Below are 59,653 nucleotides of genomic sequence, written 5' to 3' on the forward strand. Positions count from 1 at the left end.
TCATTCCGTCGATGCACCGAGCTCCGAAACCGGGCAATTGAAGATAAAATTCATGGCAGTAAAGCCCGTTCGTGTAGAGTGTGGAGATCCTTGCGAAAGGATACATACTAACCGTGTAACATTTCCAAACTAACCGTCCACCGTCATGCTATCGTTCGCAGGTAACCGGCATCAAGTCGGCAGCATCCACACAACCATCAGTCTTGCGGAAACCAGGAAAAACGTCAGTCAGCCCATTAAAGCCATCGTACGTGGCAATCTTTCACTCGCCCCGGCTCAATGGTGAGAAAATGGAACAAACTCACCACCGGTTCCGGTGGGATATGTTGACGCGTGGAATCATCATCCGACCACCGGTAGCAACATCATCGCCACAGACGTCATTAAATTGAGCATCGACCAGATTCATCACTGGCCATCAGCTTCGCCCATCAGTCAGTGCGCCAAACGCTCGAAGGTTACTGAATCCGACCTGCTAGAAGAATATCGGAAAGGATCTGCATTCATCAAAGGACAAAGTGCGTGCCAAGGGTTGGGTTTTTGGGGAAGAAGCAACAATCTTCATCTCACCAGCGACCTAACGACAAACAGTAGTGCAAACGTAGACGAAGAGAAAAAAATCGAAAATACTCACTCACGTACAACAGATTTATCTGCAAAGATGAAAACCGACGGTTTCGTACGAGTTTTGTGGTGGAAATTGGTGCTAATTATAAATTTAATAGATGGAAAATCGATGCACGAAAAGGACAAACACGGTAAGTTAACATGCGCCATTTCATAGTATACACAACAGCACCTTTTGACCGACCATGGCTCTGGCCTGACAGTAATTGTATTTCCCTTCCCAGAAATGAGAGCTCGTTTGTATCGCTTGGTGATTTAACACGGTCTGCTTAGGAAGGGCCGGCTAAATAATGTGCTAGGGATTAAAATTTTCCGTTAAAAAATTACATCATATGGATTGCAGCTATTATCTCAATTCATTAGTAATTGTTTACAGGCGTCACTAATTGAAAAAACAGTCTATTCAAATAATGATCTATATTGCAATGTTATCGCAGTGGCGCCCGAATGTATGCAATACAGCGAATCATTTAGCAGCAAAACGCCTCGAGTAATGCAATTAGTATGAACATATTGTTTTATTAGCAGCGTCAACTTGTTTGCTATTTCAAAAAAACGCCTAGAGTTATGCAAATGAAATGCCATCAGTGGCCTCCATTATTACGAATGTCTGTATCAACAGCAGACGTTATTTTTTTATTCGGATATTCACAAAACTACATGTTTCATAACGTGGTTAATTAGATGCATAGTGTTTCATAAAGTGATGCAGTAAAAAATGAAATAAAATACACTACATAAAGCTAGCGGGTGCTTTAAAAAACGACACTACTGAAAGCTTTTTTAGCAGTAGCAGAACGGAAATCTTGTCTGGCGGTGTCGGAAATAACAGATCTCCACACGCTTCTTGAGACCAACAGTCTCTGCTTAAGCACACATTTAACGCACCCCTCAAAGACGGCCTCATCGTCTTTCAGCACTGCTCTTTTTCCCCATTCTTCCCATTCACACATAAAAGTACTATGAGCTTTAGGAAAATATGCCATGAAAACTTCACCGACTGCACGCGTTTCGGGCCTGAACTCACCGCTTAATTGGTGTGAAGCCGTCGCTGGTGCAGAGCGGTTGCTTCCGTGGCCCCTGTCAAGCGAACAACTGAACTGCCAGTAGACCATTCGTTAAGCAGAAGGTCAAAAAATTCAGCACTTCCCCCTCGGGCTGCGTCGTTTGCGACACAGGTTGCTGCTTCTTGCCAATGATTATGAGATTATGCTCTTTAGAAAATGTCTTTTCAAGTGGCACTGGCAGGGGCACTCAAACACAATGCAGAGCCGATGGTTTTGTGTTTGCTGCATGCTCCTTTCCCTGCTCACAGCTTTCCGACACCAGCTCCAGCCTGGATGCCTGTCCAGATGGGAAAAAAACTGGAGACTAACGCGAGCGGTTAGCTGGAAGGGCAACCTGTCCCATGCTATATACCATAAAGTTGGTAAAATTAATGAACTCCTTGATGAGCTGAGTTCTTGGATGGTTAGCCGTGTATCCATTACATATTGGAGCCACATCACCTGGTGCCGGTGTCGGAGGTTTTCGGGGGTTTTGCACCCCGTTCGGCCACCCGTCAGAACTTGTTTGAGGCCAAGGTTTTACGTCCAGCGCGGTTCGGATCGGGAAAGTGAAACTTTTCAACAATGGCCCCCGATGGTGGCTTGCTACCCAATTCGGCTAAGAGCACCCACCTCGGCACAGCCGATTTCAGCCGTTTCCAGCCGCATTTCTTTGCCGAGTGAGAGATCAGCAAGTTTTCTGACCTCGGGATGGATGGAGTTAGACGTCAAATGCGAAATCCTCCCTACAGCAAGGCCTACACACACAGCTAAACAAAATCCTTAAAAACTAAATAAAGAACGCCCACCGTGGCTTTTTGTATCACCAAAGGGAAAACTTTTGAAACTCTCACCTTGTGTACCTCTCGCAGGTGAACTTGTTAGCTGTTTTGAACGGATGACGAGACTGTTGAGCAGCGAGTTCAACACTGCTGTGTGTGTGTGTGTGTTAGATTCGATTCCGGTCACTCGGCTCAACTGTCTGAGTGTTTGTGTGGGTGGGATTTTGTGAATGTTTTGCTAATCTATCCAACAAGTCAACACAATCGGTGTACTTTTTCCATGGCCCAGCAATGACTTCAACAGCTGCTGTATTGTTTAGCTGCACACCCTCAGGTGTAAGCCATCTCACTCCTACGGTTATGCTCAGCAACGTTTCAATCCACCATCCATCGTGGGTTTTGTAACACGATAAATTAAACTTTTAATATCCTCCACCTATCACGCTCCGCCCCAACCGTAGATATGTCCCAGTTGTGGTAGCAATTTCATCATTCCACCATTCGTGCCAATTTCATTTCCTTTTGCCATTGGTACAAAGTTCACGTGGTTTACTGGGAAAATCTTTCACAAAGAGTCACTCTCCCCACAAACACACGCACTGCTCATTCCCTTCGTGAAGCATTCTTTGTGCCAAATGTTACCGAACAGGAAGGAATGCTGCTCGAGAAAGATGGCGGTTGGTGTCGTTGGTGGTTGATTCCGGATATCAGCAGCACAATACGCACGCTACGCATAAATCACACATAACGAATTAATCTTTTGTTGTAATCACATCCGCACCGCATCAGGGGACTGGGTGGAAGGCGACAGCCAAAGTTGGCACAGTATACGCGGATTTTACTCCTACACACGTTCTGTGATCGCGCAGGATCCGGAATCCTTATCCTGCCTCAATCCTCCATTGTCTCTGGGGCGAGCAACTAGCAGCGGGTAAGATTTGGCATGAGTTTCGGTTGATTTTTCGCCACCATTAGGCGTAGCTTTTGAGGTCGGGTACAAGAATTAACCTTAATACAAGCATCCTCGTCCCCACCCGGGACACGGTTTCTCGCAGCCGCTGGAACAACGTTGTCAGACAAGAAATGAAACCGTTAGCTTAAACTCTTGAACGTTGGCTTAAAACCGATGTAAACTTTCGACACAAATGGGCGTTGAATTAGCTCGCAGATGTAGAATGGGTTTCCAGGGTTTTTGGTGCTGAGACAGTAAGAGAATTCAGTTCGAGGATACGAGCATTGTGCGAGTTTTATGAATGACTTACTGTTTAACCTAGGCGACAAGAAATCCGCAAAAATCGGCATCATCATTATTCTACGCCAGCAGTTATGCAATTTACATTACAAAACTGAAGGTCATCGTTAGCTTAGCAATCAATTTTTTTGTTTAATTGGTTCTTAATTTGGACAACGTTTGACAAAACGTTCATCACTCAGCACTGCAAACCTCCAATCATGGGTTGCGAGCCTGTGGCGAAAGTTTTACCCACCTGTCGGACATATCCCTCACCCGGAACTCAGCTCCGCTGATCGTTGGATGGCAAAAGGAAATTGTCGTACCGCAGGTTGGTTAGAAATCCTGATGTTCTCCTTCCGTACTCCTTACCAAAATAACGATATCATTCCGTTTCGTGCGTACACTTGGGATGTGGTGCCAATGTTTGGGTACGCCAGAGTTACACCATAATGGGTGTGAAAGATAAATAAATTTATCTCAACATTTCCGCTGGAATTTGTCAACCTTTTTGGTGAGGGAAGCACTTACGAGGAGAGGTTTGATTTTTTTTTTCTCCATTTTCGCATACGATAAGCAACTTTTTGAGCTACCGCGAGGTATTCGGCACCGCATGGCGGGAAAGGTTTATGGTCTTCAATTTTTAAATAACATCGCGCTCGATGAAGCAATCGTATCATTTATCATGTGGTTTACCATTCTGGTGGATAAAATGGTGGTAATGCAGTAAATTGTTACATGGAAAGTGTAACACAGAGGCGCATTGTTTATGTTAATGGATTTTAGTTGTCTGCTTAAAGGTGCTACGAATTGCAAACAACGAAGTTGTTCGATTTAACATGTTTAAGGGGCACTAGAGCTAATATTTTCTTATGCAATTAGCTGTATTAATCGCCTTCATGTTTCAAATTCGTAACGCCTGAAACTATGCAAATGTTGCTCTCTACATTTGACATTTTTGCTCCCTAAAGGTCCATAATATTTGAACTCCCTAACCACTCGCAATGGTTTTATTCTGCCACATAGAAATATATTGCATATCTTTAGGCGTAACCACTTAATATACAACCCCACGCTGTACCGTTACTGGGAATCAAGGGACTCATACACCGGTCGCTTTTTTAGACTGAAATTTAAAAATTATTTTTTAAACATTCCCATTTAAACATTCCTAGCATTCGCAAGCCCCTGAGGAGCACCATCGATTTTTCGTTTCGTTAATCCCACGTTATCTTCTCGCAGATCGAAAATCTTTAAACCCATTTCAATCTTGTTTTTTATCATTTTTTTTTTTTGTCGTTCATCTTCGAACGATAAATTTGCTGCTTTCGCCTTTGCTGCGAATGTTCCATTTCCCGGTGGCAGTGGCCGTGCGTACATACTGCTTCCACCGCATGATTCATGCTCCCGGGAAGCGGTAGTATGCTAATCGGCATCATCATTTTCATCGTTAATGTTTTCTCCGCGTGTTCGCGATCGATATCAGTGGCGTTGAGACTCCGAAGTGTTTTTTTTTCTCCTCAAATACCAAACCACCATTGACATTGAAATAGCTTCCACATACATATGCAACGGGGAAGGATGAGTTCTCAAAAGTCATTTTCAACGGGAACGCTAACATCACTCCACCCGTACATCATTGCGCCAATGTATAAAACATCTTTTGACCCAAAAATTTGATCGAAAGTTGCCGAAAGACACCGTAAAAGCCGTATCGCACATCCATGTATGTGTGTGAAACGCAAAGTTCCTTCACCCAAATCACTACAATCCGTACTCGAAAAGCGGCCTAATGGTACATGACAAACTTTCCCATTAACCAACCAACCGGTGGTGCAGTGACAAGAAAACCGGATAAAACCGGTAGAGAAGTTCGGTCGCGGGATTTTCGGTGTCGCGTGCGTACCATTTGGCGCATGGTGCCGTGACCAGGATCCGGGGTCGCACACAGGAAGGTCACCGGCATATCTGCGCTGATGCGTCGCGTGAGCAAAACTTTGAGCAATGGTAACATTCATCCTTCCGTAGTACCTTCTGCCAGAAGCAGTACGATCTTCGCCAGAGTCAGAACTCATTACCACGCTTGAAGGTTGAAAAGACATCGTGCCGTGCTGTGCCGCAGCGACACAGTGCAACACGGATACACGTCAGTCCGGGAGCACAGACAACTTTCCTTCCTCTGTTAAGCTGTCTAAGAACGCGTTCGGGTGACGCCACGCTTAAGAATGATATCTTCATTAGGTAAACAGTTGCCCCCGGGGGCCTTTGGTTGCCGCAGAACAAACGAAGTACCGGATAAAGCTCTGCAAAAGGTGAACTCGCCTCTTCCGGCCACTTCCGTACCCAATCACCACACAACACCAACAACACTCCCGTTTGCCTCCTCCCGCAGGGCCACAGATAACACCAACCGTCCCGTCAATCGTCTAGCTATTTCTTTTAAAAGCTTCTGCTAAATTAATGTCTCTGCGCTCTTATGACTTTTCGCAACTTTTCCCAGCCATCATTTTTCATCTGCCACCCCGATACTGCACACACCTCCGCGAAACGCTTACCCCGCACGAGAAACTTCCCAAGCAACGGAATTAGAACACATTCCATCTCGAATTGAAGATTGTACCAATGCGGAGCCTACGCTTGCTTTATCTGGGTCTGGGCAAATTTTAATGAAGCACTTCGTTTCGAAAGAATTGGCTCCCCAGCAGGCTTCCTTAAGAACTACTGCCGTATGAGTGATCCGCATACATGTGTGTGTGTGTGTGTGACTGTTTGATTCTTAATGTTTGTGTTTCAGATAACATTTGCACACCGAGTGAACATTTCCTGTACGAGTGTTACCAAAATATCTGAGAAGTTTCGAATGAAGCGTATAAATACTACCGAGAAAATATAAATATAAGTAATGTACGAATCGGACATTAGCTTTGGCCTACTTTACTCCTACCTACTTTGACCGTTTTCCTTACAATTCAAGATGGCACGTTTTTATTGTAATACCATTAGGACCGTTGGATGTTGTATTAACGTTTAATAATTTCCCTGTTCCTTCCCAGCATTCAGCTATCGAACAAATTGTACATTTATTCAGTTTGATAGCACTACATCCCACCCACGACTAATTGACGTGGGTAGTCTTGGGGAATTCTGATTGAATGTTTTCGAAACGAACAAAGCCTTCCATCTGATCCATCGATCAGCTGTCAAACTTTTTCGTGTACGTTATTTTTAGATGTTTGGAAATGCATAAATTCTCAACGGGATGGGCAGCGTTAGGTGGTTGTTGGAGAAAATATATTCTTGGAACTTTCAAACTTGGCAGGTTATCTCATTCCCCTACAGTAAATCGCATCGTACAAGAAGACGTCCTTTCATACAGGGCCAATAGCGGAATCGTCATCACTAATGTCTTAATAGAAAGGCATCGCATTCATCCAGTAGTTTGCATCCCTTTTTTTTCGAAACCTGTCGATTAACTCCCATCGTTTATTCTAGCATTAATTAAACCCAACCCAATTATGGCCGGGAAGCGGAAAGTGTTTGCTTTTGGCGACCGAAAAACTTGTTCCCCTCAAACTGTACTACGTTGGGAAGCAGGAGCCGAAGGAGAAGGGGGTGTCGGTGGGATTATTATACCATTTCAGCTTAACGCTTTAATAGTTTCCGGTGCCATCACGGACAAATGTTTCATCGATTACCCCCAAAACGGAACAAAAAACAAAGCACCTTAAGCAAACAAATAGTGTCCCGTTTTGGGTGAGGTTTCATTAAAGGGGGTTACGAACCCAGGTGGAAAGCCCAATCTTCTTCACAAACATCCGGCTACAGCTTTTTCGCAAGGCATTTCGGGTGATGTGGAAAATGTCTGTGGCAGAGGACGAAAATGGTTGAAAATAGTTTCTATTTCACGCCTAATGAGGTCCCGTGGTGTGAGGGTGTAGGAAATGGAATTAGTTTTTCCATTGTCATCGGATCAAGCGGTTAGGAAATTGCTAATTAACTGTTCGCACTGCAGGGCGCTGCTTGTTTTGCCTTTTTTTCCTTTTATTTCCGGGTGCCTAATGACTTATGGGTGTGAAAATAAGCCATCGTTTTCCTGTTGCCGATCCGGGCGACATTAAGGGACCGGTATTGATGAAATAAAAGTAGGGATCGATTAAACTAGGCCACTGGATGCGATGGAAGTACCAGATAAAGCGGACAGAACGAAGGTTTATGTAAACACGGTGGGTGGTTCTAAAAACAAAGCTAACAGGTAAGAAACGAGATATCGAGTAGGGTACAGTGGATCTGTGGGAGATAAGCTGTTCAGTCGTCTATTTTTTTATTTGCTTAGATAAGGGAAATTCCCATTACAAGCAACAATTTAAAGGTGCACAAGAGAATAGGTATCCACATTGAACAATATTATACAAAAGAAGGGGAATGGATTATTCGTTTTTTAAAGCATAATATTCGCTTAGTTATTGGGATAATAAATTGAGTGTTGATTTCTATAGCTTTACAGTAGAATTAGAATAGTCGGCTGAAGTACTGAATATATTGAACGAACAAAGAAAGAAGTCAACTTCATAACCTTCAAGTATAAACGATTTTGCCTCCGAATTTTACTTACGTGGAAATTCCAGATTCGCGGTTCTCTCGCGGATTATAAATAGAATTAAAAAGGTTCTCAGTGTGACTGTTGTTGCAAGAAAGGGTTATCAAACAGGATATCGAAAACATACATGTTGAAGAACAGAACAAAGTGCAGCATCTGAAGTTCAAACCAAAAGAAATATCCTTTCTTTATTTTCCTAATTTTGCACATTAAAAACTATGATGGAGAATTTATTGAATTATTTAGCTAAGGTACGTCAGCAATAACCATATGAGAGCACAATCAGTAATGAACGTAAGATGGGGAATTATCGAGAATTACAACACATTCAAAATATAGAAGCGTTGTACTATGTGCGCCTAAAGTTATACAATACCTCTGACAAATAATCCGCTCGTATAATAAAGGTGTAATAAAAAATGCAGTACGACTCTCGTTGAAGCAAAAACTCCCGTGAATCCATATTTTAGCTTATACTAGACTGGATTCCACTTGCACAACCATCTGGGGACACAATGCTTTGTGCGAGAAAGAAAACCTTCCATTTTGCTAACTTCATTCAGCTATCAAAGCAATTCATATCGATAATTGTTTATTTTTCTCTTCCTCTGACACCGAGTTCTGGGGAAAGCGGTGCAAAGAGAGATATGTTTTCCTGACAATCCATTCAGCATAATTTTCCACTTCGTTCGTTACGGTCGATGGCCGATCTGGTGCGTTTCTGATAACTGCACCACGGTGCCAAAGAACACGCTTTTATCCGGTCCGAAAAGGGGTGGTCCAGGAACGAAAAAAAAAAATACATAACCTTTAAAAATTTTATTACCACCACAGTAAACCCATCAAACCATTTCTCCGCACCATTGTGCCACCACCGTCACCGGTACACTCTACCGAATATCCTTTTACAACGGATCTAACGGCTCTTGGTGTTTTGTGAGCCGGAATTGATGGTCCGTAGTTATGACAGTGGCCGCAGAATAATTAATGTGGACTCCCGGGTGGGCTGCAGACTACGGAAACCGCAGCCTCTCGGGTTTCGGAAAACGGTTCCAAGCTCATCAAACTCTAATGCTGAAGCACCGTCAATTCACCGCGGAGTCTTGCCACACGGTCTGCTGGATGAGGTGTCTATACGTACAATGGCGCACAATGCGTCTGCCCAGCCGAACAACGCTCGGCACACCACATTCGCACACAGATATATATATATGCAACACACGAAAAGACAAAATCCCGTACACTTTCCCTTCCCAAAACACACACACACACACTCACTTCCGTATTATGTTGTAAAATCCGATGCACAAACGCAATCGCAACATGCAGGGCTGCACAGCGTCAGGACCGTCGTGCTGCGTCCGGTACAAAGTGGGACCACTTCCGATCGAAGCACACACACACACACTCAGACACATACATGGTTGACCGGGCACGTGATGATGATAAATTATCGTCACCGCGGAACCCCTGGTGTGCGACACTTCCGCTTATCCGACCGTATAAGCGCCCCACGCCACCACGTATAGAAATCGAACCACGGAACAACCGGTCTCCGGTCTCGGACAGGATGCGTCGCTCAAATTTGCCAACGGATGATCTGCTCGTTATTATGACTAGTGCCGGGTCTCGACGTGGCGAGACTGGACGGTCGACGGTCTACCGTCATCGGTGGACTTTTACGAGGCAACAATTAATCACTCTGATTTTTCGCTTCCCAGACACACCGTGACTCTGCTTCGATCGTTGCGGCTCATCTCGGGCAGGGCATTTCTCCCGGTGTGCAGCGTGACACTAAGCTGCAGGCAGTGTCGGGCAGCTGTTTCGGACTGCAGAAGTGTTTCAACTTTTCGAGCCCGACACTAGATATTTAGTGCACACTAATATGTTGACCGTACCGATCCGGATGCGGGGCAAGGACGTATTAATTGAAAAGGCACCACATTCAGCGCAATCTGTTGGCAAGTAAAAACGTTACTTACTCACGTACCTCCAGCGGAGCTTCCTAACGTGGACAAAAGTATGGCTATGTACTGCGTGTGACAAAAAAAAGCTGCGTCTTTTTGCTGTGTCTGCTAACACCGTTTGAAGTGCAGCGGCCGTGTCGCTCATTTTCGTGTACCAGAGCGCCCCAGAGCTTATCCAAGTTATTAATGATCTGCGCTACTTGTTAACGGATTTGTTGCTAACTCTATTGGAAAACGTTTCGGAGAGTTTCGTTTTTTTTTTTGTTCTGATGCCACTTTTGTCCTGGGATTAAACAGACTTTGTTTATGCCAGCGAGATTTCCATGAAGATTACTTATAACTTCATAATGGATAGCCGTAATGTAATCTTTTGTTCGTTTATTCTGACTACCTCTCTTTTACTGTGAATTAAACGAAACGTCAATGTATTTGATGTACAAATTTATCGATTTGATTTCAAATGAATCATTATTTTATTGGAACTCTCCGTTCCAGCTAATCGTTCGTACATTGTTCAATGTTCCCGAATTCTGAGAAGCCAATTGTACAACTTTCGGCATGATGATCGTCATAAAGGATATCATTTGCAGGTTGCTTTCATTATTAAATTTACTTCAATCACAAAAACCAGAACCTGTCAAAGCCAAGCAAGCAGAAGGAATAGCCTACTATACTTTTTTTTTCAGTTACCTATTAGACCCAAATTGCCGCAAATCTCGGACCCGGGTTAAAGTTCTTTGAAGACAAGATATTTAATATTGTAAATGAAAACAAAACATAACAAAGCCTCACCCTTTGTGAGGAATTGATGTGTTCGAATGCTTCGCAAACACTGTCTGCCGTTATGATTAGTTATGGGAAAAGCTCCGGTAAAAAGGAGCAGAGCGAATCCGTTCACTCCTTGGAAGCAGGATGAGTATTTTGAAAAGAGCTCCGTTCAAAGGAGTGATATTTCGAACGGTATTGGAAAGAAATAGAAGAGCGAAGTTTTTTTAACTTTATGCTGTAAGGAGCGGAACTGTTCCACCAGGCTCGTTCCACATTTCCCATCAATAATTATGATGTGTTATGTTGAGGGCTATCGATAAATAATTACAAATATACCACCGAAGCGGCCCCGGATTGTATTTTGAGATACAAAAACTTTAAAATCCGTAAAAAATTTAATAAACTAAGCTTCCTCAATTGATAAACAAAACTCTCATACTGACCGAATGGTGTAACTTTTAAAAATATCACAAAAAGCAAGGAAACTTAAGATGAGGCCCTAGAAACTTGTTACACCTTTAGAAACAATATTACTATTATGAACGAGCTGACCCATTATTTATTGTACGGTAGCATTTACCAGTAGGTGCTATTAATTTATTAGTGTTTTTTGTCCAGTTGAAGCATGCGTATCAACTAGCTTAAAGCTACAATAATGTGTCAGATTATTTTCTCATCCTTCGCAAGCGTCGGTCGTCTGTTAAACCGCTGCTTATAACGCTTTATTCAAATGCACAAATGGCATATATCATGCGACACAATTTTGTATATTTCCTGTTGGCGCATCGATCGCGGGCGTGTAAACAATAACTGCCGCACCGTTGCAAACAATCAACACTGCACCCACCAGCGACTATCGACCACTGCATAAATCATCGCAAATCAGTATGCGTGTATCGTTTTCGGGGCAAGGGAAGGTGAAAAATTTAAATTCGATAGTTCACAAAAATAATAACACACATACATACGCACGCGCCCACATACGGGAATGCATTCGCATGGTGTGCATCGGTTATCCTTCTTGGCCATGCGTACGCTGCTGCGATGGCATGCTTCATAAAATCGAATTGTTTATCATTACGGCCAACGACCGCGTTGTTCGCATTTCACCACTCCAGAGTGGGTGGAAGGGATCGGGCGCGTAGGCATACAGGCACATCGATTGATGCTACACTGCTGCTGTTGCAGCGTCTTCTGCCAGCAGCAAAACCTGGAGCTATCTCCCTCCCTCCCCCTTTCGTGCGCGAGTGATGTTCTATTTTATTTTTAATTTTATTTCCGTAAGCGTTAATGAATTATTATTGAAATAATACTGTACCGGTGGGGATTACCCCGAGGCCGCACATAAACCAGTACCACCCAAATGCACCAAGTGGGTGGTGGAGCATCGCCAACGAAGATGGCGTCTCTCTTGGTGGGTGGGTGGTTGGTGAATCATTGATCAAAATTTTAAACCTCCCAAAACGACGCGTGTGTGCATGAGCGATTTTCATTATACACGCATGCCACCATCAACGCCACCATCACGATCATCAGCGTCATCATGAGCGTTAGCATAGTTTATCTCGTGCCAGTGCAAAAAAGAAACACTCCAACTCTCCCCTCCTCCCCAAAACTCCAACAAAAGCCTTCCATTTCCAATTTCAATGCAATCGACGCACAATGGGTTTCGCGCTCCTTCTGGGGATTTGTCGACGTTTTCGTTTTGTGGACGGGTTTGCGTTGGCTTATTGTTTGGTGATTTTTCAACTTCAACGTACACACACAATCATACACGTGGGGGTGTATCGAGCCTTCCGTTATTTTATTGCCATGCTAAAGCGAATGAAAAATGTGTGCAAGGAAGAACTTCTCTCGAGCTACCGTATCGGATAGAACGAGACACAACCACATGGAACCGGAATGGTTCCGTCATAAAGTGCGGAATGGAACGAGATAAACGAGTTGTTGAAAGATTATTTCTCTTTGCAATGATTTGGGTGGTGTTTAAGATTCAACGGAATTAAATGAGCCCATTTTAAATAAACAAATGGTTCCAAATTCAGACAAGTAATTATAATATCAAACACTTGAAACCAGCTGATTATTCGCACTTGGATCTTAATATCCATCTGATCTTGCCTTAGCTTCATCAAATGTAAATAGCTGTGTGCTTCTTGCTGAATATAGCGATGCAAACAGCTAATAATAAAAATAAACAATAGTCTTCAGGCATCCGCCTTTGAAATTATCAACTAAAAAGTAATGTAATTCTAATTGTGACTGCGTTCGGAATCCAGCTTCCTGGGCCTTATCTAATTACTCCGCAGTTTTGAGCCTCAAACTCTGCTCAAACCACCTCTTATTTACAATAGGGTCGGCAGCTAATCGTCATATACCTTATTTCAAGTGAAACATTAAACACTTTGAACTGATCAGTACAAATCATAAAAAGCATGGGTCTTGCAGGTCGTGATGGGCTCTTTGTAGTCCGATGTCATGATGAGTCACTTTGAATTTCTTTAGTTTTTTTTCTGAACAGTTATGCTCTTTTCAACCATCAAAGTAAAAAGAAGTCAGGGAAAGACAAGTCCAGGCTACAGGGAAATTGAAAATGACTGGGCGCCTCCATTACGCTTATAGAGTGTACATCGCTCGAAGTAATTTTAAAGCTCGTTTAACCTACTTTATGCATACATCTAAAGGTTTGTAACGAAATTTTTCAAACGTCGTTCATTTTTGGGTAAAAAAAACTTAGCAACAACTGACGTAATCGCTGATTGATCAAAACTCAAAACTCAAAACTTGTTTCCAATACCATTCCAATAGAATACATTCAGGCGCTGTAAATTCGAATCATTCATTCAGCGTTGTCCTTTCGCCTCAACCAAAGTTTCATAATGAAAATGATCGCAAATACGCTTGAATACCAAACTAGGTTAGCGTTACTAAACTCAACTAAACAGTTTGTCAAAAAAGATACAATGATTTGCCCATTTTACCACTTATTAAATTGTGGTCAGTTGTGCTATCTGTAGCAAAATAATATTGCGGATGTAGTGCACAATTAGGCACATGATATGCCGTTTGTTGTTGCCATGGCAGATTAAAAACAATGTTTAATCCTCTTCACTGGACACCCAACCTCTAATATTGATTAAGCAATCTAAGAAATGCACATTAGCTTTTCGCTTCTGGTACCCCCTGGACTCGTTGCGTAGCCAGGAAAATACATTTCATTATCCGTTCCACCAGGCGCGCAAAGTCGTTGCGCTGCTGTGGAGGTAGAAAGTTAACAGGTGTGCAACGCTGTCCATCCCATCGCCATTTTGCCAGAGGCGAACAACCATTCGGGTACAAAAAAAAACTACCCAACATTGCAACGGCCCTGCCAAAGCCCAACCATTTCCCGGTGCTACACTCTGGCAATAAATGTAGATTGCAATGTCTTTCTGACAGTTTTGCTCGGTGCGATGCTTCCACAACGCGCGCTAAGATGCATTATATTTCTGTTGCGAACAAGGTTTAGCTTTAGCGAGCTGAGGCCACAAGCTCTTCAATGGAAATTTTACTTTTTAATATCGTAAAGCGCTCGTGCCATTTGCCGTGGTGGTGGTGGGGTTTTGCTTATGTTTTCCGATGCACTTCGATGCACTTACTGGTGTACTTAGGGCAGCTACAGGCAGTGGGAAGCGTACAGCCGTAGTGACCAGTTGCATCACGGCTGCCACATTCCGTAGCTGTACCGTGGCAGTTGCACGGACGGCGAAATGGAATGGCCGTGTTTGCCGTACCAACGAATGCGTATCGAATGCCCGCAGCTGCAAGGATTCTGTATGCAGCCCGTGCGACGATAAGAGGAAGATGGTTTTCACTTGATTATAGTGCATCTTCGCATTTGGTGTTTCGGTAGAATACTGTGTGTGTATGTGGGGTGGATTTTTTTTTTTCTATTGGTACATTTTACCATTCTTTTATACATCCCGTGTCCCTTCCGTGCACAAATACCCTACCGGTTCGCCCAACGTTGTGTCAACATTATTCCGCGCTACAACCAGAACTGGCGGAATGCAACCGGTGCAATACCGGAGTACGCTGCTTCATCCGTAACATTGAGTTTTGCCATGCCACGGTGCTGGTGCTGGAAATGAAAATGAAACATAACCGAAACAACAAACAACAAACCTCACAGCGAAGCACCATCCGTACCATCAACAATGGCTTTTCCTGGAAAGCGGGAAGGAAACATAAAACCACACACACACACACACAGCCGCGCACAGACGGACACAAACACACACATCCACACATTGACACACGTGCATCGGAAATGGATCTCGGGAAAGTGCGACAACAAACAACAGCAACAACAAAAAAATACACACGGCTCGGCAAGATTGCACAATCCCAGTTTTGGAATTATCAGACACGGGTAAAGGCGCCGTCCATAGCGAAACTCATTCCACGATGCGAGCTTCAAACAATAACGTCAAGGGTGGGAGAGAACGAAAAAGGGAAAAAATGCACACAGGCAGACGAAAAACACAACCATTCACACCACAGACAGAGGCTTCCGACCAGCATCACCACCACCATCAGTTCCATAACAATGTCCAATTCCGAAACAAAGGCCGGGAAGGATGTGGGAACGGTACGGTGCAAAAACAATAGTGCGATGGGGTGGCCTTAAAAATTATCAACCCAAACGCAGCCGAGCACATAAATCTTAAGCCCGCATCCAATCACGACGCGAACCACAGTGGCAAGTCATCGTCATCCAGGCGCTTGCCGTAGCGGTTCACGTCACGGTCACGGTATTTTGTGGCAAAGGACCATTCCTCCTACTTGTGTGGTTTTGTCTTCGCCCGTGACGGATCCGGGTTGCGTGGGAGCAAAATGTACATGGGGTTGTGAGTGCGATTGCCACATGGTAGCAAATTAAAAACTGTCAACGGGTTGAAACGCTGGTCGTAAGGCAACACAAAAAAATGGGACAAAAACAGCAACGCAACGCAAACCCGATTCGAACCGTGTACGTTGCGGGCCGTTCATCATCTGTGCGCGGGATCGGTTATCGGTTTGCTTTGGAATCAGAGGTTGCTGAGTTGGTTTTCCGTTATTGTTTCTTTCGGTTTGACATGCCACAACCACGATCGACACGTCAGTGTGGGAAGGGCAGCGGTGGTACGAGAGGATAGATGGTTTCCAAATCTTATTTTATATTCGATGTTTTTTAAATATTCCGGCATTGATTTTTGTTATATTCTGTCTGTCTTATTGTATAGTTTTACTTGTATTTCGAGTAAAACATTTTCAAAATTCAGAAAAACTCATAATTATCATTTCCTTTAAGGATACTTTAATTCCCCATTACTTAACAGGATACACAACTTTACAGGGTAGCATAGAAGAATATTGCATGCTTACAGAAGAATGTTGCAATGCAATGTTCCACTATCTGTTTGATACATGTTCCTGTATGGCTGAACATTTCCATTATTCATGCATCAAAACCCTGTCAGTACACTTCTGATTCGTGGACGAAATGAATGAAAGCATGTTAAATGTTGAAATTCGTGTTTGTATAATGTTAATTTATTAAAGTGAGCATATTTTTAAAGCTATAACAGAAATTATCAAACATCAGTCCCTAGAAAGTACCACTTTTGTATTACAAAATGCCTACATTTAGGCGCAAAACAACAAAATAGCAAACTATGCGATTTAAGTGGCTGCAAGAATTGCAGTGTAATTATTTTGTATAGAAAAGGTTGTCTAAAATTAGCTATTTATTAAACAAAACTGGATGCTTGATAAAAGATATTAAAGGTTCACGTTAAATTAACATTAATCAGAATGATTCCTATAATCGCTATGCATGCTTTATTGCTAAATGAATCTTATTTCAAAACAGATGGGAAATTAACTGCTATGCAAAATAGTAATCCATACACCAAAAACAGGAATCACTCCGAAATAGTTGAACCTTCTGCTGCTTTCGAGGAAGAAGTAACCATACTTCATGTTATCATCCTTTCAACTGCGTCCCTCTAGCTGCAGTACAACTTGACTCGTGTGAAATCGAACCGAGACAGCGAAACGCTGTGCCAAGTTTTATGTTCTAAAACCGCTCAATCACTTCCTTCAAATGGCCAAAAGGGTCAGCGTCTGACGGCTGCCGTGTTCCACCGAACAAGCGCCGCTCGAAACATATTTTCCACGCAAATCACAAACAATGCTAAACGGACCCGGACCCCCTCATTTTACAACCCGCACCTGGTTTCGGAGTGTTTCCGAGGTTTCCGCAGCAATGGTTTCACACAAACGAAAAACCGTTCGCCTCGTTTTGTCGGTTTCGGATGTGTGCCTGTCGAAATGGGATTGATTTGAATGTTGGTATGGCAGGGAAATTAGATTACTGTCAGCGCCAAATGCCTTATCTGTTCCATTTGCACTCGTTCGCCGGGCGGGCTCGTTCGGTGGCCGGAGTGCAGCTACCCACCCGGAGGGGGAAAGAAAGGGGAACGGGAAATCCGGAGGGGGCAAGGAAAAATTGCATCACATTCGAGAGTTCCAAACGCACCGGCCGAGCACGCGAATAGTCATTTCATGCGCATCGATGGAACACGTGATTGCTGTTTTCGAGATCATCAAATATCTCATTCGAGGTTTTTAGCTGATCCGGGATCCCGTTCGGATGCGTGCATTTTTACGAAGGGTTTGGACTGGTGGTGGTGGAGCTCGTGGAGGCTCGTGGAGCGCTTGTCTGGTGCACCGATAAACTGGATTTCCACATTCTGAAAAGCGATTCATCGGAAAACGAGGGTGACTGGGGAATGAAATTGGGCTTGAGTTTCCACTTTTTCCACCCCAAAATATCCATCATCCATTTCCTCCCTCTTTCACTCGTTCATAGCTATTTTGTTTTTGTCGTTGTTTATGTTTTTTTGCTTTAAAACACTTTTACTGCGTTGTGGAACCTCTGTTTCCGGATGACAACCGATGAGAAAACGATTTTCCCCACCATTCCCTGCAATCTGTCAGCAAGGCCCCGATGCGACAAAACGTGAAACAGCACCGATGTTCGATTTATCGTTTTCATCATTTCGGTTTGTTTTAATCCCGTTTCCGGTCGATTCCCGCTTTCGTGTGTTTTCGTTTTGGTTTTCCGCCATCATCGTTCAACTCCTACGCTCCCACCCGGGGGAACGGGATTTTGTTTGCGTACGTGCGCATACTGCGTGTGCGTATTTATCAAATTCACTCGCCACGATTGCGGTCCCCATTCGGGATGCAATTTTTGATCTGCGATGGGAAGCGGTAAAATTCACAGAATACCCCACGAAAAAAGGAACGAAAAACCAGCGAGAAATGTACACGAACGCTTAGAATGCGACCAGCAGATTGTGCATCGCAATGCACGCTGGTGACCGGCATGGGAGGCCACTAATTGGATACGCTGATTTTATTTATAGCTGCAAACTTTGAACCTTTGTGCAATTGTAATCTGAGATTTTTTTCGTTTCTACCAAACCAACGTTTTATACCTGTTTTTGAAAGCGGGTTACAAGTAACGAGCGTAAAAATGATAGATCTTTTAGGCGGAAAAACATTGATTAAGTGTAAAATGCGGCATTGATTGGTTGGCAATACTGAAAAGAGATAACCAACTAATAGTAATTTCCAGGATTCACCTTTTATAAGGCGTTCATTATTAATGCACTTTCTGATTCTTATGCGGTGAAGATTGTGTAGAAATTTTAAAATATGTTCAAGGATTTTCCGAAATTTCCCTACAGTGAACGATTAAACTTGAAAACCGTGATGAGAACGCCTGAAGATATGCAATGAATGTTTACTGATTCGACAATAGTCGGAATCCTAAGCTAAGCCAGTTTATTATATGCGTTTTGAATTTTCTAAGCTTCCAAGTACAGCCTAGGAAAAAAAGATTATACTGTTTTCCTAATGGAAGCTTCAGTAAGTTGCTTGCCATATGTCAAATTAACCATTTTGCTAGCTGTTGTGAACCAAATTAGACCACGCTTCCCGTGTCCTAAAAATGTAAACTCAACTTTTAAAAAGAAAAACTAAAAAAGGTTTATATATTGTTTCAAATGAAATTAATTTAAAGTTGAATTTCTTAACAATAATAGATTTAGCTCAAATTGTAGTTCCGCAAAAAATGCTCCCTTATGTCATTCTGTTTGTCAAAATGCAAAACCTTACAAATCTGTAGATACAAGCAAAAGCTTAAGCTTTCTAAATAACCATTGATGGATTCATATGTACATTAAATATACATACATAATAAAATTCCACACTGAGTTCTGAGTTCACCTCAAGAGCTCTGAAAATCATCCTCTGATATCAACCAATTGTTTCTTCAGATAAACGTTCAGATATTCGGGAGCTTCAGTCCAACGAATTCGGATGTAATGGATGCGCGTTTCAATATCACATTCGATTGGATTGGAGGTTTAAATGAAATAATCGTCATATTTATTTAAATGACGCCTCAGCCTCAAAGGCCTTGTTTATGCTCGCGAGTTGAGTAATCTAAGGATGAAGCATGTAATTTATGCATTTATGCATGAGTCAGTGACACTGACTTAATTTGGAAAAGAAAGTTTGAATGATTATTGATTTTAGCAATCTTCTTTCATTCTTTAATGCATTTTTTGTACTCAATGTTCATACCATAGTAATATTAATTTATTAAATTAATGGTTATTTAAAGATACCACCAAAAGTTTAAAATGCGTTTTTGGTTTTCAAAATAACAAAATCGACTCCAAAGCCCTAACCTGACATAGGGCAGGAAAGTTTCTGCCTCCTGTCTTAAGAAATCGGTCCATGGCTATTAAAACACCATCGCCCAAAGAAGTCCTTCACGTACCAACAAGCTGACAAAACTCTCTTAATAGAGCTCCTGCTGCTGCCTGCAGCTTAAAGGCTCGTTAACTTAAGAGACCCCAACCATCCCGAGTGTCAACTTTCGCGATAGTAATAATAGTAATATAATTCGCAATTTCCCCAACTTCCTTGCAGATGTGTTCAGCGTCGACGGTGTCGAGGGACGCAACATCGAGCTGCAGTGTCCCATTACGGTGCCCCTGTCCCAGGTGTACATGGTGCTGTGGTTCAAGGATAATGCCGGCATCCCACTTTACAGGTAAGCTAACGCCCGACAGCACCGGTCCGGGTGGTGATGGTGGACACATCTTCACCATCGCACCGTAGTACATCATACATCCACGAAATAACATCTTCGCCTCTTTCTGTGCGCTTCGCTCGGCACGTGAAAACACTGGGACCCGATTTTGATAACGACCAACATCGGTGTAATGTTACGACGTGAATGTGCTGCAAACCATACAGTGTCGATGTACGTGACAAAATTTCCCGCCAGCCGGCACACTGGTCAGCGCCGGAAGTATTTGGATCACGTGCCAAATTCAATATTGATAAATCACCGGCATCTTTGCTGATCAAGGTAAGTTTTCGGCGGTTGGACAAATGCACCCGTAACCGTCCTTAGCACATTCCATTACAATTTTAATTACGATCGCCGGGTTTGGGTTTGGCATGGAATAATTCAGGTGTTTAAATCGAAGATTCTTTCAACATTTTCGTCATTTACTCACAAAACAGGTTTCTGGTTTTCCACTTAGAGATAAACTCCACAGTGACCTTTTATTTAGAAAGTAGAGTTTTGGAAATACATTTAATGCCCCTTGAGTGCTACAAGCGCTACAGTACAGGCCAGGAAGGAAGTTATTGAAATAAAACAAAATCATAAAGGATAATACTGTGGAGAATATTCAACTATTTCCCAAACATATTTCCCAAACAAAAAAAATTGGGTAAAACTTACATAAAGTAGCTATACAATAATTTGCAGTAATTTATTCGTACGATGCTCGTGTCATAGAAGTAACTCCTGAAAGTATGCAATCACGCGTCCAATGTTAGTTTGCAATTTACCTAACCGCCGTCGAAGGCAGTTATGCTCTAGTGGAGTATTGTATCGTTTACCTTTTGTCAAAACAAGTACAAAAAGTTTTTTTTAAAATTGTTTAAGCGTTATTTGTGTTCAATTTTCTTTTTTGTCTTTTATTCGCCAACGATACTTTTGTTGAGCCTTAAAATAGGCAATATATTTTTAACCATCTATGCCTTAAAGCAGGTTTTATCAATTAACTTTTTGATCACTTTATCAAATCCAGTTAGCATAAAAACTGTATCCTTACAGCGTAACAATGCATGAGACTTTAAATATTCAAGTGCATACTTTAAGGCGCATTACATCAAAGACTGCTGAGAACATTATTACACCGGTGTCAGTTGGATTATATATATCTAATTAACGAAAGCAATCATTAGTTTGATGTTGGAATGCATCAAGGAACACTCAATGTGACTTCCTGCACAAAGTATCCCTTTAGTAATAAAAAACACTCATTCGTACCTTTCACTAACAACTGCTAAACACCCAGCAAAGGCGAACAGCTGCTAATAATTATTTTAATCGTGCAAAACATTTTCATCGAAAGCGGGGAGCAATTCCAATTCTAGCAATGCACGCTCACCGCTGTCCCAGCAGGTGGAATCAAACAGTGGCGTAAATATTTCAATTAAAAGCACAACGCAAAGCATGAACTTTAACTACACGCATTCCACCGTTGACGCAAATGGTCACGGTAGAATCACATTTGCCATTCTGAACTTCCCACCGTGATCCACTCGTGTTCCCGCCAGTCATCGTTGCTCACCACCTCATCCCTAAGGTGGCGTAGAAATGCATCCACGGAATCATGCAACCCACCACACATGCACACTTTTTCAATCAAAAACCGTGTCCGTGGACCAGAACCAGTTCGAAAGCATCTAATTTGTGACCCCCTGACCGACAGACTCACAAACAAGTGGTTGGGTGAGTGGTGAGCGTGATGCGGGTGTCCGACGTCATTCACCGAAACAAGCGTTCGTACACACCCTTCCATTAGCTTTAATAGTGGCACCACGTACTGCTTGCTGGGCGAACCGGTATGGAATGGTAGGATAATATAAATATCAACCATAAATGACTCATAAATTCTTGCTGTGCCACCGGCGGTGTATTAACGTATATTTAGGGTGAACGTTTATAACGCCACTTCATGGCGACGCTTCCGCGTACACTTGGATCGCTTCATGGGCCACTACATCCAATCGGAACTTCCGCTATAAACTCCCAAACACACACGCTGTATGGTCACGCTCGTATGTGCTTATTCTTTTACAAGACCAATAATTTGCTACAGATTGCTCACACCGTTCACAATTCGATAAAAAAAAAGATTGCTGCGGGCATGAAGGAGTGCGCTCCGTACGCTGGAATCTCTCAAGCAACACGAGCCGCCTGACACGCAGACCGCAACTCAAGAAGTTGTAAAATTAATGAACGAACAGCAACGGCAACAACAGCCAAATAACAACCCGCCACCCCCCCACTGGAAAGCCGAATTCATTACGCGCGCAAATGTGTATTGAAATTTAATGTCACCCAACCACACACACCAGGTGGGTATACACACGTACACCGTGTTTGTTGAGATTATGCCGGGTCCTTTCTCCCCCGAGGGCGGATCCACGGTCCGTGAGTCCTTGCTGACGTACTCACATGCGCTACACTTTCATGTACTTATGCTGGCGGTGTCGATGAAATGTGTGAAAGAATAGCCCGACCACCCGGACTGGACAGGCGAGAGCGAGGGAGAGCGAGTAAAAAAGGTGGAAAATGGACCACAGCCGGGATAGGGGTAGGAGTAAAATCAATGTTTAACCAAAGAAAATCGTGTTTGCGGTTGTAACCCATCTGCCAAGTGACTCAGTTTATTTCACTTTTTCCGGTCTGTTTTTCCTTTTATTTTGGTGAGACCGTAACGAATATGTTGGCACGGTTTTGTTTGTGTTGTGATTTTCCCTGTTGTGTGTGTGTGTGAGAGATTTTTTATATTTTTGTTAACTTCTTTTTACCTTCCATTCGTGTTGCGTACCGAAAATCATTAAGCGTTGTGTAGCTCATGTCCATGTCGGAATGTGATCATACCGATGGGCGGATGTCGGTGCCGGAGGGATTCTGGTGGGGGATGTTTTGCAGAACATGCAAGAGAATGTTCGCGTTCCGTACGTGCGTAATTAGTCGAAGTATTCGATGGTCAAATGATGAGTCGTTTCGTGCTGTACCTCTCGCTGCTGTCAATTTTGCCATCGCGACTGAACGAAATGTTTGGTTACGGTGTGGGAACTTGTAAAGAGGAGCTTTTTCACTTAATTTAATTAAAAACACTAATTGCCATAATGATCTCGTGCGCTATTTTTGTAATGTATTTCCTTTGATACGAGAACATTGAGGGTGAAACTTCCATGTGCATCAAATACTATAGTTAATTAGCTGCATTGCTAAGAAATGTGGCAACCTGCGCTGAATGGCAAACAAAAATGCATATAGGGTATACTATGCTTATATATTATGATGGTTTGCTGAGTAAAAAGCATAAAGAACAGATGTTTCCACATGTTTGCTAATACTTTCGAACAATTGAAGGAATTTCGAATCAAAAACAACTAATAAATGATACAGTTAACGATTTTGACCAATCAAGATATGTTTAACTAGACTTATATTACAAACTAATGTTAATTTCTAATGCTTTTCCACAATACTAGGGTTTATTTCCGTTTGCTAGCTTTCGTTTTCACTTTTAAACCGATTGCGAAGAGAATCTCAGCTTAATGTAGCTAAACGCCAAAAGGTATGCAATATGTTTGTCATATGAGCGCTTTATACAGAGCGAGCATACATTCGCAAAGTTGTAATCAGTGATAAAATTCGACGTCTTATACTCACTGTAGAGTACCATAATTAGTAATTACATACTACGAGACGTTAGCTACATGCAATTTAAGCCAAAAGCTAGTAACGAGTACACTAGCACATGTTTACCATGGTACTTTTTTAGATTTTGTAATCCAACCGTTGACATATTTGGCTACAAGTAGAATTCTTAGACTGCCAAATCGTTCACAGCACATCGCTAAGTCCAATTCGTGCAGGTCGTACAAGCTTTCCAAGCCTCATACGTCAATTTCACGGTAACCTCAACGTATCGGATCGATACATCTATCCCACGAAGAAACCCGAGCTGGTTTTCTGATCGACATAGCTGATACGGACAAAATAACGCATCATTTATTCACGATCTGTTTTCGTTTTGTTGCAGAAAATGTCTTTGTCACATGATCGGAAGTTTCCATTTTTAATGAGACAACTCGATACAGTCGTGTAGTTGCGTTGTCAACTTCAATTCTTCACTGACTCTAAAATGACACACGAAAGGCAAACGACAGTACAGGAGAAATTTTCAAACCGTGTTTAAACCACCTCTAGAACATGTTCCAAAACTAATTGTACATTCTTCCATCCTTCTTTCTCTGCTTTCAGAACCTGAAGCGACACGATCAAGGAATGTACCGGTGCCGAATTGACTTTCGTACGATACAAACGCAAACGTATCGATACAACCTGTCCGTCATTGGTAAGCACTAGCGCCTCTTTGTTTTGATTAACATGAGAACGTCAAGCACCTGCAGCAACTTCTGCTCGCTGCATTGATGCAAAAAATGATGCTACACTCTCGAACCTCGCGATGAAGCATTCAGGCATAATTGTCCCCCGGGCACTGCGTCAACTACTGCTCAGTCAGTTTAACACACGAAGTACACTTAGCTGCTTCATGGTCCATTCCACTGCGACAGCTACCACTCATCCATCCCGCAGCTACTTGATGTAATTGATGCACTTAAAACAAGACAATCACTTGTCATTGGCTGGTAATGTGCAATAATGCACCCGGAGGCGAATGAGACTCACGTCCCGTGCACTTGGGACATAGCATCTCATTACGTGTGCGGTGTGCCATCGCGTCCCGTGAGGATGCATTTCCATCACCCGTACCACACGTACCTTTGTAAATGCACAGTTCGGCACCAGCAGATAACACAACCTGCCTGCCATTCCTTTCATCTTCGGCTGATGATAGACGACAGCGCGTACGGATGTAATGTCTTGGAAGTCCTTTCAGGCTACTGATGAGCTACTGAGATGAAATGAATCGTAAATTCATTTCACTAACTTCCTTATTAACAATGCACCATGTGCCTACCGTCAGTAGATTGGAACGCGCACACTGTACGAAACCGGCGGGCTCTTCAGCCGTGACGAGAGGTTTCAAATTGATGTAAAACGTACACGCGTATGCTTAAAGTTGATTTGAAGTGGCATTACAACTGCAGTTAATAACAATTCGTATCATAGTTCAGAAAGGTTGTGCGTAGGTTCTAGGTTTGTTTGGATCTCTAGTCAGAAAACCCTCGTTTAAATCATTCATGCCTTCCGCTAAAATTCTATTCTATTCGATCTTTGCACCCAGGGCTCAATAAATCACTAATTTAAATTTCATTTGAGAGAGAAGTAATAACAGCCTTCGTGCGAACAGTGCGAAATTTTAAAAAAACACGCATTCATTGCATGTATGTCGTTATTTGTCCGTAAATTAGTAGTTAAAAACTATGACACTTTTAACATTGAACAAGCTCCCTCTGTGTTCAAATTTTGAAACCTTTCCTTTGTTGGAAGATTGCAATTGAAATCACGACCAGCTTGCTTGATGGTTTGAATACGGTTTATCTCATGCACACCATGAGGTACCGTCACTGAGGTACTTTAACTGAGTAGGCAGGGCCAGTACATCAACTTTCATTACTGTCAACATCCTCTAGTTCATTAGAGTAGCAAGTATGTATTTGAATAAATTCTTCCAACGTCAAGTTTATTTCGGAGTTATGCATTCATAAAAAGACTACCTGCGCATTCTATTTCATCTATTCGGGCTTATGAGCTTCCGTCCGGAATTGTACGAATTGGCTAAAAACTGTACGCTCGGTCGCATAATGAGCAGCCAATGTTCCGTCCGGTGCGTACGGCCGCTTAACACTACCAGCAGATTAAGACACTACTTACGCCCCGGACAGTAAGCCCTCATTATCTATTTACAGTGCTGCCCGAGCAACCGGTGGTTCTGGATCGTTGGGGGCGCCATATCAACGGTACGAAGCTGGGCCCGAAAGAGGAAGGCGATGACGTCGTTATCACCTGCCGTGTTTCTGGTGGTAAGTTTACCTACACCCTCACACATACACAAGAGTGCGCGTCCTCTGTCTAAGCTCACAGCACTGTCGTAAGTCAGCTCTGGCTCTACAGGCCCATCAGGTCGGGTGTCGCCGGGTTGTCATTAGCTGTCAAACCCCCCAGTAAGCGCCCGGGCACGCAAAGTTCCCGGTATGCGTTATGGACAATCCGGGTCCGGGAGTTTTCAGCGAGCATTTCAAGCCGTCCTTTAAATCCATTAACACTCTGGGTGTGTGTGTGTGTGTGTGTGTAAGTGTGTCTCTTTTGCTTAGCACCTCGTCCCTAGCCATTTCCCAGCCATTAAACAAATATCCACCATTGCCTCAAACGTGCTACGACGACCAGTCACCAGTCGGGCGACCTTTGTATCCGTCAAACCTCAATCAAGGGTCTCCGCACCCGAGTTCGTTTCAAGTTCTCCTTCACCAACGAATGGCGGGTAGAATTCTACCTGCGTACCCTATGATGTGTAATGGAAAGAGCGAGATAAAAAGAGCCATAGCACCGTCACTATGTCATAATAGTCACCGTAAGATGATTCGCTTTAGGAATAAAGAGAGCAAACATCGTCTTGCATCCCGACCGTTCGCAGCGTTGGACGCCATGTATGCGCTCCCTGTAGCTCTGCATCTTTCGAGCTGCATCCTTCCCGTTTCCGTTTGCCATCCGTCCACCCGGAAGTTGGCTAAAACCGTACTACAGTTCCATCCACTTAGGAATGGAGCATTTTATTTCACTTTTTTATTCGTATTACTTTTCCCTCGTTACAATCCCAGGGTTTGCCCTTCGCCGTGTTTTGTTCGCTCTCAACCGGAAGCTAACTTTGTGCTTCAAGCGTCACCACTCATCAGGAAGTTGTAGCGAAGCGCAAGCGTAAGGAAGGAAAAGCTAATAATCATCACAAGACTACATCAAATATACTTCTGCTACCGTTACCCGTTCGCAGCAGAAAATGTCGTCCAGCGGTAGCAGCATCCTTGTTCGCTACATTCACCAAACAGTCGCTGCCACCGTACCGGAAACACTAAACCGACAACATGCGTCGATGTTTCTGAAAGCACCTACCCACTTGTCGGTGCCGTTTTGAGAAACGCAATCGGGTTGGAACGCCAAATGAACGTACCGCCACGATACCAATTCTCCACCCTGATGGCAATCGCTACACGACGATTTGATGTCCCTGGTAGATCGTAGCGTTAGAAGTTAAATATAAAACAGAATAAAATGGGAAAAAAGCGACCTGTTCATCTGAAAGGTCCACTAGCTACCGCGGATATGATGGGGAACGATAGTTAATTTAAAAAGTTCACAGATATTGGATAAGTTTCGGTTGCCTTTTTGTGGCTTTCGTGGTGCGCTTTCGACTGCACTTCCGGTGCGGCATCCCGGCCGGCGGACGTAAGTTCGATTTGTGTAACTTTAAGGCCGATGAGAGGAGATAGATACTACCATCCTAACCCGTTTCGCATGCCATACTAGCCCGTGTCTCGAATGATTGACAGACAGACGCGAATCGAGAAAGTTCGAGTACGTATTTTGCAGCGCACCCCTCCGTTACACGTCAGTGAGGGTGTGATGAATTTTTAATGGCTTCACTGCCGGATGTAGCTGTACATAATTAATTTCAATACAGCTTATCAGTGACCAGCGGTTGCAGGCGATATGGGGGTTGGAGGCGCGCGATAAATGGCAAAGAGTTGGTGCGAATGATATCGATGCTAGCCAAAAGTGTGTTTAAACTGAGTTAAACTTTTGGTTTCGTTTCTTCCGACAGGAAACGGTTAGTGTATTGATTGATGCTTCAACATTAGTATGTATTAGATGTCTGTAATTTGCCAAGCGAACTTATTTGCCGTTAAGTAATTGAATGTAATAAGCCTACTTGCATCGATACCGGATGAGCAGCGCCTAAAGTTAGGCAATTGAGTAATTTTCATTCACTTTGCCCGATCACTTGGCAAGTGATAACTAATTGATTCGCATGCCTCGTGGAATTTCAAACAATGACAAACTGGACAAATAGTAGAAAGGAGTAATCCAATTAATCACAGCAAACCGTTTAACGTGACTGTCAACGAAGCCTAAAGGTATGCAATTGGCATACCAATTTAAACTGTTGAAGCGCTACGAGCTACTACGGGATACATTTGACAGTTTTAGATCGGACCAGCAAAAAAAAAACAATAAAGTAGTTGTAAAAACTTCAAGGGGTCTAGAATCCACCCATTTTCTTTGGTAAAATCGCTGAGACAATTGTGCTTTGACAGCATGACAAAAATATTCAAACTGTACACACTAGACACTGTATCCTTCGATTAATATACAACTACGTTCTCTACTTTTGACGACATTTACTGAAACTCTTCAACTCCTATAAAACTCTATCAAACTGACAATTATATACAAACTATTGTGTACAACTTTAAGACGGTTTGATGCAAACTCCAAACTCGTACGCATGTATTTTTTTGCATACAAACAGCAACTCAACAATACCTGGTGCTCAACGATTCCGGTTGGAATACAAAACAAAACACTCAGGACTATACATGACAGCCGACGGAATAATTAGCAGCAGACGTGTTTACGTACGGACGGAATATTACGGAAGTAAGGAACACGACAAAAAAAAAAAAACAAAATGTTAGTAGTTACCCCTTTGTGCGAGGTTTATTGTCGAGATGCGGATGGTACTCGTCGTTGGAAAACACACTCATCTCGTTTCGTTGGCTACGCCGCGCGCTTGTTTTCACCTCACTGCGGGGATCTCCTTTTTAATCCCATTTACCAACTTTGTTGCTGGCTCATTTCCCAACCGACACCGGAACATCTATTTCAACCCGTTGCGACCATGCCCATGCTGCCCTTTTTTTCTTACTGTTTGGTGATTTTCTTCCTTTTTGCGCATAAAAAAAAAACAACAACAACACTCACACAGGACGGCCACAGCCCGAGGTGCGGTGGCTTATCAACGGCGTAATCGTGGACGATCAGTACGAGCAGAACTCGGGTGATGTCATCGAGAACCGGCTGCTCTGGCCAACGATACAGCGGAGCGATCTGAATGCCATCTTCACCTGCCAGACGATGAACACGAAGCTGGTCGAGCCGAAGGAGACGAGCTACGTGCTGGACATGCACCGTAAGTACTCGCACTGCGGAACGAGTGATATTTATTGTAAAAATATTTGCAAACCCCTGTCCCGGCCTTCGTTCCCGGCCTGCGTGGGGTAAGTACGTCCCCGGGTCGTTTGTGGGAATTTGAAGCCCTCGCAAAATGTTCTCTCGAAAGGATGGTACGGACAGCAGCATGTCCGGTACCGGAATGTTCGTGCAAGAAACACGAAACGGGAATTGAGGGATATAAAATTTCATCTCACAGCTCCTTTCTCCCAACGCATGAGTTTCGCTGTTCCGTGTGTCTACCGGTATGCTGGCATTTACTTACCTTCACCTCATTTTCCTTTGCCCCGGGGAGGGGTGATTCTTCCCACTACTGGCTCCGGTTCCGTTTGCTGCAGTGAAACCGCTGACGATAAAGGTGATCAATCCACCGAGTACGCTGGTGGCGGACAAGCGCTACGAAATCGTCTGCCAGAGTACGGGCTCCCGGCCGAACGCCATCATCACCTGGTACAAGGGCAAGCGGCAGATGCGTCGCACCAAGGACGAAATACTCGACCACAACACCACCACGTCGACGCTCAGCTTTGCGCCGACCACCGAGGACGACGGCAAGACGCTTACCTGCCGGGCGGAAAACCCGAACGTGAACGGGCTGTTCCTCGAGACGGACTGGAAGATGAATGTTGTCTGTAAGTATGCGGCAACAACCCGTGCCCGGGTGTACTTCACTATCACCGCTCTGCTAATGGATCACTCACGCTTGCCAGATCCACCGATGGTTACGATCCAGCTGGGACCGACGCTGGTCGTTGACGACATCAAGGAAGGTGACGACGTGTACTTCGAGTGTCACGTACGGGCGAATCCCGACTGGAAGAAGCTGCAGTGGTTCCACAACGTAAGTAGCGGCACGCGCGGCGGTACGGCCAGATGCCGAGCCTTCAAACGTAACCTATTCGATCGATCAATCAGCTGATTGTGCCATTAGCATCGTACGGCCAGTGATGGGGCAAACGATTCCGTTGACGGTGCTCAGAACTTTCGAGCTTTTCAGCATGATAAGTGGCACCATTTGGCATGTGAGTTTGTCTACGACCGTCTGCGTAGATGAATACTATTTGTCTATCGGGATGTTATCGAATTTAAGTGGTGGGAATTTGCTTCCTTATGGAGTCCGCAATTGATGCGGCGGACATTTTGGAAACATTACGGAAATCCTCAACACTAGAAGAAAATTAAACCTCGTAGCTTGCTACTTAAATTTTGACACTTAGTCATTTAAATTTACACGTTTTTTTCCGAAAGTGTTTACGTTTTACAAAGCAGTTTTGTATCGTTTCTTTCGTTGTATCTTTCAACAGCTCCATCTTTAGGAATTTAAATGAACTATTTTTTACTCAGCCGGGTTTTATTCTTCTTTAAGTACTCAGCAAATTTTTTTAAATTATAATCGTTTCTAACGGAAGAAATTTTTTAACAAGAACTATCTACTATATCTATATGCAAGATGGTATCTTGGACACATCTTTTATTGAAGCCGTTTACTGCTTATCATTGAATGAGTTGATGTGGACCATTGTCATACATTCATGGAGCATGAATTCTTGCCAAGAAATGCTTTAATTTTTAGCATAAGCGTAGAACAAAATTTCTAGATCAGTAAAACATGAAGCTTGTCATGAATAGTGTGCTTAATGATCGCATCGATCATTACTACAGCACTTCGCAGTATGCATTAAATCAGATTAAACTACATTCCTTAATTAACGACCTCATTGACCAAATAGTTGCTCTCATCCTCTCTCTTTATTCAACCACTCCCGATCGGACAGGATATCCTGTTGCAGTACAACGGTTCCGCGCGCATCATCCAGAGCGGCCAAAGTCTCGTGCTGCAGAAGGTGACGAAACAATCGGCCGGATATTACGCTTGCAGTGCAATCAACGCCGAAGGCGAAACCGTCAGCGATCAGCAGTACCTGCGAGTGAAGCGTAAGTGTGAAGTTTAAGACGTTTTGCTAGCATCCGTTTCCTGCACCATCTTTGTTTCGTCCATGTTGGGGCATGCGAAACGGGCATCTTAACCGAGATTGCCAACGGCTGACCGATGGCTGGACTGTATCGCAACCGCATTCTGCTTAACCCTTTCACCCAATGGTGCCCAAACCCGTCGCCCCAGTTTGCTTGGACCTTAATATGGTCCGGGTGGTAAATCTCACCGGAAATTGATAGTTGATGGATTTTTCTCAATCACGGAGACCCTTTTCAGTGATGCGACATGGCCCATTTTCAACCTCTGTATCACAGTACACGCTGAAGCTCCTGGTGCCTGGTTGCTCGTTCCATTCCTCGTCCCCTTTTAATCGTTCCCCCTCCCCGTGAACCATTTCTGGCTGACCGATTCCGTTTGCCTCCGGTGGCGGAAATTGATAGTTGATAGAAATGAAATTACATTTAATTGCCGCTTCCCAAACACTTAACCCGGGGCAGCCGGAAATTTGCGGTCGACACCCAATGATACCCCTGGGAGGACTCACAAGCCCAGGGTTTCCGATCAAGCATCGACTGATAGTCACAAAGCTGAAAATAGGTATAATTTTGTTTCGGAACAATATCAAATGGATTTATTTTCTTCGATAGCCTGCCACGATTTATCTTACGAACAGTATGTCCAATGCCTAAAAGTATGCAAATTGTAAAAAAAATCGCTCAATTCTTAGCTAGACTAAATTAATAAGTGATTGGTGTCGTAAAAACCGAAATATTTTATTAATTTCGGTCCTAATAACTGTCCGATTTTGGGGGTCTAAACATTATTGCTCTCTAATCTGTTTAACCTGTTTGTTAAGGTTACCATCTGATGCGCACGTTGCCTACTTTTAGGCGCTGTAAATCCTAGAATCGTTATCGAGCACCGCACGTGATTGCAAATGTTTTTAATCTCATTTCGAATGTTCAATCTCAGAAAAAATACTTTCATTGCTTACGATTCTATAGAACTGGACTTCGCAAGACTATCAAGTTATTTCAAAATTTAAATCAAGATATAGTTTCAACGAACATCCTGAGACAGCTTGAACACCATCAATTAGCAAATTAACAACAAATACTCTTCATATTGATTTGGATTGCCCTTAACGCTGATCTATTTTCGTTTGATTCTTATAGATTTGTCTGAATCATGAGAAAAGCTCAATGGTAGTTGAGTGTTTCTTACAATTGGTACTGTTTCCCAGTTTTATCATAACAGTGATGGAGTGTTGCGTCTTATTAATTGGCTCTGTTTTCTTAGGAATAATTAAATGTTTACATTTTTTTGCCGTCTTTGTACCTTTCTTGTGTTCATAATCTCTTGACGCTTGTTCGTGAAAATCTTAATTTACATCAGCAAATTCAATTCGTCTTTTGAATATTTCCAATAAAACCATTCCCGGAATGCTTAATACCTAAAGAAAAAAAACATTCCAACAACAAACGAAGAACGCGTAAGTTCAAATCGCTCATTTTCATCAACGCAGCGGCTTGGTTAAAAAACAATTCCCCAAAAATAGCAACTGCAAACCGCGCCGCCTCACGTAATGAGCTAAACGGCAAGTTCCCCGAACCTTGACGCAAGCAAACATTCGGCATCCACAACGCGCCATACCATAACTAATTCATTAGTATGTTCCCCGGCCCGGTGATAAGCGTTTGTGGTTCTTCCCAGCGCAAAGACACCACTGTTTGGAAATATGATTATACCGTACGTTTGCTTAGAATGTGTATGCGCGTGTGTGTGTGTGTGTGTTTTTGTACGCGCATTTACTGTTTGCCACGTCGGTTACGGTTCAGGACACTAACACCAACCCAAAACAAACGCTTTCCATTTCCATCCCAATTACAGCGAGTGAAAAACCGACAAACATATAATTTGCGCTGCGGATTTATAATGAAACTAATTATGCATCTGAACGAGAAAGGGAGAGAGAGAGAGAGAGAGAGAAAGAGAGAGAAAGCGAGCAGGAAGATGCAGTGTAAAGCTTCATCCGCTTTCGGTGTAAAAACGGGTTATGGGCCAGCGATGCAGAGGTGCAGCTGGAGTACACGCAGAAGTATCCCTTTGGGGATGACCTACACTGTGCACCGTGTGGCGTGTCGTTACCGGGATGGTATGGTAACACCAACACCTCCCATAGCCCATTTTCCGTTCATTATCCACTTGACAGCAGGCGGAACCGAACCTCTAAGCCTACCGTTTGCGTTCCGGTTGCCAACGTTCGACCGCATGCGTCCCTGCCAAACGCAGTAAACTTGACTTGATCCGCACAAAACGTGCGATTAAATTATTTGTCAAGATAGAAACGACTGCGGCACCGTGGTTGCAACCATCGTGGCCCATACCGGTACCGGTGTGGCGAGACACCAATCTCGCTTATAAAAGCTGCGCTGTGCAAACTCTGATTGCTTACCCTGGGGCGGAAAATCCTTATTGCAAGTGCGGGTGAAACTGGCCCCGGTAGGGTGCAGCGAGTGGGGAGGTGTATGAGTTAGTGCGAAGAATAGCGCACCGGACGGTGACAAATGCACCTGTATGCGTCGCCGCACCTAATTTGACCGATGCCGTTTTCCCCACCCTCCCTACCCCCCACCCAACACTTGTGGGTGGTAGCGTGCAGCAAACAAAATGCAACAAATTGCATAGACTGCAAAGATGTGACACGATGCCGGTTTTTTCATCCCGTATCGGGGGCAAGAGGTGTCCTAATCAAGCGAGCAAGCTTATGCGATTTTCATGGTCGAGTGTTTTTCAGTGCGGCGTTACACCACCTACCGAAATAGCCGCCACCCCGTGTGTGACAGCCGCCGCAGGGTCTATGAAAGCGGATCATTTCCCTGCGGGAATTTTCGTTGACACCCGTGCGTACAATCCCGCTAATGGAGGTGTATATAAGCACATGCCGCGTGTGTGTTTGTGTTGCGATTTTGCAGCTCTAGTCTTCTTACACTTACGGGCGCTTTGCACCCGATCTGCCGGATGAAATGTACCGAGCGAAGCAAATGTTGATGATGCACCGGCATGGTGCAATACGTCGAAATAGTGACGCGAACGCCGCAACCACCACGGGGCCCACACACCTATATGGTCAACCCGATGGGCTGTTCCGGGTTTGTTCGAGATGTTGCACGCGCAACTGCTGATGACCGCGGGCTTTCACAAAATGCCCCAACGTAGGCGGTAGACCCTTCGCACTGCTAATACGGTGCGTCATGTTTTGAGCTTCGGTGTGGCCTGTGGCTGTGGCTTTTTCCGGAACAATTTCATCCCCATTCTCTAGTGCCAGCTGTCACCATTTCCAAACAACGTGCCATATCAGTGCACACACACACACACAGACGCGCGCGTGCATGGTACATCAGCATCCAAAAGTTTCGGTGCAACTGATCGATCATGCAGTCAAATGCAGTCCTGCCCTGCACTCGCTCTGAGCAGCATGCATCAAATATGTGTCCCGTTTTGTTTTGTTCTCTCTCGACAAGCACCCGTTCCTTGCGTTCTTAACGATTTTTCCATTCCACCCAACAGCTGCTATCAAGCGACAAAATGCATCATAATGCATCACATCCTAAGCACACACATACACGTATACTTTTGCTGCGTAAATATTTGGTTATTCATTTCGGACGGTTCCCACGCTTCACTCCATCAAAATATTATGAATGTTTTTATGCCCGATGAAGTACTGGAAGTTATTATTTTGTCGTTCAATTTGAAGCACTCTCATAACAATATTTCAATTTCCGGAACGTAGCCTGTTAAAGTACACTTGGGTGCGTTTTGAAACGCATAAATATTTAGCTCTAGTATGGGCGGAGAGTTTGTCAAGGTGCTTGAAATAAATAGTTTCGTGCCATAATGTTGCCGCTTGTAACGCTTTATAGACAATTTCGGTTTATGGAAGTAAAGTACAATTGTTTAACAAGAATTATTCAAGTGAAGGCAGAAGGCGTATCAATTGAATATTGTTTAGAGTATGTGATTTTTGAGACACTATTTACGGTGAAGTACAGGGTGTCTTCAAAAGATAAAGAACTTTTAGAAATAGTGGTATTGATAGCATTAATAAACCTCCATAAACCTCGAAATAGACTTCTGCATCAATACCGTTCTGCTTCGAATTGCGGATAGCTTCAATTTCCGGATATCCTTCTCGTTTTAGCTGAATTTGTTCATACCCAGCCTTCAACCACTCCTTAAGCTTAGTTAATGTTGTGATAAATACCGCAATAACCGATGGTTTTCTTAACAGTCTCAATTTGTATTTACTATAAAATAAAATGTGCGAAAGATGCCTTAAATGTCCAACTTTAAAACGGTACAGTTTTGGAGACGGGTCTTGAAAACCATGAAGCCGTAATCGAATACCTCAGCTAGAATGCCCTTAAGGGTTGCTTTGACATTGTTTTGCATGACTTTATTTGAGTCCCAGTATCTCTTTTTATAGTTTTGTTTCTTCAACTAAAAAAACGAAGTAAAGTAAGAACAAGTGCGGGATATGAGGAGGCTATGGAACCACGTGGATTGACTGGGCGCCTCCATTGCGCTGTGTCGAAAACTCAAAGGAAAGGCTCACGGAAAATCTTCTCCTTTCGATGCGAAACCTCAGAAGTGATTGATGCCTGGGGCGCGTCAAAATGTATTACCATTACCTGCCCCAACTGGCGTAACGAGCTATAGTATAATTACTTTTAGGAAAATTCCTGTGAAGTAAATAGAAACAATTAAGTTGTTGTTAAAAAATATGGAAAAAATCTCAATTATTTTTATAAATTAACTAGTTACATTTTAAAGATTTCAGAAGGGTTTATATTTTTTCAACTTCATAAATTAATATTGTTGAGCTTATATTTCCATTAGGTTAATGCAGGTTTAAAGCCACATCTTAAAAGTTCTCAACGATACAACTCTGGTTATGTGTTTAAAGATTTTTACTGTTTTAAATTTGCAATCAACGAGTCATTTTTGTGATTTAACACGTCAAGATTTTCAACTAAAAAATATATAATAGATCATTAAGCCCCTAAAAACTTTGTTGTTCTAGAAAAAAGCCTTCCGCGATACAACTTTGCATACCTTTAGGCGTAGTCAATGAAAACAAGGCACCGATGAGGCACTTACAGTTTATTGCATGTTTATATGATGATATACGAATTTCTAATAAAACACGTCACATATATCATAAATGAATTCACATCAGTTTGAAATAAAACATTACGAATATGTGTATAAAAAAAATTTCACAATTATCGCTCGCTATAAGCAGCTACAATTAGCTAGTAAATGCAGATGATGCCCCTTGTACCACATGCTAAAGGAACTTCAGTACTGTTTAATTATAAACTGAACACAAAATCATTTTTGTGTCAGGTAATTTCTGCTAACAGTTGAATTATGTTTATTGTTGTTTCATAAGCCGCACGTAAATATACAACAACGCAAAATGTGCGCAGCTTGTTGCGTTATTACGGAGAAACATAACGACCTAATTTAACTGCCACGGACAAATGCAAACATTTAAACAAAAGTCAATTAGCTCATCAAATAGCAATCATTCTACGAAATCGTAGCAAAACTTTTGAATTAAAATCATTTCCCAAAAAGCCCACAGTTAATCATACAATCCGATTACTTCGTAATTAACCCACGCCATCTTTCGTGTAGAATATTTGCTAATTTTATTTTCCCAACCATAGTGAAATGTAAATCCAATTGAAGTGAAACAGAAATACTTCCAATACTTTATTAACAACATAAATGCATTACCAAACCCTTGCAAGCATCCCAACTAAGCTTTTGTTTTTCTTTTTTTGTTGTTTTGAATCATCAATACGGTGTGCTACAAAATCGTATGAAACTTAATTCCCCGCACGGGTGCATTGTAAGCCGTACCACGCTAAATATGCAAATTATATCCTAGGCAACGATTTATTCTATCAAAAGTGATGAAGTGACCACTTGAATACGATAATGCCAGGGCAAAAGGTACGGTCCACGAAACCCCTAGCCAGCCTGTTGGTGGGCGAAGGTAATTTTGACGAAAAAAAAAAGTGATTCCCCATCCTAAAATACGATCCACCTGGTCCTGCACTGGCTGGCGTTACCCGCACGGGGACCTGACCGAGACCGGGAATCGTTTCGATTAATTATATTTAGCATATTATTGAAATATGCGCCATCCCGTTAGCGGGAAAAGGTGGCCGCCCGTAATCAGATTATTGCAAAATGCGCTTTCGCAATATTGTCATTTATGGTTTGGCGCACATTTAGAAGGCTTACGTGACCGAATCCGGCCCGCACTGTTGCGTGTTTAGCTGCACCCAGGGCAGGGTGACGATACCCCACTGCTAAACAGTTAAAAATGAAACAAAATAATTGCCACCAGCGCGCTTGTAGCAGCGTTATTATACAGAAAACACATACACACACACGCATTCGCGCACAAGCGCTGCATCGTGTTTAATACTGGCGTACACACATCGCGTGTGCCCCCAAAACCGCCCGACCATGAAAACCAAATTTTCATTCCGATAAACGGCTTTCGCAACCGATATATTGGCTTACAAATGAAAACGAACAATCGCATCCGGTGCACGTTTGTTTCTATTGCTGCATGTATTTTTTGTGCCCTTCTCTCGCGTTTGCTTCCAATAACCTGGTCACACTCACGGAAAGGTGAGTTTCATTACGTGCGAAAGGGATGCAGTTGACCGGAAGCCTAACCAATCACCTCGCCAAACTGGAACTAATTCCACGATTAGTTGGCCACATATGAAACATGCCCATCCGGGGATGACACGTTCCGGCGAGGAGGAAAACAATTGCAATGCGGTCGATATGATAATCAAACATGATGTATACGTGCCTGTGTATGGGTAGGTGTGTCATTTTGCTAGTGTGTGCTCCAACAGCCACAGTAATCATTCCGGACAACCCACAATGAGTACAGTTGATGTAAAATGAGCAGACTTATTTAGGTGTTGAATTGAAATTGTTAAAACGATTCTACGATATTTATCTGTGTTTCAATTTACAACTAAATCGGACTAGATGCTGGCTGCAGAATGATCGACTCGCGTACTAATGTTCAATGCTTCTGCATTTTAAAAGCAAACTTGGAATACAACATGTACAAAAATTACATTTAAATAATGATTGAGTCAACAATTTTCAAGTCGAATTTGCTCTAAAACTACCAATATTTATTGATTAATGACTTCAATTTCCGAGTTTTACTTAGGGTTCTATTAACTGTCCGATACCTCTTAGCCCTCTTTGATCGACTAATTGCAAATTGCATACTTTAGGGCGTTTTTGATGCAAGGATTCAGTGATTCAAAACATTCAAATCATTTGACAGACAGACAATTATGTTTCTTTATGCGAGCAATTGGCAATTTATGCTTTCAATAATACACGCATACCCAATAATACCCCCCAATAATACGCATATGTGATATTTAACGATAAGTTACTATGAATAAAATTAATTACCCACTAATTACTCAGCACTGGAACACCACAAAATGTTCATTGTAAAGTGTCAAGTTGTCAAAGGCTTTTATGAAAAAGTGTTTTTGAAAAGTGTCATAAGCTGTGCTTCGTAGAAAAGGGGAAAATAAATCTGATTGGATTGCCACACATTTAATCTAGGTTGTGCACGCCTTAAAGTATGCAATTTCGAAATCATTAAACTATTGATTACATACAGCGCACTTAAAGTAAAAATACTACATTCATATCGTTAACTGCAATAGAAAGTGATTTTAATAATAGTTTTGAATGTTCCATCTCATTTTCGAGCAAGTTAATAAACTATGTCGTTAATTGTTCCGCAAAAAGAGTCATATTATTTCGCATATTTTCTGCCACATCGCATTTTGTCAACTTTGGTTCCCACGTTAATCGTGTGTCACGTTTCAACGACACTTCCATTAGCAGTCACCATGAGTTTCACACTATCTCCCCATCATAATCACCTTATCTTGCTTCAAGACAAAAAAAGGTACCCTTCCAAATAGACCGTATTCATCCGCATGTCAAACGATGCTTTGGTACCATCTCTGCACACTGTTGCACACGTAAGGCTTGCGTCAGATTTGCCACAAACAGACGCTCATTTTATGACAACAAAAAAACAACAACACCCATTTAAACTCTTCCCTTCATATGGCCGGGTGAAAATGTGGCAAAATCGTCATCAACATCGTACTACATTGCGTTATCCCGGTGCGCATCAATGACCCCTCTTAGGTGGCCGATTTAGTCGTAGCTACTGTTCGCTTCGAATGCAGGTGAAATGATTTTTTGATTTCATTGCGGTTCATAACTGACCCCGACGGTGGATGGGAATCAGCAGTACTATCGTCGAGCAGGTTTTTTGGGACTTTAATGTCTGCCAATGCCACTCTGGGAATGGAATGGGTGCAGGTTGCCAAAGGATAGCATGAACGTGTGTGTGTGTGTTCACCGGGACGCAAACCACGTGTACGATACGGGACGCGTGTTGATGAAAGTAATTAACGGACTCTCTTACTCCCTTCTTTGCATGCCGCCTGGTGCTGCTGCTGCTGCACTCTCATTACAGATGTACCCGTCTGTGCAACAGAAAGGCTGGCGGGAAGTGTGCCCGTGAACGGTAGCGAGCTGTCCGGAGGCAACCGGAATACCATACTAATTGGCGCGTCCCGGAACGAGAATGTGGAAATTCCGTGCCACATTTTCGCCGACCCACCAGCCAGGTAAGTGCATTTTATTTTATTTTTACCTACTGCCCTCTTTTATTTTGCCGTTTTGCGTCACGGACTGGTTCAAGCGGGTTGGCAGCTCGGTCTATAGAGTGTACCTCGGATGGATGGATGAAGTTTGAAAGAAAAAAACAGCCGGCTTGCAGGAAGCGTTTTCTTTTCAGCTTGGGGTTTTTATTTCTCGAGAAGCGAAATTTATCATGCTTCCTTGCGTACAGAGCAACAAATATATTGCCCTACTCTTAACATTCCATCATTCCACAGTACATGAAAACTTACGTGCTGGTGAAAAACGCACCACGCAGACCGGGCCGCTGTTGGTAAGGAGCATACATGCCCACTCATTTAGTTACACACCAACGTCAAGACGCTCCGGAACTAGCATCCTACTGCTAGCTCCTTTATTCGACATGATTCCTTCAGGTAAATCAACACGGCCCACAGGCTGGCGTTACTATCGCGTTGCAAGGGCGCACCATCTTTCTGTTTGGAGAACAAGTATAAGCCTACGCCCACCATCCACTGCACGCAATGCGTTGGTGGTTTGAGTAAGGTGCATGAGGATTTCATTATATTACAGAGGAAATGATTTAATTAAGGCATATCTTATCGTGAATACAGTGGTGCACTTACCGACAGACCTGGTGGTGGTTTTTTTACTACTTTACGAAGATGCTAACGTATGTAAGGATTCAGACACCTGTAGCGACTAGCAAACTAGTAGCAATTGAGTAATTGATAATTATCACCCTGACTGCAGGTTATGCTTAAGTTTTCTTTGCGCTTGGCAAATATATTAAATATAAAAGAAGTAGCTTTTGAAAGCATATTATTACTAAAATTGTGTTATCTCTTTAAATTTTTATTGATGGCATAAGTAAAATTACTGAAACTAATGCATAGGAGAAGAACGTTTTAGTTGGGAAAGAAAAGGTTTCATATTGAAGTGCTTCATCATACAGAATAGAATGTGCCAGAAAAACATGATATCGCATCGCAGACAATTTGATTCGGTCTGATGTACCTTATTCCTACCTTGAAACTGTATACACCTTGACCTTGCAAGATGTAACGATCGAACGATAGATTGCTACAATTTTTGTATCACCAATAAATTCAACCACACGACTACTAATTATTCATTGCGTATACAATGCTAACGCGACTCAACTGTCTTGTATGGTGCATACATTTAGGCGTACATGATTTATTACATAATTGATGGGTTATACCTGCTGAAGACAAACTTTCCATGGTTTCATTAGGTGAAATGCTCATAGTAATGCATCCTTTTTATCGTGTTTTGTGCAAGTTTTGCTATAACATTTAGTTTTCTGCTAAATAAAGTGGGTCACACAATTTTATGAAGTGTTTCGTGGATCGTTTATAAAGCGTTTCCCACCTTGCATGCGTTTTTTGTGCAATTTTAATTAGTGTTTCTTCTTCTAAGCCATCCTAATAGTTTGTCATGCATTATTGAAAACATCATGCACTGCAAACAAACATTCCTGCATCATCAAAAGCCGGCAGCAAAACACAATCTGTTAGCACAGGCAAACTATTCGTAAAATTATCAAACAGTGGCAACTCAGCCGACTTACTACAAAACACCACGACCACACGTATGTTTACTTCACTTACCGGGCAAACTTCATTCACTCGACTTACGCGTATGGGTGTGTGGTGAAGGTTTCCAGCAGTAGCATCCTGTGCGCCGTTTGCTAAATGTGAGCCCCCATTAGCCGAGCTTAGCGAAAGTACAAAACGGCCACCCGCATACATGCACACAAAACACATGCGGACACAAAAAAAATAAACAAATAAACAAGCATCATAATCAACCACCCGAATCATTATGAACCGCCCCAAAAACTATACACGCGTGTTCAGGTGGAATGGGATGGGATGTGTAGTCGCTGTTTGATTTGAGTTCCACTTTTGGCGCAAAACTTGCTCTTGCTGAAAACTCCCCAGCTGCAAGCTGTTGTTCGGCAGAAAGGGACGGACGGTAACATTCCGCACGAAACACTGTGGCCGGCTGCATTAATACGTGCGCTGATTACAAGCCACGTCAGTGCAATGTTATGAGACAACAGCCAAGAAAATAATCAAAACAGCAACAAAACAAATACAACCGTTCCGTTTCGAAAGCTTCGAGCAGATCGGGTAAAGTATTTTAAACACAAAAACACACACACACATATACCCATATATGTAGCAGAAAACTAAAAAACCATGCTCACCCCAACCGGTGAGAATCTCCACCACGAGCAGAAAACCATTTGCCAGCCCGGTTGAGCGTGTGGGCAGCTGGAAGATGCTCGCCGGAGTGCGCGCGCGAGCCAAAGTTTTGCCATTTTTGCTGCCACAACTTCAGCCCCACCGTTCGGTCGTGGCTTGGTTGTATGTGAACCACGGCAGCCTCGGTGCAAGGATCCGGTGCATGTTTACTTATTAAAAAGTTGCCACATTACGAACGGGACGGGACGGGAATTGAGACCCAGGGTGCCGGATGCCGTGGCGGGCGGGCATGGTAATTTCGTTTACAATGGTCTCGTTATTTTATTAACATTCATTTTGGTTTTTTGTCTCTTTTTTTCCAGTCTTACCGTATGATTTCTAACAAGACAAACTCTATGCCGGATGGGGTGGAATTTCCATTTCGCTTTTTTCTTGCTCTATCGCTGCTCGCTGTACCTGTTGGTGTAGCAGGGCTGACAGTCTTCCAAGAACTATTTAATTATTGACCAACCTGAATCGGGTGTCTGAGGACGGTGTGTCCTAAAACCTCGGTTAGGATGACACCATCCAACTGTAGAAAAGGAAATTCTATTTCTTTTGTATGTTTTTTTTTTTTACTTTTTGTTTATCTTGTCTCGCCCAGAAATTGTCTTCAAAATATCCTTCTGCGAACGAAAGCGTGAGCCAGAGACTCACCTTACATCCTGTCGCTAATGCTAGCTTAAAAGTGTTTTAATAGCCTTTTCCCGAAAAAGAGTTTTTAATTGTCTTCAAGGGAAAGCTTTCCCACATCGAGGGGACACATTCCGGAGGATTACGATGCGCCAAAGAAAACCCGAAACAAACAGATAAAACCTTTAGCACGCTTCACCACCCACCGGGTACACCGGGTGCTCGAGCAGTACCGAACTTGTCAAACAGTGCGTCTGATTGAGTAGCCCGTTTCGTTGCTTTTATCCACTTCCCAGATCGTTTCACTGGCGATTCAACAACACTGCCGAAATTCTACAGGTCGATGCACATCGCTACACCAGCCAGGGCAACATCAGCATACTGAACTACGCACCAGTGACGGATCAGGTGAGCGAGCAGCGGGGTCGATGAATGTTTCACGTAGTAGTTTGCACCCACAACGTAAGCACATTTCGTGACATTCGATGACACATTCGGCTGAAAGTGGGTGTACATGTGGGATTGAGCTATTTTCAGGAGTGGGTTGCAACGCATGTTCTTTTTTATTACCTTAAAGCTTCGGAATTCAGCCTGAATAGTGATTTATTGGATTAAATTCAATTTATACTGGCAATTTACATTTACAATAATTTGTAACAGTATCATACAAACGAAAGCTAGTAGATTATTAAATATGAAAGAGGAATTTATTTTAATTGTTGTATGTAGAATAAGAATAGGTCTAAATATTTTAATTTCTGTTGGTCTATTATTGTTCTATTGCGAAAATTGGCAAAGATTTTAACATAATCTGCCAATTATGCAGGATAGAAGTTTCTATCGTTTAGCCAAAGAGGGCGCCACCGTCGGTGGTTGCATTCGACGATCAAGCCCTTTTTAGTTTCACAGTAATAAATTTCAAAATTTACAATTGAACAGTTACTAAAGTTAATTATTTAACTACTAATTTGTAAATTTGCGATAATTTTAACGTCTATGATCACCTAAGATGTTGAAAATGTAAATATTATATTAATATATTTATTGATATTGATATTAATAATAATATTTCTTAATGACTAATTCAATTTAGGTTAATTATCATAGTAATAAACTATTTATACTTCAAGTTTTGGATAATTACTTTCACATTATATAAACCTTTATACAACTTCATCTTTTCTAAGGTAGATGTTTTTTATGGCATATTCTTCATTTAATTTACCAAACATGTTGTTAATTTTTGCATCAGCAATTTGATGAAACCCAACATAAAATCACCTCGTAACGTTTGCCCAATTTACAGCACGCTCTCGTTCTGCGGGCCGCTGTCACCTTACGCCCGCTGAGCTCATTTAACTCTCGCCTCCCCGAAAGCATTTCGCCGTCAATCTCATCAATCGGTGGGAAACCATCACCAAAATGTCTCGTAACTCAAAAAGAAGCATCACTCGGAAGGATTACGGAACCCTACCAAGTGCTAACGCTGCTTTAAATTGCCCGCCGGCTGTCTCCTTTTTTTTTTGTTGCTCTTCAACCGGCGTCTTTTATGCGTGTGAAAAATGACTTACAGTGTATATGTATGCCCGCTGGAAATACGTGAAGAAAAACAAAACACCGTCTGCAGCCTGAAGCTGTCGGCTTTCGATAGCACACCGGAAATATCTAGGGGACTTTCTGATGGTACCACTCCTCCACTTTAGGTGTGTGTGTGTGCTTTTCAATGCGTTTTAAAGCAAGGCTTACACATTATCCACCAGTAAAGTGGCTCCAAGAGAGTGTGTTTTCGCTTATCCCTTTACTACCCCTCCACTCGGAGCTGGTGCTTTTATATGGCAGCGGGACGCTTTGAAAGACTACACCCAACCAAGTGGTGATTCATTTCCCGATCCGACCGCGCGTTGTAAATGTCCGTAAAATTGGTTTATGATGTACGGTTGGCATCGAATTATGCATAAAAGTGAACCGATTACTCTGCGGTATATTGTGCTTCAATAGGAAGGTGGAGGGAGACGTGTCTGGTCCCATCACCATCATCGTCAAAGCTTTACGGGTGGTACACGATCTGTCACTTACTTCCGTATCCGCACAAGAGGAGAAAGCGCGATTTACGTGTCGGCATATAAACCCATTCCGGTACTGCTTTCAGTGCTGCAAGCATAGATGTTTGTTATTTAGACATTGGCAGCTGCGTACCGCAACGTAAACTCTTCATTAACCGTCCATCGTTTTAAAGTTTGCTGTTTGCTGCTTGAAATCCGTATAATGAAACATTGCGCCCAAAAACTGTCGTTTAATATTTCCATTTCTTAAATGGAGACGCCTGGTCATTTGCATGGAGACGCCTAGTACCTGACGTGCGCTTAGTTTTTAGTTTAATTAAAAAAGAGAGTAAATATCTTGTAGTGAAATATCATTTTAAACTCTTCACTCCACCCTAGGCTTGCATTGTTATCTTCACATTCGAAGATAAGATTCTAATAGATTAAAGCAATACGGCCTGACCATTCTCTATGAAGAAAAATAGTTTTGTGGTGTGGAAAAAAGTACTTTTACTCTATTGATTTATCTGGACTGACTACTAAATTCATATATTATACCAGGCGTTCAATGGACTCAAGTCACCATACGCTTATACATAAACTACCAGGCGTCTCCATGCAGGAAATAGAATGTTGAAGCTGTTCAGAAGAACATTTTACGTACATTTTATGATTAATTTAGTTTTGTACGATCCCAATGACATGAGGACATGATTGACTTATCCTGAAATTGCTCTCTAAAATATTCATCCTCGTCGAGGCTAAAAATGGAATGTTCACAAAAGCTGAACATTTCGTTATGAAATTTAAAGCATACACTTCTATTGTCAAAGCAACGCCTTCTTCTAATGAAAAATACTTCGCTAGGCTTACGCGGCATGCCGATGTTGTATCAACCTGATAGCGTTTTAATTAAGCAGCATGACACTCCACCGTAATCTGTAATCAAATGTGCCACTGGAAAGCCATGGCAACGACGAACTTCCGTTACAAAATTCATGCCTACTCTGTTGCTCAAAATGCTGCCCACAACGAATGTTTGCAAACGTGTCACTGTAAAGAAAGCTTCATCCTGTCATCGATTTGTCATCTTCACTTTGTTCTAGTTCATGTAGATTGTAGCATCAGCACACTGTTACGTTCGTACAGTAACCTTTCTCTCTCTCTCTCTCTCTCTCTCTCTCTCTCTCTCTCTCTCGCTCTCTCTTTCTCTCTCTTGTGTTTGTTTTCTTCTTCCTTTTTCTTTCGGGGGGCTTTGTCTCGTCTCTTCACTTATTATTTATTCTATCTTTGCAGGACTACGGTACACTAACCTGCTGGGCCGTTAACGAAGTTGGCCCTCAAAGTCAACCGTGCACGTTTCAGCTCATCCTGGCAGGTAATGATGTTTTTTTTTTGTTGGTTTGCTTTTAGGAAAGGTTTATACGAACGTAAGGGAGGACGAACGAGGGGTCCGCAAAATCAATATCATCCCAGCACTCCAAACCTAACCTAGATTGGGGATTCTTTCGTACAATCGTTCCTCACGCTCCATCCCTTCGACCTAAAAAAATCCCCGTATCAACCTCAAACCAACCAGTCTGTGTGCCAATCGAACATTTCATACGCTCGCATACATACACAAACGCTATTGGGCCTAGGAAGACAGACAAGCTCACGTGTATGTGTGGGGCGGTAGTTTCGTTTGACCGCATCAACATCATGTGCTGTTCACCGGTTCACCAGTGCGCCATCGGCCATCGGTACCGGGGGGGGGGGGGGGGCCAAGGGTTCGACATCGGCTGTCAAATGCAAGCTACGCAATGCCGCTGCGGTGGCGTGGAAATGGTTCGTGAATCGTGAACGGATTAAATGGGAAACAAAAATAACACCCAGCCCTAGCGCTGGCCAACCCGAACACACACCCGCCGCCTGTTCGGCCCGGTTCCAGTCGATTTCGATCTATTTTGCTCCTCACATGTTCGTCGACCGCAACGCAAACGCTGGCTTGCAAAAACAAATAAGCAAACCTTCCATGTTTTGCCGGCACTTTACCACACCGCGACCCGCGAACCGGGTCCTGCGTCCTGCGAAATGAAGCCCCAATAACAAATCATCTACACCGTGTGTCATCTCTAATACTCCGGACGTACGTACGTCTCCGGCTACGATGCTTCGAGCTTTTCGACCTTGTTTTGTACGTGTGTGTGTGTGTGTGTGTGCCTCCGTCTATATAGGATAGTATGTTTGCACACGTGTGATAGTGACAGTATTCCATCTACCAACCCGATCCGACAGAACCGTGGGCATCAATCATTTTGCACATCAGGATTTTTTGTCCTCCCCCCCCCCCCTTCCCCCCCCCTCTCTTTCTCTCCCTTGCCCTCTCCTTATCTCATCCTACTTCTCACTCACCATGGCTATCGGCCGGTTCGACCGTTTGGTCCTTGCGCTTGATACTGGTGACATTGGAAACTGTCAGGATCCTACTTTCTAGCCTGCTTGTGTTTTTATTCTCCTCGTGTGTTGTTTCTCGTACCCGCAGCCTGTTTCCCATCTCTTTGCTCAGTTCGAATTTCATCCACTCCGATTCGGTCATTATCCTTTCGCTGACGGCATGAACCGGGTTTGCGTGCAATGCGACAGAAGTGCCCAAAGTGGAACGTATTTTCTTCCTTTTTCGTTTGTTTGCTATTCGTTTTCTGGTCCCTTCCCAGCATGGCTTGGAAAGCTGGCGTTAACGTGTCTATTGCCCGCTGCAGCGCCATCTGCTGCTCGGTGCACGAAACTAACCCGTGCAGGCTTTCTCCATTTCAGTGTTTTGTCCCTCTCGTCCCGTGTTCGTGCCCCTCAGGTTTCTTTCTTTTCGCACGTTTGAAATGGTTGGTTCCTTCGAAAGAAGAACAAAAATACGAGCTCAGTTTCGCACTTCTTCTTGCCGGAATTTACCGGTGCGCTGAAAGGCCCCGGGCGAATTCGCACGAAGAAATCGTTTCTATTTCCAATTCCAATCATCGCATTTAATCCGAAAAAGAATATCCGTTCCGCACGCAACGCATGTCCAGCGCGCAAACCGTGGTTTGGCTCAACCAGTGTCCAACCCGCACACACACACACACACACAAGAAACGTTCGCACAAATCCCATCAGCATCCTCGATCGTCCTCCCTTGGGTAATGTCGTGTATCAAAACACGCACCTGATACTAACGTTTCTCCATTTTTGTTTGTTTGATTTCGTTTTTTTTTCGGGCCGGGTTGCGTTCGTTTTTTGGTGCTGCTTTATCCCGTGACATTCAACTTCCGGCTGTGTCAGATCTACCGTCACCGGTAAGTAATTGCAGTCTGCCGAACCGGACGCAACAGTTTGCGGAAATCCAGTGCACACCCGGCTACGACGGAGGCTTACCGCAAGTGTTTGTGCTCGAGCTTATATCGAAAAGGACCGGAACCCGACGGTAAGACTTTTACGACGGGGGGTGGGGGATGATTTCATTTCTCCCTCCCTGAGTGGGGCACCGGGTTTTTTGCGTATTCAAGCGGTTGTGTCTTATCAAGCAACGATCCCATGGAGAACACATACAGCAGCAAGCTTTAAGCACTCGAGTGCAAAAGAATCAGTTGAAACAACGTAGTAAATGTGGTGTGGCTATAGTATCCAGACTCAACTTGCAGCAACAAATAAACAAACATCCTGTTCGAAAGTCAAGCATTTGTACACCTCACATGATTATGAGCTTTAAATGATCGGATTTTTTTTAGTTTATCCAATAATCTGACATGGATATTGCGTCTGCTGTAAAACTGATACCGGGATAATCAGTCAACCAAATAAAAAGCTTTCTTCTAACGAGACTAAAGCTCAGTTAAGCTTAAGAAAAAAAACGTTTCAAAGATATTACATCCGTTGCTTTTTCGGCTTACTGCTGGCTGCTTTAAACGACTTTATTGCTTAAGACTCGTTAAAAGATCAGACTAGTGTACTACTTTACTATGCTTAATTTGCCTAAATCTATGCAATCCACAATACAAATCGCATATTGTATATTCTATTGATATAAACGAATTATAAAATTAGACACCAAGCAAAACAGACAACTAACTACAAATGATATTGCTTTATTAACCCTTTACATCCAGAGGCTTCGAAATGTGAATTTAAATGACAATAAACTTTGTAGTATGTCTAGAAATTATCCAAAAAAGAGTAGGGGAATTTAATTTTTCTCCTTGGTGTAACCAGTGACAAGGCCATGGCCATTTCTGGCTTACTAGACCTAGTTTTACCACGTAGCCGGATGTCCGGTCCGTTCATGTGAAGCCTGGTGCCGCTACCAATACACTTCTGCGGGCCATCGTCACCGCCATTTTCATCGAATGTTGTTCAATAATATATTGTAAAGATTGTCTATTATCATTTTATCACAAGTTGAATTATAAAATTGTAAAACTTTCAATGCTCATTTCTTCGGTTAAACTTTGAACACTACAAAATACTATACAAATGACCAAAAATATCCCACGAAGTGTTCCTGGCACTAAAAGCGCTCATAAATTATCATCTGATACCGTTAAAAATAAGCTGAGTCATTTAGTTTATTAAATACAGCATTTCAAAAACGAGAATTTTTACGTAAAAATTTCATGCGCTAGGATATAAAAGGTTAACCGGCTCTAATCTGTTTAGAAAGCTCAACTTCAAGATAAAAAATATTCCTCTTCGCTTGCAGTAATATTCTAAAGAAGAAAAAAAACCTGTTCAAATTAAGATTGTTGTTTTTTTTTATTTCACGACTTATAAAAAAAACATCTACTCAACCATTTCCCAAATTTCCCATTACTGTAGGTTTAATTTTTCCAACAAAAATGAACCACTTTTCGTGCTGGACCGGTTGGAGAAGCTGAGCGCACTGATGACACTCGAGAACAATTCGCTCTCCTGCGTGGTGTACGCAATCAATCAGAAGGGTCGCAGCACACCCGTCCTAATACAGGACTTTGAAATTGGTCGCATTCAGCCCTATCGGCCCGGTAAGTACCAGCGGCAGCTCTCGCGCGTTACCACTTCGATTACCTTCCTCATTTCCCACCGGTTCTTTTGGTCTGGTCTTTCCCCGCACGCCCACAGCAACCGAACGCCGGACGGACAGCGTCGAGTGGCTACCGATAGCCGTGGGCATTTTGCTCACCGTCATAATATTGGCTCTATCAATTTCCACCAAAACATACCTGAACCGGTGCTTCGCGGATGCCAGCGGATGGTGTTGCCGTGGCGCCGCCAAACGTGGCGATGCGAGCGATAAAAGTGGTGAGCAGCAGACGAAGAACGTGCTCCTGCCGGACGAGTACGAATGTGGTGCGCACTGTTTGAAGGTACGTTCGAAAAGGTTACCATCACTAGTGGCCTGCCGACACACCTTTGGACCTACTCCGCCGGGTATCGTTTGAAGATCAACTCAAACACACACACAAACAGGCCGTTGGTTGAAGATGGGGGAAATTGCCACCAAAGCTCGTTAATTGTACCAGTGACCTTTTCATCTCTCAACGCGGATCAACTGTCAAAACACGCCCGCAGCCACGCCTGCCTTTTGCCGTCGACTACTCGAAGCGCAATTAATTTGTTTCCATTTTATCTATTTTCTCTGCGCGGTTTTTTTTTTTTTGCAGCTGAAAAACGTGCAAATGTTACGGAGGCACAGTTCGCGAAAGAAAAATTGCTCCAAAGACTCGAACGATGACGAACCGGAACCGGACGTCATACCGGCACAGTTCAACATGGGTAAGTGCGTCATCGTAACGGGGCGCGTGTGAATCCATTACATGCGAATCCGTTGTATGTGTGCATGGTTCTAGTAGAGCGCAATGTCGCATTTTTCACTGAAATAAAGACCTCGGGGAAGTTAAATGGAACGAGCCGGTTGAGTGGGTGTTATAGAAATCATAATCGCTGGTGCTTGATGTTGGGATATTAAAATAAGCAGAATTCCAAAGGATAATTCAATAAAAATCGCAGTTTGTGTGATGTTCGATATGATAGCAATGCCTCGCGGACCTGTTTTGCTTTTTATTGCATTATTGCTATTTTTAACCCAAGTTTTTAGGGGCAAAGAAAACCTGAAAATGGCAGGCCTACACCTCTTGAGGTTTTTTTGTCAGTAAAAAAGATGAAAAATACCATTTATATATCAGACATCACATCGATTGATCGAAATTTGAACACGGACCGAATGTGTCTCACCTAATTAGTACAACTAACCAACCCGATAAGATCCCTGAAGAGGACTAACTAAACTAAATAGGAGTGATTAAAAAATAATATTTCACACTTAGGATAGCTTAAACGAGAACGTTTAAAATGTATATCAGATGTTGAGGATGCAAATACATATTAATCTTTTGTCCTAAATAACATTTGTCTCATTTCCCTTTCAGTGTCCTGTACACCGTTAATAGCGACACCGCAGCACAGTGATACAGCTACCCGGGAAAAGGTAAAGCTTTTCAAACTATACAATAATCTTTCCTCAGTCAGCACGTCCTCCTATTAACATTTCCTTTCTGCTTTTTTGCATTTCACGCTCTTAGGACGCACAGCGGTACGGTGGCTTTGCATCCACTCCGGCAACATATCAAATGGCCACCGCCGACCATCCCATCGTGTCAACGCAGGACACGCTCGAGTACCGGACGCACGGTAGCATCGTCGGTATTCTGCCCTCAACGAAAGCCGTACCCGCCAATGCTGGTCCCGGTAGTTCCGAGCTCGATATCAACGTGATCAAGGACCGGCTGCTGACGACACGCGTACCCGAAAGCTGCGTTTGACGTGCAGCGGCGTTGCATCGATAAACGTTTGTTAAAGTCAGCACAATACACATCGATACCCGGCCGGGCCCGAAGCGGCCGACCACTTGAATCGGAGCGTGCTCTGCAGTTGTTCCTGGGCCACTTGCCAGCGCGCCAACTATGCTAAGCCGTCGAGTGTAGCTTTCGCGTACCGATACAAGTACTCATTCACTCACAATCTAACGCGATGTGATGCGACAAAACCTCTCCCTGTGTATGTGGTTATTTCTTTTCTATTCTATTGAAAATGGAGCAACAAAGCAAAGAAGAAGAAAAAAAAAGACACACAAGTTAGAAAAATAAGCGAAGCTAACAAAAAAAAACAAAACTGATGAACAAATGTGAAACTATTGTGCATATCCTTGAATTGTCTTCGAAAGCGAGCACGCGAGAGTATTGTAATGCGAGTTAGGGGTGAACTTATGAAACAGATCTAAATAATAATAAAAAAATACTGAACGTTTTTAAACAATTATGCTTTAGAGCGAGTTACTGACGGATATTTGACCTTCTTATTTCGTATTCCTTTCTAAGCTTTACTTTACAACTCTTCTTCTACGGAAAGCCTTTACACCACATGTTAGTTTTTCGTTTGTTTTATGTACCACGACCACTCTGGAAAGATTTTTAATAAAACAGATTACATCTAAATATACGGTGGGACCTTGTTTTAGTCATCCTATAACCAAACCTCACCTTTGATTAGCCATTAAATAACATCATACGATCAAAGCTACATCTTTACCAATGGATGTTTATTGTTAGTTACTTCTGCCGTAAGCTTATATCACTTTACATTACTATACATTATGGTAAGTCATTGTAAAAAGCGGTACAATATGCTTTGCTCATTTTTTCATTTTCGCCTGGCTAGTTCCTGGCAAGGTATCGTACTTTATCTGCTCGTAGCTTTCCATCCATGATTCCACCGTCTCGAAATCACTCACTTTGTTGGGAAATGCGATCGTACTTTGATGATGCTGCTGGAGTAGATGGTTTATCGTTGTACGCAACAGTGCAATGTGCTGCATAATGTAACGATTCGATTCGATGACTTCTTGCAACTCATCTTGTTCTGGTTCTGGTTCCGGCGCTAATACTGGATCCATCGGTGTCTCAAACATTATGTCCGCATTCTCCAACCGAATGTGTTGACTTTTTCTTCTATTGGTCCGATTCTTTGCGGCCGGTTGCGATGACGATGATGGTGGTGCTAATTCGATTTTGCTCACTGTATGCGGTATTTCAAGGCCCAATTGTTGCACGAAAAACTCATCCTCATGATCCGGCGGCTCGGGTTCCGGGTCCTCCATGTCAATCACCAACTCTTTTTCACTTCCAGACGAATCATCCGACTCTTCGGCTGCTTCTGTCTTGTGTAGCGTGTAGCTGGATGTGGGCAGTGTCTCATTTATCGATCGCACGTCCAGTATTTTCAACGGTGAGTTTTTATTATGCTCGATTAGACCCGGAAAACGTTTTTTGTTATCCATAGTTACCGCGTTCTGTTTATGTTTTGGAACAACTGGCCTGTGAATATGCGAAAAGTAGAGCGAGAGGAGAAATATTGCTAAAAAGAGATGGTGAATTCAGCTGTCAAAGTACGGGATATTTCAGATTACAACACAACCATCGAACTAAGAGACGTAAACACAAGATGTTGGAAATATTTCAATGATATTTTTAAAGTGAAATATTTCGTGGAAAATAAAACCGTTACTAAATTAATTTCAGAAAAGCGAAAAAAACCATATTCAATAGTATTTAACACTCTATTCGTAGATAAATACAACTTTTTTAATTAACACATGCCAAAAACCGTGATATATTGCGTGGTGAAACATTCTGTTTTCGGTTTTAGTTAATTTATTTGTCACTTATTCACTGTACGACTTTATTTAATAATAGTTAGTGTTTGTTTGTGTTTCTTCTCTCTTGTTCTTTTGTTTTCCTTTTGCTTATTTCTTGCATGCAAATAATCTTTGCCATCGTGGTGTGTACTGGTTTCCTCCTATTTCATTATGCTGCCACTATGTATTTTTTCGATTTCCTTCTTATCCGCACATACTTTCTAACCTTCGCCTGCAGCTTAAAACATGATCCATGCTTTCGGCGAGTTGATTTAATTTATGTTACAACTTCCAACAACCTTATCACCTTCCTCAGTTACGCAACATACAGCCGCACTTTTTAATAAGCACGAAAACAGCTCCCATTACCACCCTTGTGGCCGACCCTTTTGCCACTACTCTGGCTGGAGGCCAAATCGATTGTGATTGATTTAATTTTTGGTATCGTCCTTGTATGCGGAAGGTTGATCTGGGCGACGAATGTGTTGTAGGGTGTACTATGGTTTGATAGTTTGTCTGTTTCTGTTGTACACTTAAATGTTTCCAAATATGTTTTTGCTTTTCATTTTGTTGCTCAAATGTATTTTTCCTCCTTTCGTGTAAGGTATGACTGTGTGACTACGGTTATTTCTAGCTTCACTATCGTTCATCGTGCTTGTGGAATGTTGTCATTGCAAATTTCGTTCCCCAGGTGGTTTCTTCTTCGCCGCACTGATAGTCTGTATTTTCGATAGTGAAATGGAATGCATTTTCGACATAAGGTTAAACAACTTGTTGGAATTAATCGAATTGAATTAGATATTAGTCCTGTTTTTATCATCCTCTGTTAAATAAAATCATTCTTCAATTAACAGACTCCTCGTGAGTTACAACAATAACCCCAGCGGTGCGCGAAAAGAGATCGGCTATGTCAACATAATCTTAGTGCGGTACACCTTTTTCGATTATTCGATTATTATTCTGTATAAATCATGTAAGTTCATGCCAAAAACGCAAAAAGTTTACACATTTGAAATGTTTTGATTCCTGATATGTGATTGGTTTACAATCGGGTGGTTGAAGAACAAAATTACTCACAATTGACCATAAACACAGCGGACAAAATACATACAACCTGAACAACTGATATGCACGTTTCAAGTAGCTGTCTCGCCGATGATATTGTATTACAAAATTTGTGCGACACATACAACCTCTATAAGCCTGGAAATGAAAACTGATCTACTGAACAGTTTTTTTGGGTATTCTTCGCAGGAAAAACAATCCTCCAGCAGAACGGTTCGTACTAACTGAAGTAGTAAACACAAGAAGACAACGATGTCATGTGAATTGCATTACTTCAGGCGTATATCTCAAACGGTCGCAAACTGGGATGAAAATCAGGGGAACTCTCCAAAGTATGCAATTCGCTGTTCGTAACACTCGCGCTAATGCAATTCGCATGACAAAAATGCCATATTAAACTGGTATGTCCTTTTTATTAAGGTTCTATTTTGGTGTACGAATAATGATTTAAGATAAAAATAATTTTATAAGCTAAAAATTCAAATTCAAATTAAAAACATCTCCAATTTCTTTTTTTACTTCTGCTGTAATTTAACCGTTCCAGACGGAAACTATCATCAAAATTTCCGTTTCGCTGTACGTTTACTTTCTGCTTTCCAGATCCGTGCTAGTTTGCGTATGGTTGTTCCATTTCTATGTGTCTGTTTCCTTTGTTTGATGTTATTTACAAATGTTTCTTCGAGTTCGAGCAACTGAAACGGGTGCACCACGCAAACCCATTCATCCATCTCGAATACAAAGGTGATTTTTTATATTTATTAATTGTATATGTGTGTGAGTGTGTGGCTTTTGTTCTTTTGCTGATGTTTCCTTGTTTATGGATCGTTTTCATACTTTATGAAATCTTCGTATAATTTTTTTTCTGTTATGTCTGATGGTTTATTTGTTGTTATTTCTTTTGTTTCTTGTGTTTAAAGTGCAATTACAATATCGAACTATCTAATTATTTTCACTTCAGTTTTGTTCACCATCTTGTTTTTTTCGTCTCGTTTGCTGCATTCACATTTCCCAATGTCACCCGACCACACAAGAACCATCGGGATCGTGTGCTGTCAAAGTGAAAGGAAAACTTTATTTTTCCAGTTTCTTTTGTTTATGTCAAGAAAAACACTTTTCTTTGCCAGCGTAACACTGTCCCAGCCTAAACAGTTCGAATTGCTTCTCCTGGAAAGGGACTGGCTCGATCAAAATCATAAAAAAACAGCAAACGAAACCCATTTCTGAAGTTGAATCTGATACAATAAAACACATTCGTTCATCGTACTGAATTGATTTTGATTTTTATCTCGCTTTCTCCTTACTAGCAAAGGGAAAAGTTTTCCTCGTTTCCTCTATGTTTACCTTTCGTGCCAGTACAGAGAATCAGCTATGGTTCCATTTAAAATATTGTAGATACCTTAATAGCTAGCTAGAGTGTGTGTGTGTCGTTTTTTAATTAGATTTCTATAGGTTTTTTTATGTATATATATATATGTATATATAATTTGTTCAAATAAACAAACATCATTCCGTCGTCAATTTGGAGTTGTGGATAGATTTCAACCCTACTCCAGCTAGAATCCCACCTGGAAGCGGAACCAGAAGAACCTCCTGCCGCACCTCCCGGTTCTGACCTTGTACCACATTGATTCATAGAAGATGATCGTCCACTGTCAACATCATCGTAGAGCCGTGTACTTGTGTAGTTTATAACTATGTGTTGCTTACGCTGCATTACATTACAGTACTATATGGAAGACATTATATAAAATTATTATTCCGGCCTTTCACCCCGATTCACTTCACCCTTCACTGCCGCAACTCCTCGTTTCGATTGTGTTAGTTTGGGGGATCGGTACGATTCGATCTTTAGCTAGCCTTTACGATTTTATTTTGCACCACTTTGCCTAATATATCCTCCTTCGCACTGCAACCCGTACCTTCTACCTGCCCCTCGTAACTGCTAACTCGTGTACTAACGCTAGATGATTCCCATGGAAATATAGTCGCTTGGAACAGATTATGAAATAGCATGAGAGCGTTGAATTCTGACGTGATATGGAAAAAATTGTATGTGGCAAGTTAATGTATGGGTGTGTAGTGAGTGAGCGTGTAAATGACTCTACTGCCCGTACGCTGATACACTAGCAACGGTCAGTTTTGCTCGTAACGTTTCGTATAGATGCTTAGTTAGTAAATGTACAAGCTTGGCGGTACACGATATAAATGACAAATGTGTGTTTTTTTTAAGAGATAACGATAGTGTGTGTTTTTGTATGTTTTGGAACGCTGTTACCGCTTTCGGTTTAGTGTTTCTGTTCGTAAAACGGGGCTCATAAGGGGCTTTGCGAGTTAAAAGAAGGAAGAGGAACCAAGAAATCAACGACACTATCATACTAATCGGTCACACTTTTCTGCTTTTCCATCACACGCTGCGTTACTCGCCATGTTCATAAAAGCAAATGTTTATAATGCATCGTTCGATCGTTGCTCGAATCCGGTTCGCTTATTGCTGCTCGTTCATTTTGTATCGTGCGGTTTCATTGAAAGTTTTCATAAATTCTTCTTAACATCTCTTAATATAACCCTTTTTTGCAATGTAACAAAAGCGGAAAACGGGAATTTTTACTGTTCATTTCTGTCTTCGTGAAGTCAAACATTCAACACATCCAAATCGTAACGCAAGATGAATTTGCTCTATTTGTGATTAGTAAAGGCAAACACGAAATCAATCAGGCACATTTGCTAATTATTCGACTAACAACCAGATTTGTTTGTTTGCGCTTTCACCCACCTACACCTACACCGATTAATTTAATCCTCGTCCTGTATTATAGTTGTTTCTATACTGTTTGAATTATTTTCTTTTGAAATCAACAACGAAACTATTCAATTTGTATTAGTGATTTGGAGATAAGGTCATGTCTTTTGTTTTTGCCTTCATCTGTTTTAATTTTACTCCCATGATAACAAACACAAGTACCCAAACTAAGCTCGTTTCATTTCACACGTCGTTCAGGTCATAGAATTATTCAACTAGCGCAAGCCAAGACACAAGTGAAAGTATAATTTACTAACATCGTCTGCCTATCCTTCCATCCCGCTCAGTCGATGACAGCCGATGACAGGAGTGGCTAGGGCAAACTGACAGCAATGGAACGGAGTAGTATTGGCTAAGATTTTTTGTTTGTTCTGGGACATTCCACAAAACTTCACCGCGAGGGGGGTGGGTTTTGTGGCTTGCTAGCAGCGTTTAAGCATGAATGCTTGTTCGTAAACCAAACTTTACAAGCCCACCCATTGTTTTTTTTTTTTAATGCAAACATAACGATCACAAACTAACATTTCGCTAAGCCCACGCTAAGCACGTTGTAAGTTACGACTTTTATACACACACACACACACATGCTAATCTCTGCAATGGATGTAGTAACCTAACACTAGCCATCGTACCATCGCGATGGGATGGTGATGTCTGCTACTGCTGCTGCTTTCTGCTATCTGTATTGGTGCAATTTACATTTAGCTACATTTAGCTACAACCCAAGAAAAATGGCAGCCCTTTTTTTGGTAGGCCTTGCAATGTAACCTGAACTATAGTAACTGGTTTTAGTACACTCTTCACTGTGTATAGTGGTAGTTGTTTTTTTTTTCTTATCGGCTTCTTTTTCTTTTTGTCTAAATGTTCCATTCCGTCGATCATGTAAATCATGCCTTGTGTGCATGGGATGAGTTTTCATATTTCCATTTCCCACCACCCATGTGTATGTGAAGTTGAATCTAGTTTGAACTTGCCTAAAGATGAATTAAAGTGATGAATTGCAATAAACGGGCGTTCGCATTACGCCCCTCACACACACACACAGATTCGTCTCATATACGTTGTCTAATGTTTTTGCTTTTTTCCATTTTCGTATTGTCCAGAAGTTTTATCTTGCCACGCATTTTGCCACAACTCGAGTTATGGTCACCCTTGACGGGGTTAGTTTTTGAAGTGCTGTATTTTTTAGTACTTTAAATTTCAATCAATTATTTGTTTTTTTGTTTGCGATCATCACAACGAACCCACCCATTCGATGGTGCGCTAGTTTTGCTGCCGTACCCCACACTTATCCGTGAGTGTTATTACTGGTATGTACAAGTAAAATTTGGAATGTATCTTACAGTTTGTCTGTTGGATTTCTATGTTGTTTTTTTTTTTGGCCGTATTGGTTTCCTTTCGTGTTGTTCCTTTATCCCTTCTTCTTGCATGATTTGGTCAAATATTACGATAGACGATGAATGGTTTTTTTTTTTTTTTTAATAAACCAAAGTGTCTTAAATACGCTGTACAACCAGAATGTGCTAACAGTTCAAAAAATAGTAACGCTTCATAACGCTCAAGCATGTTGCCTTGCTTTTGCTGCAGCTTAAAACAGAACATTGTCACCCGGGATGCTTTCTTCGCACCAACACACAAATAGCCTTTTTCACAAACAATACGCATCGTCTATCATTTACCATCTCTAGTTTTGCAATTTCCTTTTCTAACTCCTAAGAATAAGAATCCTCTTTTCATCGACTATACTCGTGGTATGCACCGCTCGCATAACGAGTGCGCCATCTTTGCTACAACATCCACCAAGTAGACAGCAGTGTTCTTTTCCTTTTACTTCTCCATTTCTCTTATCCTCTGAAACGCTTGACCGAGGTTACCCTTTCGATCTAATGTACAAAAAACATCCGGTCCATCTGGGCACTGGCAAACGGTTTCTGACACACGATCACTTCATACATTCAGCCAGATAAATGGTAAGTTTGGGGTTTGTTTTGTTTCCTAAATGTTGCTTTGTCAACA

At 42.4% G+C, this 59,653-nt stretch overlaps 2 protein-coding genes across 2 annotated transcripts; one reads left to right on the forward strand and one right to left on the reverse strand.

Annotated features, from left to right (window-relative positions):
- Positions 1-661: 661 nt before the first annotated feature.
- LOC128716320 (nephrin-like) lies at positions 662-51,901 on the forward strand. Its single transcript, XM_053811239.1, has 18 exons — positions 662-758; positions 20,049-20,172; positions 20,379-20,493; positions 24,487-24,580; positions 26,100-26,213; positions 29,171-29,374; positions 29,754-30,047; positions 30,126-30,256; positions 31,191-31,350; positions 39,981-40,134; positions 43,350-43,461; positions 46,392-46,473; positions 48,390-48,531; positions 49,920-50,104; positions 50,202-50,446; positions 50,744-50,855; positions 51,509-51,567; positions 51,662-51,901. Exons 1-18 carry the CDS (start codon positions 662-664, stop codon positions 51,899-51,901), a joined length of 2,664 nt encoding a protein of 887 aa, XP_053667214.1.
- Positions 51,902-52,770: 869 nt separating this feature from the next.
- On the reverse strand, positions 52,771-53,415 carry LOC128710825 (uncharacterized). Its single transcript, XM_053805678.1, has one exon. The coding sequence runs from the start codon at positions 53,413-53,415 to the stop codon at positions 52,771-52,773; it is 645 nt and encodes a 214-aa protein (XP_053661653.1).
- Between the last annotated feature and the right edge of the window lie 6,238 nt (positions 53,416-59,653).

The sequence above is a fragment of the Anopheles marshallii genome, chromosome 3 (assembly GCF_943734725.1).
Source record: "Anopheles marshallii chromosome 3, idAnoMarsDA_429_01, whole genome shotgun sequence".
Classification (NCBI taxonomy): domain Eukaryota; kingdom Metazoa; phylum Arthropoda; class Insecta; order Diptera; family Culicidae; genus Anopheles; species Anopheles marshallii.

What these genes read in the sequence shown, in the direction of transcription:
- LOC128716320 (XM_053811239.1), top strand. Translation starts at nt 662, where the DNA reads ATGAAAACCGACGGTTTCGTACGAGTTTTGTGGTGGAAATTGGTGCTA. An exon ending in GCCGGCATCCCACTTTACAG is followed by an intron (nt 20,173 to 20,378) that starts GTAAGCTAACGC and finishes CAAACCATACAG; the next exon opens with TGTCGATGTACGTGACAAAA. An exon ending in ATACAACCTGTCCGTCATTG is followed by an intron (nt 24,581 to 26,099) that starts GTAAGCACTAGC and finishes ATCTATTTACAG; the next exon opens with TGCTGCCCGAGCAACCGGTG.
- LOC128710825 (XM_053805678.1), bottom strand. Translation starts at nt 53,415, where the DNA reads ATGGATAACAAAAAACGTTTTCCGGGTCTAATCGAGCATAATAAAAAC.